This window comes from Diospyros lotus, chromosome 1, assembly GCF_014633365.1.
Source record: "Diospyros lotus cultivar Yz01 chromosome 1, ASM1463336v1, whole genome shotgun sequence".
Classification (NCBI taxonomy): Eukaryota; Viridiplantae; Streptophyta; class Magnoliopsida; order Ericales; family Ebenaceae; genus Diospyros; species Diospyros lotus.
Genome location: NC_068338.1, coordinates 14,185,951 through 14,258,039, shown reverse-complemented (window position 1 = coordinate 14,258,039; position 72,089 = coordinate 14,185,951). Strand labels below are relative to the sequence as shown.

Genomic DNA, 72,089 nt, shown 5'->3' with positions numbered 1-72,089 from the left:
TCTTTATTAAGACTAATTTGCCACCTTGTTGCTCCATTATTGCATGCATTTGTGTACCTTTAAGATTAGAAAATTATAATTATATGCTGCATGCATGCGATTGACTAAACACAATGTATATATATAAAATTAAGCAACTAGCTATATATGTTGGATGAGAACAGGTGATAATTTCCTCGATCACACAGTCACATGATTGCATGCTTCCTTCATTTCTTTACTTCCTTCATCCATTTACATGATGGGGTTGTTGCTTGCAGACTAGCTAGCTACTCTCCTGCATCCACCCGTCCAACATATATATATATATATACGTGATTGACCATTTAACTGTTAATATATATATATATATATATATAGGCAAGTGTTGATATAAACAAGTGTTTGACATTAATCGCAGGCAAGTACTGTTGATATAAACAAGTGTTTGACATTAATCGCAAAATGCCATAATATATGATACCACCGATCAAGAACTGGTTTTATGGATGCAGGGTGCTGTTTGGCGCCGCCTATTATGAGTCAACCATACTTTGTAGTGTTTGAAAAGGTTTTAGATATAATAATTATTAATTGATTAAATTAAAATTACAAGTTGATTATAGTCATATTTATTTAAATATCAAAAAGACTTACTCAAGCAATACTTAATTTGCTTGACTAATGTTGTATTAATTTCAAGTATTGTATTCACAAATAAAATTTATAATAATTTTATCTAAAATCAATAATAGTTTATAATAATACTATAAAAAATTAACAATAATTCATAATAGTGATTAAAATTATTGTTAATTTTGAGTAAGACTATTATAAATTAAGTAGTATTACATCAATATATATATAATTATATATATAATGGTGACATAAAAACATAGTAAGTAATTATTTAAAGGATATGGAAGTTTGAACACATTGTTGTTGAGTAATATGCAAAAGAATAAAAACTTTTACAATTTATATTAATTAATGTAATAATTGAGACATATTAATTGTTAATCAAATTATTAAGTATCTCAATATAGAATTGGTGTGGTTAAGTTTGCTTAAATTTTCTCCAAATTAGGTTTAACTAAAAAATAAACACACCATATAAATACTTCGCTTAAAAATTAAAATGAAATAAAATCCTAAATGAACTGAAGGTTTAAGAGTTAAAGAGAAAAAAAAAAAAAGGAAGAAGACCAACAAACTCATAGTCGGTTGCCACCCACCATAGCCTCCACGCTCCATTTTGACAGCTATCGTCGTTCATTGTTGTCACAGACTATCTTCTTTTCTACCACCACACACCTTCTCCTTCGTTGCTTAGGGTCGTCGCACACCTCCTCCTTTATTGCTACTTGTTGCTGCCACACCCCTCCTTTTTTATCGCGATTGCCATAATAAAAATTTGTTGCCACCGCACTCCTCCTCCTTCTTTACTGCAACTATCATAATAAAAAATTTATGACACTTGATAAAAATTTTCTACCAGGTGTTAGGGATGGAAGGTTATATTAATTGGGCAAAATCCTTGGATGATACGCGTGAAAACTGAATCAATTAGCTAGCATAATGTATTATATATATAAGGTGCTATTAGTATTAGAGTACGTAGAACCATATATAGCTAGGTTAGGTTGATGAGTAAATAAATTAAGCCAAATATATACTCTTAAAATAATTTGATTATTTTGACCTATCAATTGACGAAGGTGGCGCATCTTCCACAACCCAGCAACCCACCCAATGCATCGTACCCATTGGTTTTGTGCATCTTCCATTATTAATTACTTCATTAATTACTATTTAATTAATTATCTAGGCGTGTAAGACGCCAAGGGCCGCTCCACATGAATTGGGTCGGGTCCAAGTCATGGGTCCTACCGTTCATGACTCCACAAAACACAGCCCCATTTGCCCCGATTTTTTAATAAATTATAATTGTAAATGAATATATTGGAGTATAATAATTTATTTAACACACACATATATTGTTCTATATAATGTATTGTTTGTAATTTTGTATATTATAATCTATATATAAATTGTAAATTTGTATGTACATTTTAACTTTTCATTCGCCAGCATTTTGAGACAATAGTAATTTTAATTATTTTTAAAATTAAACAACTATAAGTGGGCGAAATGGGTCAGCCCATCTGGCAAGATCCACTTTACATGCCCATTAATGGGCTGTTGAGGGCAATTTAAATTTGGTCCATTAGGGCCCTACTGGCTACTACTACATTTTTTTAATTAATTTATTTCATATCCCAAATTCATGTCCTCGCTTCCTAAGTATTCCTACTTTATAATAAGGAACGATTATCATCAATTTTATTTTATAACACCTAGTAAGATTAAAAAATTTATTATCAAACTAGGTTAATTTTCGTTTTCAAATCAATTGGAAAAAGTCAAAATCATTCAAAATATACAATAACTTAATAATACCAACAATGATAACTCATAGTCTTAGTCTCATTAATGTAAAAAATCTTTATCCAACATTTTACTGACTTAAAAATTGGAGTGACAATCTCAATAAGCCCCACGGGAGTCCTCATTGTTTTTGTCTATGCAAGTAATTCAAATCCAGTCCATCTTAGCTTGTGATATAAGTCTCGTCCAAATCATATAAATTCAATTAGTAACCAGATCTTAACACCATCAATTTGGGGTCCTCTATGAGAATGGAGGGATTTCCAGATGACAGAACACCCAACTTTGGAAGACACACCCAACTAATTCTGATATTAATCATGAAGAAGCATGTTGGTATTCTATGAAGAAAGAAGAAAATGGAAGGGAAAAAAAATATCAAAGTAAAAGTCATATATTTTATTCAATTGTAAACTCCAATTTATACAGTTAAAATGTAAACTGAAATGAGCATAAAGTAGAGAATAATATGACATAATATCTAGCCAAAACAACTAACAAACAATATCAGATATTTGCTAATTTATTGGTTATGGATAATCCTAATTTATTTTGACTTCTTCAAACCACATCAGCAGCTACTAAGTCAAAATTTAACACTCCTCCTTGACTTTGGGGCTGCAAATGTAAATTTTAAATTTTGGCATGTCTTGGATATAGCATATGGGCATTTTATGATTTTATAGTTATGAGATATAGGTATGGTTGGTTTTTTTTTAGTAGAGTTAAAATAACTCCTCCTCCTCATGTTGGTCAGCAGTAGTTCTAGCTTCTCCTTCTTATTGTTGTGATCTGCAGCATCCATTTAAATGTAGAAGGATTCCTCATCTCTTCTGGCAGATATGGATAAACCATCTTCTGCATAGTTGGATCTTGCATAATTTTTTTTCAAAGCTTCCACTGACAAACCAGAACTTTTTTTCCAGGCTAACGATGAACCTTGAGAAACACCAACCTCAGGTGCAGAAGCAGTTCTATTCTAAGAAACTTGGTTCACAACCTCAGCATTCTTTGATGATTCTAATGCAGTTGTTTCCTCAAAACCTCCAAAAGAACTCTTCTGTAATGTTTCTTCAAGAGAAACATCTACAAACACATATTTCTTTGGGCCCTCCATTTTTGGTTTACTCAATCTCACAGGTCCCTCAAGAAGAAGGGCTCTGATACCATTTGTTGGTATTTTATGAAGAAAGAAGAAAATAGAAGGGAAAAAAAATACCAAAGCAAAAGTAATATATTTTATTTAATCATAAACTCCAATTTATACAGCTAAAATGTAAACTGAAATGAGCATAAAGTGGAGAATAATATGGCATAATATCCAGCCAAAACAACTAACAAACAATATCAGATATTTGCTAATTTATTGGTTATGGATAATCCTAATTTATTTTGACTTCTTCAAACCATATCAGCAGCTACTAAGTCAAAATTCAACAAAGCACTTAGTAATGAGCAGATAGTAAATCGTTAGTTATGCTCACGCAACTGGATGAGATGAGAAGACATATCCCAATCCTTATGTAAGTTGCCAAAGTGAAATAATACTAGAGGAGGCAACTAAACTAATGCTAACCAAGATAGTGGTGGCAGAAACAACCACCAGAGGATACCAGGGTAGGAGGAGGAGATCAAACCAAGGTAAACAACAATAAGAGAAATACCAATATAGGCAGTGGAAGAAATTCGTCTCCTTGGAATGTAAGATCACCTTATTGAAGGAGAACACACCAAAATCCTTTTAATGATGAACACTAGTGCAAAGAATGAAGGTGAGAAGAACAAGATGGTCATGATAAGAAAAATTGATCTCGTAGTCAAAGTTTGTAAGATAGAAATCCGAGACATCATATGTTATGTGGAGTAGAGACTTAGAAGATGATATGAATGCCAAATAGTTTGCTCAACCTTGGCTCATCTCTCAAACCATGTACTTAATGAACCTATTCCCTATCGCTTTGAATATCCTCATTTAAATAAGTATGAAAGGGAAATGAACGTCAGTTGCAATTCTTTGCTAAGGTTTCGTTCAAACTATACACGAAGGAGCTTGTTGAATTTGTTTTTGATTGTTTTGATGATGATTGTCTAATGCAAAACTTTAATGCTTTTATATTCTCATAATATCCTCATATCTCTTGAGGATGTATTGAGCTTCAATGTTTTGATATGTGAAGCTAATTTGATGATGGAAAGCGCAAGGAACCTTAACATGTTAATATGTTTTATCTATTAATGTTCTTATATGCGTCGAGGTTGTTTTATCTATTAGTATGTTGTTAATAGTTGCTTTAAGGTTTCATGGAATATCTATAAGTATCCTTAATGCATGAGTGTCATGTGGAGTTCATGGTTCTTAGAATAAGCATTAGGATTAAGATAATATCCCAAAGTGCTCAAAAACATGTGTTGTTCGAGTAACACACCAAGTAGCATTTCTCAAGGTCAATGTAATGAATTTCATATACATTCTTGATATTTAAGTAAATGATTATATACTCAAATGGTGATTCTTGAGTTCTAATCCATAGATTATCTATGTGATATTTAGTATCAAATTTTTAAAATTCTCAATGTTTTGAAATTTAATGGATGAACACTTGAAGAACTTAAATGATGAATGTTTCTTACTTGGAAAGTAAATCATTCAAGTTCTTGATAGATTTAGAAGTTGTTGAATTATGTTTTGAGTGGCAAATTCTTAAGTAGATAATTAAGTTTGTCGAAGGTGTTAAAATCTTTAGGTTGCCAATCGAGTGATGTTTAATCACTTGAGTAGAGCTTAAATGAAATTGAGTAGTAATGTTTAGGAATGATACTTATCTCTATCTTTCAAGAACTACTTGAGTATTTAATATTTGTAACTGAAAAGATGGTTTGACTCAGTCAAGTAATGGGTAAGTTATTTGACTTATGTGTGATTTTGATTGGGTAGATATGAATGAAAAGTCATTTTACTCGTATAGTTGCATTCTTGCCATGTTTTGATACCGCACAAAACCTAAAGCATACTTTTGCTTTCTTTTGAAGCATTCCCTGGACAGCCAATACTCCTTAATGGTTGCTGAGCGTGTTACCATTACACTTGTCCTCTCTAACCTGTGCTCGGCCTCTTACACTCTCTTTTGCAAATCTTAGATGTCAGCGCAAGCTTATTTTAGCTCCTCCACCAGTTGCGCGCATCTTTAGACCAAGGACGCCTGTTCCTCAACCAAGGCAACATTGGAAGTTTGGGTTGCATTTAATGTCCTTCCTTGCTCTTCCTATTCTTTGCATAGCTCCTCATGCTTGCACTTCATTTTTTCATATTTCTCCTCAAGGGCATAGTTTTTGGTCTTCAGGTTCTTATTTTCTATCCCTGTGTCTTTAGCCCAATCTTTATATCCTTGAAGGCTTTGGATTTTGCTCTTGAGACAGTGACGCTCTTCTTGCCACCATGTGGTTTCTTCAATTCTCATGTGGTGGTTTGCCTCTGCTCATGCAAACTTCACTCAAAGGTTGGCAACTACCTGCCTTTGAATGCCCTACATAGTCGTAAACAATAACACATTAATGTTCAACAAGTTTAAAATTTAATTCAAATGGATAAGTTCTAAAAGATTACCTCCACCAAGTATTGCTCTGTCATGTTAGTGTTTGTTGGAGCCTACTTCACAAATTTTTGCTCATCAAGAGGCAAAACTATTGAATAAATCAATCGCACACCAATACTAAGGTCTGCTACAATACATGTCTGTTGGCAGAAAAAAATACCTAACTCACAAAGAAAATCAAAGTTGCTGGAAAGACACATAATTTAATTTAACTGAGAAACCCTTTAAGCACATAGAAAACTCAGCAAACAAACTGCAACGTTGCCCATGTTCTCATAACTGTTAGACTAAAAATAAACAACTAATAACAAACTCCTAAAAACTTGTTCAAGTTGGCTGTAGCATGTTGCACACTCTCAGCCATTAAGAAAACAGTTACTAAGGCATGTAACATAACACTCCTCCCGCGTCAGTAGTTGCACAGTCCCAACTTTTCTCTTAGAAATTCAAATCTGCTCCTAGAGAGCGCCTTTGTGAATATATCGGCTAATTAATCAGTTGTATTGCAATATTGCAGACTCACCTCACCATTTTGCTGTACTTCTCTGAGAAAGTATAGCTTGATATTGAGGTGTTTAGTTTTACCATGGAAAACTGGATTATTTGAGATTGCAATTGTTGCTTGATTATCCACAAACACTTTAGTACTCTCCTCCTGCTCCATATGTAAGTCTGCCAGGATTTTCCTTAGCCACAATGCTTGGTTTACAACTGTAATTGCAGCTATGAATTCAGCTTCAGCAGTAGACTGAGCAACTATCTCTTGCTTCTTTGAGCTCCATGAAAACACACCAGATCCAAGAGTAAAACAATACCCTAAAGTACTTCTTATGTCATCTATGGATCCACCCCAATCACTATCAGAAAATCCATGGAAATGATAATCTTGACCATGATTAAACAAAACTCCATAATCTAGAGTCCCTTTGACATATCTTAGCACACGTTTGGCTACCTTATAATGCTCCTCGCTAGCATAATGTAGAAATCTTGACAATACACTCACTACTTGTTGTATGTTTGGTCTGGTTGCAGTGAGATACATCAAGCAGCCTATGAGACTCCTATAAACAACTTCATCAACCTTGTCTATACCATATTCCTTGTGAAGTTTCTCCTTTTGATTCATAGGAGTACTCATTGATTTGCAATCCTCCATTTGAAATTTCTTCAAAATCTCCTTAGCATATTTTCTTTGACAAATGAAAATTCCTTGCTAATCTTGCATGATCTCCATTCCAAGAAAATATGCCATTACTCCTAGGTCTGTCATTTCAAAGACTTTCGTCATTTCCTGCTTGAACTGCTCAATGAGCATGACATTACTTCCTGTCACTAAGAGATCATCCACATACAAAGAAATAATCAGAGTATCAGCATTAGAGTGCTTAACATAAAGAGTTGACTCACTCAAACTTTTTGCAAAACCAAGACTCAACAAATGCTCATCAATTCTGCTATACCAGGCTCTTGGAGCCTGTTTTAATCCATACAAGGCCTTCTTGAGTAAATAAAACTTGTCTTCCTCCCCTTGCATTATAAATCCCTCAGGTTGCTCAACATATATCTCCTCTTGTAAATAACCATTAAGAAATGCGGATTTTACATCAAGCTGAAACACTTTCCATCTTTTTAGAGATGCCAATGCCAAGAGCAATCTGATGGTGTTAAGTCGTGCAACAGAAGCGAATGTTTCTGAGAAGTCAACTCCAAACACTTGAGCAAACCCCTTCACTACAAGTCTGGCCTTGTGCTTGTTGATAGAACCATCTTAATTCAATTTGGTTCTAAATACCCATTTGACTCCAATAACATTTTTGTGTTGAGGCCTCTCAACTAGCTTCCAAGTCTGATTTTTTTCAATCATTTTTAGCTCCTCTTGCATTGCAGCTACCCATTTTGGATCTTCTTTTGCTTCACAAAATCCCTTTGGTTCTAACACTGCAACATTGCATCTTTGGTAAACATCAGCGAGCAGCCTGGTTCCTCTAACAGGTGGTTCATCAACTTGTTCACTTTGCTCCAATGGAAAGTCAATAATTTGCTCAGAAATTTGCTTTTCTTCTTGTCCTTCCCAACACCATTGTTGCTCTTCCACAAAATGAACATCTCTGCTGACTAGAATCTTACCAGTTTGAGGTTGATAAATTCTGTAAGCTTTAGAGATGTTGCTATAACCAATAAAAATGCTAGGTTCTGCTCTCTTATCAAGTTTATCTCTTTTCACCTGAGGGACATGAGTAAAGTAGATACAACCAAAAAAATTCAAATTTTGTAGTGAAGGTTTATAACCATACCATGCTTCAAATGGAGTTTTCCCATTGACAGCTTTTGTAGGAAGCCTATTTAGCAGAAACACTGCTGTATTAGCAGCTTTTGCCCATATGTTTTTTGGAAGTCCTTTCTCATGTAGCAAACATCGAACCACCTCCATTATTGTTTTGTTCTTCCTTTCACTCACCCCATTTTGCTGTGGAGTGTAAGGGGTAGTGAGTTGGGTTGGTGTTTAATTCCAGCTTTTTCACAAAACTGATTAAACTGTGCTGATGTATACTCCTTCCCATTATCTGATCGCAAAATCTGAATTTTGCAGCCACTTTGATTTTCAATCCAAGCTTTGAATCTCCAAAAAACTTTTGCAACCTCTAATTTGAATCTTAAAAAATAAATCCAACACATTTTGGTTAGATCATCAATAAAGACAATGTAATATTTACTTCCTTTTAATGATGGTTCTGACTGAGGTCCACAGAGATCAGTGTGGATCAACTACAACTTCTTTGTTGCTCTCCAAGCTGTCTGTGAGAAAGGCAGCCTGGTTTTCTTTCCATATTGACACACCTTGCAGCTTGACAATAGTTCATTCAGCGATGGTAGGCCTTGCATAAGATCCATTTTCCTCATTAGCAGCAGTGCATTAGAGTTGAAGTGTCCCATCCTCTTGTGCCAAAGCTCTACACTGTTGTTTGAACTAAGAAAGAAAGCTTTCTCCGCCTCCATCAAGTCTAATGAGAAGCTTTTGCCTCTCATTTTCACTTTGAACAAGTCCTGTCCCGCTATATCTTTGATCAGACATAAACTGTCCTCAAACAGAACTTTATATCCCTTTTCAAGCAACTGCCCAACACTCAACAAGTTTTGAGTAATTTCATGTACATAAAGAACATCAGTTATAATTTTAGTACCTGAACTGCTTTCCAGTGCAACTGTCCCTCTTCCTTTGACAACAATAAATTCTCCATTACCAATTTTGACTTTGGAGGCAACAGTTCTATCAAGCTCCTTGAATAATTCCTCATTGTATGTCATATGATTGGTGCAACCGCTGTCAATTAACCAGCTCTCACTTGAGTTGCTGGTAGCAAAATAAGTTGCTGCAAATAATTGCTCTTCCTCTTAACTTGTAATCTGTGCTTCAACTTGTTGCTGCTGGTTTTTATTTTTGCAAAACTTTGCAATATGACCCAGCTGATTGCATTTATGGCATTTGACATCCGGCCTCCTCCAACACTTGTAATGAGGATGATTTCTTCAGCCACAATGTTGACAAGGAGGGTAACTTTGTTTATTATAACCTCTATTGCTACTGTTGTTGTCCGCACCTTTTGTTTGAGCACAGTTGTTGCCTTTTGCTGTCTTTTTCTTCCCTTTGCTAATTTGACCAATTTCAAGCTTAGCCTACAGAGCTCCCTCAATGGAACCTTCTTGTCTCATGAGTCTTCTTTGCTCTTGAGCCTGTAAAGCATTCAATAATTCTGCCAAGGTAATGCTTGACAGGTCTTTAGTATTTTCCAGAGAAGAAATTGTTGATTCAAATCTTTCTGGGACAGTAACTAGAATTTTCTGAACTATTCTAGAATTAGGAAATTTAGTTCCAAGCAATCTTACCCTATTCACAATGCTGAGAAGTTTGTTCGAATACTCCTTTATAGTATCTGACTCCTTCATCCTTTGCATTTCGAACTCCCTGATCAGATTCAGCACTTGCATCCCTTTAACTCTCTCATTGCCTTCATACTCTTTCTTGAGAAAGTCCCAGATCTCCTTTGCTGATTTCAAGGCCATAATTCTAGTAGATTGCTGATGATACAACTGTAAACAGACATGCCTTTGCTTTTGATTTCCTTTGCCTTTTTTCTTTGTGATTCTTGATTTGAGCAAGAGTTGGGTTATTAGGCAAGGGAGGAAACACATAGTCCTCTTCTACAGCTTCCCAAAGATCACAAGCTTCAAGATATGCCTCCATTCTAACTGCCCATACCTGATAATTCACACCTTCAAACACTGGAGGAGCAGCGGCTGTGAAAGGTGAATCAGAATCCATAATGGGTGTAACAGGGTTGGTTTGGTTTTGAATGTGTGGTGTACCCTCAAACTCTCACAATCCCTTAAGAAGAAGTGCTCTAATACCACTTTGTTGGCAGAAAAAAATACCTAACTCACAAAGAAAATCAAAGTTGCTGGAAAGACACATAATTTAATTTAACTGAGAAACCCTTTAAGTACATAGAAAACTCAGCAAACAAACTGCAACGTTGCCCATGTTCTCATAACTGTTAGACTAAAAATAAACAACTAATAACAAACTCCTAAAAACTTGGTCAAGTTGGCTGTAGCATGTTGCACACTCTCAGCCATTAAGAAAACAGTTACTGAGGCATGTAACATAATAATGTCTAGCAGCCCTAGGTGGAAATTGACCTCATGTCCCTTTAGTTGACAGTGGGGCAAATAAATTTCATCTTTATGGATAGGTGGGAGCTCTGGAAACAACGATGGCTGTGTACGAGGCTCTAAGTTGAGTTCTTTCCTCGGTGGACATTCTATTGGTTAAGGAATGAGGTAGTTACACGTGGCTCGATGCTGATCATGGTATTTATCCAATGCTACCGCATCAATCCTAGAGGTTTCCTCTTCCTCTGTTGCTACTGCCATCTTAACGCTCACAACTCGAAGAGTTTCTTGGGTGGCAGGATTGAGTGAAGAACGTAATCTCCTTGACTTATAAACCCTGCTAGATGCTCAGGGGATGGCGACATTTGGGCAATGCAATTGGGGGGAGATCAAGCATATTGGTTATCGATGGTTTTCTTGAAGGGCCAATTTCCTTCTCACTGCCAGTCCTTTCTCTTTTATTTCTTCTTGCTAAGGATTCTCCATCTTTTCCTTAGCCTTCAATGACACTTTACTACGAGGTCGGATCCTGCAGTGCTTGGTTTTTCTACAATTGGGGCTCTCTCCTTATGCTCACACATCTCGAGGGCCCATTGTTCCTTCTTAGCCATCTTTTTCAACATAACCACTTTGAACTGCTCCATCTCTGCAAAGAGCAAAATGAATGACCATGAGTAATTTTGTATGAGGAATAAACAAAACTTAACATTTGAGGAAATAGAGGAAAAAGGAAAATGGAAAGGCGAGCACCCTTGGCGTCTGTTTCTCTCTCACACCCTTTCTCCTCTTCTTCCATCATTTCCTCATCTTTTTCCTCACTTGTTGCCTCCTCATCACTACTTTCTTCTTTTTCTCCCTCATTCTCTTGGAGAGTGGTCCCCTCGGGTGCAGTCACTTGTGAAGGTCTAGCATTGTCTATTCTCATAATCCCCCCAATGTCTTTCAGACGCTCATTCATTAGTAAATTTGAAAGCATGATCGGATCACCTCTCAACAACTTGCTAATTTCTAACTGGTATGCTCTTGAAACCAGTCTGATGTCCGAAAACTTTAGTAGGCTCTCGCTCATTTTAGTGATACACCAGAACTGTGATGCCTTCCATGATGGCAGAGGCCTCACTACCAACCAATGTGTCTCAAATTTGTGCATCTTCTCCAGGGACTCAATGAACGAAGACTCAAAGGTTGTCACCCTTTGGAGTGTGATAATCTTCTTTTGCCCTTTTGTGGTCCTTGGATGATAGAAACAACCAGATAACTCATTGGTAGGATTCACACCTCATTGCTTGCACATAATGAAAAATCCTACTAACACTGCCCACCCATTGGGATGAAATCGAGTTGGTGTTAGCATATTCTCTTAAAGAAATTCCATCTCAAAAGGGTAGAGGGGGAGTCCCAGACCCATCCTTAGGCTATCCAAGTGTATTGCTACACCTACCCTGTTGACAGTTGGTGTTCTCTCATCTTCCTTTGGCCTTCTTGGTGCCCACCAGGCTGGCATGTTAAAAGCCCTACTTGATCTTTCCACGTCATTGTCACTCATAATAGAGTGTTGACATTTGGAGGACACCACCACTTTAGTCCTCAAACGCTTCCTTACTCCTTTCTTTTACTCATGGATGAACTTGACACACGCCATGCTTAATTACCTTAGTTAAAAGGGAAGTCAATTCAAGTCCCTTGAAGTTGAATCTTCATGATAACCCTTTGGAAGACACCTTCGAATGGCCTCGGGTCTTTGATGCGAGTCTTTGATGTTTAACCCTTTTCAATAAATGATGCAATTTTTCTGAGTTGGTAATAGGAAATGAAGCAGTCGATCTCAAGTCTTTTGGAGATGATGAAATCTTCCGAAGAGATGTAGATCCTTCATAAGCAATCTTCGGCTAATCTCTAGGGTGCAAGACCTTAAAGTAGCAGAAGAGATTAGTAGGACCCACATGGGAGACCTTTCACTATTTAGAGACGGGCCCTTGGGCATGTGAATGACCACTGCCTTTTTTGCATGTGCACTAGAATTTGGGTCGTAATCATGTGAGTCTTTCGCAAGTCCAAAAATTGATAAGTCATTTGCTGCTCTTGAAGCTCTTCTGCAACAACAACGTTTCAACTCTTTGGAAGACTTAAGGCATCTTGACTCTTTGTAAGATAGAATAGTTAGCCTCAATATCCTTCTAGATGGATTTTTCCACAAAATCAAAGCAAAAACCTGGAGCAGGCCTTGATTTCTTTGGAACAACTCTCTCGTATTTTTGTATACTCTCCCCTCTTAAATTCTAGTTAAACACAAAAATGGGGATCCATTGTTATAGCATATCCTCCAGGGGAGGTTCTTATGGAGAGATTGTCTAAAGCTTTCTCGAACAAGGTTTTCTCCCAAAAGAGTCTTCAGGGGTTCATTTGTCGAAGACTTGGCTTATCAACCCTTCAGGGGTTAGTCCCCCAAAGGTTGGGCCCATATGTAGGCACCACCCGAAAAAGTAATTCTCATGGGGAGGTTCTTCGGGAGACACGTCTCCCTCATTGCTGACCCACGTTGTCTTGTACAATGTGACCTGCCCTTCTTTTAGCTTTCTTCATTTAGAAGAACCCTCTGGGGAAAGGGGTTTCTCAGCAAGCTCCTTTTGAAACCTAACTTGGGGCAGTTTTATCCAACCAAGAGAGTTGCACACCTTTGCCATGTGCATGTATGGGGATCCCTCATTCGACTTTTCAACCCTTCAACTCACCTGAACGACTCTCCCACACACTTCTTTGGGAGAATTTCTTATTCTTCATGACCATCTACTACACACTTCTTCCGCATTAGCTATGTAATACCTGAGAATGATTTAAGGCTATAAATAATATTTGATGAAGGGTAAAAGTGGAATTCTCAGAAAAATGAGACTATAGGGTACACTAACGCAACTTTAGGCAACCAAATTAGTCGAAGGGAGTACCCCGGAGCCTAGATAGCCAAGAAAAATGGTATAGTATCGACAAGTGATTTGAATTATGATTTTTAGTGATGAAAGAAGTAGGATCGGGAATAGTTTTCGGGACAACTAAAATGCAACTGCAAATTAGGCTCAAAAACCAAATTGTTATAGGGGACTTTCGGGAAGTCAACGGAAGCCTAAGGGGGCTTCGATTTTTCATAAGGAACAACTCTTCAATGGTTTCGGGATGAAACAATAGCCCGGTGAGGACACTGGGGCGAAATTTCCATTATCGAGTAGTTTTGAAGTTATTAATTTTATATTTTTGGTATTATAATGCAAATTAATTTGAGATCTAAGGATGCAATCGCAATTAGAGAATTACTCAAGTGAAATTAAGATGGAAATTTGGGGGTTAATGTGTAATTTATTTATATTAATAGAGTAATATATAGTTATATATATATACGCATATGTGTGTGTGTGCTGTGGCAACTTCTGTGAAGCTTCATGGTCAAAATTCCTTGTCGTAGTGGCCAAGTTTTGATGCAAGTGGGAGCAAGGAGTGGTGGCTAAGGCAATTGAGTCGGTGCTTAGCCTATAAATAGGGGTCATTTGAGAGCAAAATGGAAAATGAAAGAAGAAGTAAGCATGGCAGCACCGTGAAGGCAAAGGCAGCGAACAGGGGTGGCTATGGCAGCAAGCAATTAACTAGGTGATCGAGAAGGAGCTGGGCATCGAAGCTTGTGGCTGGAGGCAGCCGCGAGAGAAGCCAAAATGGTAACCGAAGCTGTTCACAGCATCCATGGCCACAAGTCGCGGCCATGGCAGCACACTTGGGAGGTGGGCAGCGAGCAGGGTGGCCAGCAACGGGCCGTAGTGAAGGTCCAGCAAGCTAGCGGTGGTCTGACAAGGCCATGGCAGCCGATGGAGGGTCGAGAAGAGGCCGGTGAAGGGCCAAGCGACGCTGGCCATGAGGTGCGCGCAGGTCGGGCGCTGGAAGGAAGAAGGAGCAGGGGAGAAGAAGGAAAAAAAGAAAAGGAGAAAAGAAAAAGGGAAAAAGAGAAGGAAAAGGAAAATGGGAAAAGAAAAAGAAAAAAAAAAAGAAGAAATGGAAAAGGAAAACAAAGAAAAAAGAAGAAAAATAGGAAAAAAAAATGGGAAAAATTTCTGGAAAATTCTATGAATTTATTTAAGGCTAGAGGAGCATGCCAAAGCCAGGAAATTATTCAGACGCGCATTTTTAAGGCTTAGCAAGCATTACGAGGCACAAATTGACTTGTCGAATAAGGTGAGTGGTCTGACTCTAGTTTTACCCTTGTTTTGGAAATGTCTTGGTGTGAGTGTAGTGAGTTCAGGTGAGCGGTCTTACCAGAACTCAAGATGTTATGCTTATGCGTTTTATTCATGTATAAATGGCATCATTTGCATATTGATCATGTGGTATATTGTATCAACTATTTTACTTGCAAAAGAGTCGGTGCATGGTGTGTGATTTTCATATCATTGGGGTATTGGTTTTCGTGTCGTTGTTGGGTCTGTGTGGGTGAGAATGGGACAAGGTTAATCTAGGTAAACGAGTGACACAGTAGGGCACTCAAGAGATTAAGTATGTCGCGGCAAGGTCAACCCCAACGGTGTGTGGAATGTGTTTTCCATGGGAGGTTGAGTATGTCAGGGAGATTTCTCAAGTTAGACGTGTTTGTATGATGTCATTTGGTCTGTGTATGCCATGCTCGTATGTTTGTTCATGCATTATGTAAAGTGTTCATGCCATCACTTAGATGTTTTATCATCTAACCTGGGTTATGCCCCTGGAACATTTGATGTTCTAGCCAGGGACTACTGCGAGGGTAAGGACGTGGTCAGTTAAGGGCCAATGGTGTTTAGTTTGATAGTTATTGTATCTTTCTGGAGGCTTTAGTATGTAATTCAGTTTATGTATGAACAGTTGTAAGTTAATGATGTTATCATTTGGTAGTTTGTAGTATGTAGTTCGGTGTAGAAACGCCTTGTATGGAACTCGTGGTAGGCCACGGTATTAATGTTAATGTATCCGCTGCGTTATGATATGTCTCGTTTAGTTGTTAAGATTAGTGATCTTATTTGTTAAACAGGCAAGGGTGGGGTTCTCGGGATTCGATATCTGCAGGTGAAGATTGTTCTTGAAATCACTGCGCATGATGAACTTGGAAAAAGAAAAAAGATTGTCGAAAATACCCTTATAGTGACACGCCTAGCGAGGTGGGATGTTACAATTGGTATCAGAGCCCTAGGTTAAAACCCTAAGATGGTTAAGCTAGGTTGTGTTAGCATTATGCCTCACAAGCCAATTATATTTACATGTAATTGATCGTACTTTACATTTTGATTCTTTAGGAACAATAAATTATTATTGCAAGGCATTTATGTTTTTATTTGTCATTGATGGTTGTCATTATTTATTGTTATCCATTCTTAACAAAGTCCATAGATCAAATAGGCTCATGGAATTTGGTTGTGCATTGAGATGACGATCATGAAACATATTCCTTACAAGCTTTGATCTTAAATGTTCCTAGTCATAGAGTTATTAGGATTGGACACTAATAACTCGGATAGACTAGCACATATGATGCATGCTCAATTAGGAGAATGTCTCGTTTCATGGACATTGGTGTGGGGACACTAGTGCATATATGTGGGTGCTTATTATAAGAATAAGTACACTGAACTGACTCGTTACAGAATTTCTAATGGTTATTTTAATGTTGAATTGGAATTTCTGTGTTGCAATAGTGCAGATTGATCCTTAGACTTGAGACATCATGGTAGTCTTATATTTGACTGGTTATGCTTTGGTTCTTTTTGGATTCCAATAGAGTCATTAACAAATTATCACTGGGCGCAACCTTATCACATATGAAGGCTTTTGAATATCGAAATAGGATTTATCACTTATCGATAAGATGAGAAGATGTCCTATGTATTCCGATGATTTCATGACTGAGGAAATCCTTGGCCAAGGTGAGGTGGAAATCAAAACATGTTTTGATTTCACCTATTAAGTCATAAATCTGGAATGGATACATAGTTATTGAATGATTAGGGTTTCGTCATAAAACCATACCCTAAATTCAATCGGGACATAGATTGATGAAAGGATTTTACTGCACGGTATTTGCAATTGAAAAGGTCCGTGTTTTTTCATCGTTGGCTAGGTATTCATGGTATGTTGTTAAACGTTAACCATGATATGTAGGGTTTTAGAATTAATTTGATTAATTCTAAAACTATTTATTAAAGAGTTTAATTAAGAAGCCCATGAGATGAGTTAATTATGAAGCCCATAAATTTAATTATTCTATTCAGTTGGGCCTTCATATAGCCCAATAGAATTGGCCCTGCATCTAGCCCAATGGTGGACCTAAGGGGTCACACATTTAGGTCGAGCTCGTTCCACAATTTAAAAGAGAGATTCGGCCCAATATGATTAAGGGCCGAGCCTAAATTGTTTAGGGGTTTTCAAGGCACAACTAGGGTTTTTTAACTCTATAAATATGCCACTTATGAAGTTGAAGAAGACAGGAAAAATTCGGATCTCTCATTGGAGGCGCCTAGGGTTTGCTAGCACTACTCGAGGCGTCGTGGAAAGGGTCGATCGTGTGGACCGACTTGGAGGAGTTTGCGCTTGCAACTCTACGGATCAAAGAAGGCAGAATCGAAGCTACACGGTTGGTCGGTTCCTAACAGGTTGTTGAACTTAACACAGTTAGAACTGTTGAACGAGAACTTAGAACAGGGTTATGGATTCTAAGGGTCATTCAGACATAGATGAAATGAGTATGGGAACTCTAGGAAGGAGATTTGAGGTGTTTAATTTGAATATACTTTTAGTGACAAGAGGTGACAGACAAATTCTATTCACATTTTAGACACATCAGTGGGAGTGAGAGAGCCGGTAATAAGAGTCGTCGAAAGGACATAGATATACGATCAACAAAATGTTAGAAGAATGAATACGTTGGTGATTCTGGTACAACTTGAAGCATAGTATAAAATCTCTTTTGGAAGAATTATAGTAAATCGTTTTAGTATCTCCCGATTGGGACATGTTAGTAATGGTGATGTCATGCCCTGACAAGCTAAGTGAAAAGACTGAGGTTACACTACAAAAAAATTGATTTTTAGCGACGATTTTTTTGCGGCGGTTTTTAAAACTGCCGCAATATACTATTTTAGCGGCTGTTTTTTTAACATTTTGCGGCGATTTTTAAAAAATCGCAGCTAAATTTAGAAAATAATTGAATAATTAAAAAATAAAATTAAATTTAGCAGTGGTTTTTGAGAAACCGCCGCTAAATTAAAAATAATTAAATAATTTAAAATTTAAAATTAAATTAATATTTGCGACGGTTTTCGAAACCACCGCAATATTCATTAAAAAAATTTAATTTAGCAGCGGTTTTTGAAAAATCGTCGCTAAATTCAAAATTAATTAAATAATTTATAATTAAAATTAAATTAATATTTGCGGTGGTTTTCGAGACTGCCGCAAAATTCATTAAAAAATTAAATTTAGTATCGATTTTTGAAAAATCGCCACTAAATTCAAAAATAATTAAATAATTTATAATTAAAATTAAATTATAAATTTATTAAATAATTTAATTTAACGGCGGATTTTAAAAACCGCTGCAAAATTCATTAAAAATTTTAATTTAGCAGCGGTTTTTTACCTGCGCTAAATTTAAAAATAATTAAATAATTCAAAATTAAAATTAAATTGAATTAAATTAATAAAAATAAATATAAAATCTTAAAAAGAAATTAAAAATTTAATTTAAATTAATTACAAAATCTTTATATATATAAAAGTAGGATAGTCCTGAAAAAAGAAATTTCCTCCTAAAACTTGCATTAATTAATTATTTGCAATTAATACTTATTGTATTAATAATTTACATTTTGTAATTTGCATTAATAATTTAAAATTTTCAATTGCTTTGAAGTAATAAGTAGTAATAAAATTTTCTCCCAAAACTTGCATTAATGATTTACATTTAGTACTTATTGCATCAATAATTTATATTTTGTAATTTGCATCTTTATATATATAAAAGTAGGATAGTCTTGAAAAAAGAAATTTCCTCCTAAAACTTGCGTTAATTAATGATTTACAATTAATACTTATTGTATTAATAATTACATTTTGTAATTTGCATTAATAATTTAAAATTTTCAATTGCTTTGAAGTAATAAGTAGTAATAGAATTTTCTCCCAAAACTTGCATTAATGATTTGCATTTAGTACTTATTGCATTAATAATTTATATTTTGTAATTTGCATCTTTATATATATAAAAGTAGGATAGTCTTGAAAAAAGAAATTTCTTCCTAAAATTTGAATTAATTAATGATTTGCAATTAATACTTATTGTATTAATAATTTAAAATTTTCAATTGCTTTGAAGTAATAAGTAGTAATAAATTTTTTTCCCAAAACTTGCATTAATGATTTGCATTTAGTATTTATTGCATTAATAATTTATATTTTGTAATTTGCATCTTTATATATATAAAAGTAGGATAGTCTTGAAAAAAGAAATTTCCTCCTAAAACTTGCATTAATTATTGATTTGCAATTAATACTGATTGTATTAATAATTTACATTTTGTAATTTGCATTAATAATTTAAAATTTTCAATTGCTTTGAAGTAATAAATAGTAATAAAATTTTCTCCCAAAACTTGCATTAATGATTTACATTTAGTACTTGTTGCATTAATAATTTACATTTTGTAATTTGCATCTTTATATATATAAAAGTAGGATAGTCTTGAAAAAAGAAATTTCCTCCCAAAACTTGCATTAATCAATGATTTGCAATTAATACTTATTGTATTAATAATTTATATTTTGTAATTTGCATTAATAATTTAAAATTTTCAATTGTTTTGAAATAATAAGTAGTAATAAAATTTCTCCCAAAACTTGTATTAATGATTTGCATTTAGTACTTATTACATTAATAATTTACATAATTTACATTAATATGTACTAATTATTGTAAAATTAATAATAAATTTTAAATATACGAGTTTTTCAATGCTAATTGTTTTGTATTAAATTTGCATGAGTTTTATGAGAAATATTAATAGACAACTTAAACTATTAATTAAGTCATAGAAAATTATTCATTTATTTAAAATATTATTTTTATATCTTTATTCTATGTATATTTATATAATATTAAAATATGATAGTCAAATAAAGTATTTTGCCAAGTGTCAATCAATGATGAATTTTTTCCCTCAAAAACTTGCATTAAATCAAAGATAGTGATTAATTAATTATTAATTACTTTAATAATTATATGATAGTTTTGAAAATGTGATGTCTTAACAAATTCATAAAAAATTATTTAAGGTTGTCAAATGCTACGGTTTTTCAATGCTACGATTTTTCAATGCTAATTAATATTTAAAGTATCACATTTTTAAGACTATGGAAAAAATCAAAATTAATTTTTTTAAAATTTTGTTATTATTGAAAAAACTTATTCTTACTCATATTTAAGAGTTTTAATTTATATTTATAATTATCATATAATAAATAGAAAATAACAAACGTTTTTAAGTGAAAATATTTATTTATAAATAAATATAATATAATAAAAAAAATTTATAAGTATTTTCTCAAGTGACCTATTTAATATGTTAATTATTCTTTAATACATTAATTGAATGACAGTATATTAAATTAAAAGTGTTTTCCATTAGTATATTGAATAGTGAATAATTAAGTAAACTTAAATTTTTTCAACATGATTAAAGATTAAAAAAAAATTATAATTATCAATTTTGTTAAAATTATTTAAAATAATAAATTTATTTTTTTATTTTTAAATTAAACTCTCCCATATATCACATGGGTTCACCACTAGTTAATTAAAAATTTAATTTAAAAAATTAAAATAAAAATAAATTTAACAAAATTTTAATAATTTTAAAAATATATAATTTTTTTATTTTTAATCAATTAATTTAGTTAATTTAATTCAATTAATTTATTTTTAATTTATTCCTTTACTCTTTTAAAAAAATAATAATTTAATTAATGTTTTTTAATTTATATTAAAAAATATAAAATATAATTATGGAAAGTAGTGGTTGTTTTGGTATATAATTTATATATGTGGTTATATAACAAGGGGGCTTAGCAGATCAGACGGTCGCGCGCGCACACGTGCACAGTGGAGGTTGCGGGATCGAAACTCTGGAGAAGGGGAGGCTGGAAATTTAATTTTCAGCCTCGCCACGTGGCTGGACGGCATGGGCAGGCGGGCGAGTGGAAGAAATTAAAATTTTTAATTTTGTTTTAATTTTAGCGGCGGTTTTAGAAACCGTTGCTAAAATTAAAATTTTTAATTTTGTTTTATTTTTGCAGCGGTTTTAGAAACCGCCGCTAAAATTAAAATTTTTAATTTTTTCTAAAATTAAAATTTTTAATTTTTTCTAAAATTAAAATTTTTATTTTTTTTATTTTTGCGGCGGTTGGAAAACCGCCCCTATATATTTTATAAACCGTCGCTAAATCACTAATTTTGCGGCGATTTTAAAACTGCCGCAAAAAAATGTGATTAGCGACGGTTATTCCAGTGGTTGGTCAAAACCGTCGCTAAATGCAAACAAAATCACCGCAAAATGCCTATTTTTTTGTAGTGTTACTAGGAGAGCTCATCAAGGGACGTGGGAGAGTAAGAATGACTTACAGTTAATGTAAATTTTAAGCTTGAGTTGGATACTCGAGGTGGAGACTTAAGAGGAACGGGTTCAATTAGAACCAATTAGTGGAAATCCCGAATGGAGACTTAGGGGAAAAGAAATTGATGGATCGTAAAAACAAAATCTCTACTTAGAGATTTGGGGGTTTATTCGTTGAAGTCTTTAAGATTTTTAATTGAAGAATACTAGACCTTGCTAAGTGATAGAACATTGGATTGGGAGTTAGCATCCAACGATATGATTCAAATGAAAGGTTGGTTCAATAAACCATAATTGAGGATTCGTAAGATCTGGAAACTGTAGATTGGAGATCATTAGTCAAATCCTTTTCGCTGAATGTTGGGATAACAAGTGGTTATTAAGAAGAAGCAAGTTGTGGACGATTAGTCTGATATGACATAACCTAATTGTAAGTCAGGTATTTATCGGATGGTATAAAAACTCGAGAGAAAGAATGACTCAGTATAGATCAAGGATTCTAAGAAACGACTCAAAGTAAGAAAGAAACCCAAGATAGTTCAATAAGCGCTCTTTGAGGGTTTTAGGAATTCGAAAATAATGATGAGGATATTGCGATAAAAGGACCAGAAATAATGACAAAGGAAATAAGGAATGATTACCATAAGGAAACAGTATGTGATGGTTTCATAGGTTATTCAAGGGTAACGAGGGTTAGGGTGTAGCCTTGAGTCTTATGGAAGTTTTAACAGAAGAAATAGTTGTATCAACAACATTAACCTAGGATCAGATGAGGAGATCAAATTAGAATTAATTGAGGATCAAATTCTTGTTTGAGGTATTTCGGAAGTCTGTCTTGGTGGTAATTGGTATGTTCTGAGTGATAATAGAAGTTTTCTCTTTAAGTGGAACCTTTAAGTGTACTTCCAATTTATTCTTCTTATGGAACCTTTAATAACTACAATAGGAAGATATCTAAAATAAGGATTAGAACAAATGTGTTAGGTCATAGATTTAAAATAAACAATTATTTGATTCACAATAGATTTGGAATTCCTAAGGGTGGGGCGACATAGACATCTTGGACATTTAATGTGTTAAAAGCCACCAAAATTGTATTTGAGGATCAAACATTAACAAATTTATGGTTTACACCACAAAAATTGTCCATCCATCATCGACTTCTTCATCGGTGACTTCTTTATCTCATTTGTACACAAGTATTAGTGCCAAGAAAAGGAAATTTTTCTCAAGTAACCGAAGAGGACCTTTGACTTATGTACATGATCATCACTCGACATCAGGTTGATTTGTCTCCATATTATCCATCAAATGATCAATGCATTCAATGGGAAAATTAGGGCATTACCTTATGGCATGGTGGTTAGTGCTATATTGGATGTCGTAGTAGGTGATTTGGGCAAAGTAAAAAAGGTTTCCACAAATCTAACCCAAACCTAAATCGGGTAACCTTGGTATGCATGGGATTCAAGGAGGATGAAAATGGGTATTAGACTATGTCTAGTAAGAGGAAAGCTCATTCATTGCCTTTATCATCAAACTTTGAGACTAGGGAGAAAGATCTGGCCACTACTCTGCCTGACACGACAAGACCTTCCACTCATAATCATCTCTCCTTCATTATCGCCGCTATTAACATCTATATTCTATTTCATGACTTAGAAGATGTTAAGAGTGAGGTAGCATCACTTAAGAGTGAGATGACCTCTAGGATGGCTCGTCTTCATTGTGACATGCTTGAGTTGAAGACTCTCCTCCTTACACTCTAGCTTGTTTAGCCTAGCCAGTCTCCTCAACCCCCACCTCTTACTGAGTAATGAGCCTCTTTGTTTTCCCTATATATGCATACATCTTTATTTTGGCATATGATGACTTATTTTTGTATTATGTTTTGGATTTGGATTTTGATTATGTTTGATAGTTATCTTTGATGTGGTAAACTCTTAATATTGATATTAAAACAACTTGTTTAACATTTATCTTTCATTTTGTAAACTCTTAATCTTGGTAGTAAAATAACTTGTTTAATGTCATACGATGAAATATTCCTCATGTTGTCCTCTTGTTCTCTCGTTTAATTTTAATTTGCAATTTTTCTTGCGAATGATCTCATTGAGAGGGGGGGGCGTATTGCATTAAGGGGGAGTAATGTTTTCAAACTATATTTTTGATTTATGAAAAAAATAGGGGAGAAATGGTAAATCTTATTAAAGTTTTTTCATCATAAAAGAATGGTAGATTATTGGTTTAATTTTGATGACGAGTATCTTAACACAAAATTTTAATAAATGGTACTATTGTTGCTGGAATACAACAATTAAATTTATATATCCTAGGAAATAGCTTAACTAAGCCCGACAAAGAGTTGAGGAATTGTTAGTTCTATATAATGACAAGTATATCCCAAGAGGGGGTGAATTGGGATTTGGGTATATTTTTCGATAACTTAAAAAACTTTGGCTTGTAGGATACTATGTTTTGAAACTTGAGGAAGTATGTTTCGAAACTAACCTTTCTGTTAAGTATGTTTCAAAATATAGATGAGTATGTTTCGAAATCAAACTTACTGGCATGTATGTTTCGAAACCTACTAAGGTATGTTTTGAAATATTACTCACTGATTTGCAAATAATGAAACTCCTTTAGATTTTCAAAAAAGATTCTTTTAAAAAAACATAAACAAGGATAACAACAAGTAGGAATGAGAAATCAAGTATACACAAGATTTATAGTGGTTCGGCACTTGCCTACTCCACTACCTTCAACCTTACCTACTTGAAGGATTTGCAAACCACAATCACTTTTACTAGCGATCAATGACACCAAGGGTTTTATCACGGTTCACCCTAAAACCTTACACACTGAGTTTTTAAGGGTTCAACTCAAACCTTACAACAAGATAAATAACACTTATCTTTTACAACCCAACAATTTGAATGTAATTAAAACACCTTACCAAATAGTTATAACAAACCTATTGGTATGGAATGAGGAGAGCTTGAAGGAATGAGAGCTTTGGTTTTGGCTTGCTTCTCTTATTTGTACCACAATGCACACCAAGGAATAATTGACAGGAACTTATTTGAGAGTTCGTTAGAAGAGCTTTGTTCACTTGTGCTTGTGGCAGAAATCTCTTGTAGATATGTAAAATTGTGTATGCTTGAGAGAGAGCTTTCTTGTCTTCAAAGAGCTGGTATATATAACAAACAGATAGACTTTTGACTAATTATAACCGTTAGAGACAAGATAAGAAAGTAGGTTTCGAAATATACTTATTAGGTTTCGAAACAACACATTTTTACATAGAGGTTTCGAAAATGAGTGGAAGACATCTCTTTAAAAACAAAATAATTTGGTTTTATTCTCCACTTAAAACATATCTGAATTTTGAACATCAGGGTATGGGTATAATTTCAAAAATAAACTTTTAAAATAGCTTTGCAAATAAAGTGCAAAGTCATGACAGATTTTTTTAAATTCTTCTGATAGAGTCAGATGTTTCGAAATATCAAAAGTAGGTTTCGAAACATACTTCAGAAACATGTTTCAAAACATGTTGAACAAAGATACACTACTGATAGAGGTTTCGAAATATACTAAATAGGTTTCGAAACATAATCTTAGATTTCAATTAGATTTCGAAATACAACATATAGATTAAGCAAAACTTGAAACCTTTTCAATATACATCTCGAAACAAGTTTAGAAACATGTCAAACTGATGTTTCGGAACATGGAAACTATGTTTCAAAATATGATGCCTAAAATAGAATTTATTCAAAAATATAAAAGAGCATTTTGAATATGCACAGAAACATTACAAATCTATGTTTCGAAACATGATATGATAAAAATTGGATTTTTAAAACATTTGACCTTTAGCGCCAAAACACTAATCATGCATGTTTTGAAATATTAAAAACTTATTTCGAAATATGAGATTTTCATATGATTTTTCATCAAAGACATTTTCTCATATACCAAAAAAATATGATACAATAGGAATAAGGTCTATGTCAGCAAGGGGTGCTAACGAGAGCCTGGATGGAGGATAACTCAATTTGCTGTTCGGGAGAGCATGATCCTCAAGGCAAGACTCAATTTTTTATCTGGGAGAGTAAAGAGAATGCCTTGAGTCTTTAGATGGATTGGCTATGGAAGATGTCTCCGAATGAGTAGGCTCTAGGACAGTTGGGGGAATCTTTGGACGAGTTTACAACACAAACCAAGTTAGAAGGCACACAGGGAGCTTCCACATGCGGGCCCTCCGATACCTAAGTTAAATGATGTCATACTGTAGAGTAAAGTATGGATGTATGCTATGTGAGGCTTTGTATAAGTGTCTTCGGATGGAAGTTTTCGAATTCGTCTTCGGATTGGTTTGTGTTGGACTTGGGTCTGAGTCTTTGGGTCCTAGATTTGGTTCCTCTCTCTTTTGGCACGTACATGAGGGTATTTATAGGGGTTGATGGTGGGGGCCACGTGGCACGTGGCATGCACGTGCGACCTAACTCTTTGGGGGAAAAGGTTGTGGATGAGGCCAGAGGGTTTAAAGGTTCCTTTGGGGATGAGATGCCCTAAACGAGAATCCTTTGGATGGATCTCCCCAAAAACTCTAAGTCATTGGGAGACTTGGGCCTGGAAGACTCTTCAGAGCGAGTATTGGGCTTAAGGGTCAAGGATCATCTCGAGGATACATAGCATGCAACGGAAGCGTTTTTTTAAAAAAACTTTCCTCGTAGTGATTAGAATCTAGGAAACTTACTTTTCCTTCGGATTACCGGACGGAATGAAGCGACAGGCGGAGGATGGGCGGGAGCTTCTTCTCGTGGTGGAGACGATGGCTGTCCTGCAATCCTTCGGCTCCTTCGCATCAGAACTTGAAGGCTTTCTTTCAATCTTCCGAAGTATGACTCAAACTCGTGGCCTCTCTTTCGGTGAAGAAGAGAAAAAAAAACCTTAGATGAAAAACAACCAAGGAGAGAATATATAGGGAGAACCCTAGGGTTAAAACCCTAGTGGGCCAAACCCTAGTGGGCCAAGTCCATTTAATTAATTTTCTAATTGGGTTAGCCCAATTAATTAATTAAAAAGTAATGAACTATTATTTTATTCTAGCCCAATTAATTATGGACCATTCTGAATAAAATAATTCTCTCTCAATGTAATTCACTCAACAAGCCAAATGTATTAAATAATACATGAGTTATATCGAGCTACCCCGGGGACCAAAAGACAAATTATTCACGGCTACTAAAATGACCAAAATATCCCTGCTACCTAGTAGCTATATTTTGTCATTCTAAGTGTTCCAACTATCACCATATGGTAACACTGACCCCATGAATAATTTTACATATGCAATGTCTTTGACCTACTAGTGTAATGACGAAAATACCCCTCTGCGTAACACCCATCATTTAGAAAGGAATAATGTACTAACACCTCTCTAAATGATTTCTACCATCCTTAGATCACTAGTCCAATAATCCGTGACTACTCGAATGTACTTGCTTATCACTGGGAGCTACCCAGAAGCACACACTCTTAAGTCACGTTCCCAGGGCCCTGGATTATTTGATTATTCTTGGACAATCACAAGGGGGTGAATCACAGAAACTATCTTGTATTAGTCTGTCTTAGCTAATTAGAAACCATACTCCCAACTCAAAAGGTTATTGATCTTTGATAGACCTCACCTACAGTAAATCTAAGAATATAGCTCTAGGTTCACTAAACCACCAACTAATACCCAAGTGTTAGAGTACTCGTCCACGTAGTAGCAGTGATAGACTAGCTCCATGATAATTAGTACTTTGTCATTAGCTTCTATCACAGGTCCACTCTACGCATTCCAAATGCGCTTGTACAATTAGAGTAAACGGACTGTTTACTGGCTAAGGCAAGCCATCCTCCATTAGGATCTATTGCACAATGATCTTATCATGATAGAATGCCCAGTTCTATCAAAAGATCAAGAGTAATATTTTCTTGCTTATTAAGTACCCATGATTTATGCCTAACTGTGAAGAACGACCCATCACATGAATCACTTATTTAATAGCATGGACACTTTTCCAACAATTAAATGCAAATAATATGTGCCATAAACTGAATAAAAGAAACATCATTACCATAAATTAAACAAAACGTGTCTTTAGGGCATACATTTCCAACAAGATCTTAAGGGTACGGTCTTGAAGACTTTTTGGAGTCTTCGAGAGACACTTATCCGGAAGACTCTTTGGGGTCATCCAGGTCTTTGGCCTTCTTGCATTTGGAATTTTTACATTTTTGGATTTGATTTTTCTAGGGCACCTCACAACAATGACTCCCCACTCTTTCCTTTAGCTACAAGGCAAAGGGAAGAGTATAATGTCTCTCCGTGCATTGCAAAGATTGAGATGGAAGTTGGCTTGGATTAAGGCAAGGATGATTTGCTTTAGGTCATTGGAAGGAAGTCTTTGGATCACTTGGCGACGATTCGACTTTTGAAGACTCGATTATAAATAGGTGGTGGCTCCATGCAAGCCTTCCACTTGATTTTTACTCGAAAGCTTTGAGTCATTTGGAGTACTCAAAAAGTCTTCTGACCCTTCCAAAAGACTATTTTCAAGCCTTTTGACTCTTTCGAAGACTCCAAGACTTTATAAGACTTTTCTCTTGAAGACTTTTCTTCTAAACCACTTGTAATTTCTAAGGTAAACCTCATTGCTTCTTCGCAACCGATCCCTAAGCCACAAACAGACATGTCGAGTGGAAATAGGGTTACCATCTCTCCCATATTACAACGTTTGATACTAAGGAGCAGGGATGTGAAAAGCGTGGCATGGGCGTTCAGCATCCCGAGGTAATGGCGGCCAAGGAGGCCTCATAAAAAGGAGTTCACAACCACAATTATGGGTGGCGAGGTAGTAATTCGCATGGATAGTTTGAGGGCAGGACTCAAATATTAGTATAGGTGCTCTAGACCTAATTAGATTGAGGGCATGTTGTACACTGACAATTGCACTGACAATTGTAATCATATTTATTATCGAATAAAGAGTTATTCAATTTCACAAGAAAGCATTCTATTAGTTTCTTGTTATTATTGTAATGATCGAATGAAACTAGATAGAAGTCCATATGATGTATATTATGATTAATCTATAAAGATGTTAGATGATGCATTACAGTTTGTAGACATCATTAAATGTCCCAAGTTGTAGTAATATCAAAAATAGATATTGATAATTGTAGTAAGACTTGTATGTACTATGTTTTTGTTATCTAATAGCATTGGGGGTCTCACACCCATAGACATAGGGATGCCTAAACAAGTACATAAGTGACCAATGTTGGGGAGCATGTCACTGGACATGACTCGCCATGAGAATCCATTTTGGTTATATGTTAATGGAATTCTCATACGAGATGGGTGTAATTAATCCTTGGACCTGAGGTTGTCACAGTTATCTCATAAGAAGATGGGTATGCTTTGACATAGTTATGATGGGCCCAAATAAAGGCTGCACATAGGCGATCGTTGGGCATATCGTGAGGCTTATGAAAATGGGTGCATAACCAAGATGGGACTCATCTATCCCTTAAAAGAGGATGATGTATCTAAGGCTCATTCGGTAGATATTCACTTTAAATCCATGGCCATGGTGAAAGAGATTAATAAGGAGTTATTGATTCACTTTTTATTGAGTAAAGATATCCAGAGAACTAAAGAAAACTCATATGATCGTAATCAAGCAACACATTGCCAGACTTGAGATCACAGAAGATACATTGATGAGAGAATCAAATTACATGGTAACCACGCTCGTGAAAGGTTGTTTACGGATTATAATTTTTTTTGAATAATTGGGTAGGCATGATACCTTGCTAGAGGTCAATCTTGTCTTATGTGTTAGTACCAATACATTGCCAACATATTCGAAAGTCTAATGAGTCATATGCAAAAGATGCGGTCCCTAGCTTAAACCAAGAGAGTGGACATATGGTTAAATGGAACACTTTGTCAAGAAGTTGTACCGTCTTAGATTCTCAAGAAAAAAGAATAAATAGATGTGATGACATCGATTTGACGAGGGGTCATCACAAAAAAAAAAAAAGTTTCCTAAAATGGTAATTGATTAAATTAGGACTGAGTTTCTTATGTAATAATTTCTTATATTTGTTGAAGTGGCAAATAGAAAATAATATATATATATATATATATATTTGGACTTAAATAGAGTATTTGGGCCAAATATTAAATTAAATATTATATTTGGGCGTTAATTAGATTTAGACCAAATATTTTATTTAAACTTATTATTGAATTTGGGCTATTTAATTAAGTTCCTAGTTGGACTAGGATAAAATCATTTAATTAATTACTAATTGGACTAGTAAAGGGACAACCCATATCCATTAGGGTTTAGGAAACCCTAGGAGGCCTTACTCCTCTATAAATACCCCTTTAGGGGTTGCCCAAAAGGTGTGTGATTTTTGTGTGTTGTTGTTTCTTAAGAGTTGAGAAATAGGTTGCCATTCACTCTTTCCTTTTTTTTTCTTTCCACATTGATTTGAAATGGGAAGGTTCTTTCCGTCCATACACAAGCCACGAAAAGGAGAAGGAGCTAGCACTGCCATTCTGCTCTCCTCGCCAAAGAATGCATGTCGCGTATCACGAGTTAGAGGCCAAACACTTGGACGGCTCGAATCCATAACGACTCAAAAATTTAAAGGTTAGATTTATTTTATTATGTAAGTGAATGCTTTGATTTCAACATTGATCCAATCATTGGGATTAGGGTAAAGTTCAAAATTTTTGAACTACGCTGCTTGTCCCGTAGCGATCTTGATTTACTTTCAATAGACTTCCATTGCACCCATTTGGGATGCGATTTTTGGAGGAGTAGATATTAGCGTCGGCCCAACTGCAGCCAAATGGTTGGGCTGTGTTGGTAGGATTTTTCATCCCGTGCAAGGAGTGTAAGGTAGAGCCTACAATTGCTATATTTCATTACTTCTATCATGTCCTAACCAAGAGGAGAGTAAAGGAATGTGTGGCCCTTTAAAATATGGTGAATAGGGTTAAGTTATTTAGGGGCATGCCATAAAAGGTGGATGGCTTTGAGACTAGGTGGTTGGTTGTTCGACCGCCCGTAAGTTAGAAGGCATCGTGATTCTGGCGCACAGAAGCAATAGGTTGATGGTGTAAAATCCCCAAGAGGAGATTGATAAACTAGACCAAGGGGGTCCAGTGGCCTACCTGACTTAATTGTCAATGAGTGCCTGATGGCGATAGGGTGGATGGTAGTGGAGGAGGAGGGTGTTAGCCCATCGAAACCCGTAGCTCAAGGCACTGGGCCTTAAAATCGAGCTAAACCTAGAGGGGTTGCTCCCCAAGCATCCCATTTGTTGAAAGAGAAGGATGATGATCATGATCATGAGGAAGAAGAAGAAGAAGAAGAAGACGAGGAGGAGGTTGACGTCATAGGAGATGAGGAAGAAGAAGGGTATGAGAGGGAGACGAAACTTTATGGTGCTCACCCTACCCTATCTTTTCTTTTTTGTTCAATCGTCTTTGATTTTTTCTTTTGGAATAGTCTAACAGTTTGTTGTTTTCTTTGATTTGTAGAGATGGAGCAATTCTAGAGGATTAGGCTGGCTAAGACGATAAGGCTGCCTCGGGAGACCTAGGAGTAGGAGGAAAGGTAGTGACGAGTAGAGTATCAACAATAACAATAATAGTTTGCTTGCGCCCCTGATTCCAAACAAATAGAGAAGGGGAAATTCCCCTGGCTCAAAGAAGAAAAAGAACCAGGATGAAATGAGAAGGCACCGGAGACGTAGGGGTAGCCATAGAGCTGATGGTAGATGACTTTTTTTACTTGCCCCTTGTCATTCTTTTTCCAGGGCCACAATCCTCATAAGCTTCCAATGGGGAATTCGAGTAAAGAGAGCTTCTGAAGCCATTTTCTCCCTTAAGCCCAAGGACACAGGTGACGTTGAAGACTATTAAGGCTAGGGCAGCGGAAGAGGCGAAGGCCAAGGAAGAGGCGAGGGCTCAATGGGAGCAAGCCTTGCTAGAGAGGTATCACAACCAATATCGGGCAGTGTGCTAACTCCCACTCCCCTGAGGAACGAAGCTCCCACCCCACTAGGAGCTATAGAAAGAGTCTAGGGCACATCCGCTCATGTTCCCTAACTTGGGGCTAATTCATGAAGGGGAGATCCCCTATTCCATATCGATAATTAAAGGGGTACGGATTTCAAGTGTGTCTGCGGCTTCTTAACATAGATTCAATGGGAGAGCTCGGTGTGGGGTAAGACTGATATATGCCATAGTGGTGCCATGCAACGAATGAGAGTTTGTGTGGTGCACATCGAAGGCTCTGGATCTTACAGAATGACACTTAGTCAAGGTAAGTAGTTTTTGGCTTTGATGTTTTGGTTGAAATATTGATCAAGTTCTAATGTGTTGATTTTACATGCAGAGTGTCCAAATGCAAGTTATTGCCACCTTGATAAAGTTAATGCAGACAGGCAGAAGTGGATAGATGAAGGCCTTCGCCTTTGTGTAGAAAGGATCTTCCTTGAGTACAGAGTCAGGGGCCTTAAGGGTTGTAGGGATTGAGCCCAGGACCTTGAGCGAGATGCCGAAAGAATAAGGAGGGAGAGAAACTCCTTCAAGAATAAACGTGATCAAATAAGGTATGAACTGGAGGAACAATGAAAGATCACTTTGGCCCTTTAGACTGCCAACATTGTGTTGTTAGAGGAGAATAAGTGCATGATGGACGGGACAAAGAACTTGTGTGTCCAACTCTAGGAGGCAGAGTGGAAAGCTAAAGAAGCTACCCATCAGCTGAGGGAAGTGGACGTCGACACCATCCGAGCGACGATGGTGGAGTATAGGTTCTCTAGGGAATGTTACACGAGGAAGGAGGAGTATGCCTCGGGCTTCATGAAGTATGGCATTTACTTAGCTCAAGGCTACATGGAAAAGACAAGTCTTGAGTAGATCTTTCCAAAGCTAGTTTTAATACTGGGGGTGTCAGGCTACAACATTCTTGATTGGTGAGAGTTCGGCGACCTAGAGTTGACTACACTAGAGGATTACTTAAAGGCTAGTTAGAAGGATGATTTGTCCAATCTTACTAGTTCGTGGAGTCCGCTTGTGCCTGAGTCTCCTTCGAGACCCTTGATGCCATCAGACTTAATTATGGGAGGTACGCCAAAGACTATCGATGCTTTGGAAGATATTGTAAATGAATGCTTATTAAAGATGATAACCGATTATCGATAATCATGCGAAGGACTTGATCACATCAAATGAGAGTTGTATGTTTTGTGAGTACTTGCACACACATATACAAAGAAAACCCTGCTCCTTAGTATAACTATCTTGGGGATGCCAATTTTCCCCAACTTTTTTTTTTTTTTTTGGGGGGGGGGGGGGGCAAAGCAATTGTATATGTAAAATTATGAAAGTAGGGAATGATTGCATAAATCCAATAGGTATATCTTCTAACCCCTTATGGAATGGTTTAGTTTTGTATTGCATATGGACATTGAAAATGAGTCTTGCAAGGTGATTTTGATGTTTGTTTCTGCTACCTTATTTTCATTTTCTAAAAATGTTTTTAAAAACCAATTAAACCCAAAAATGATCGATAGGCAACCTTGAAGTTGTTGACCATTTTGATGTTTCAATAGGAGCCTTCGACATGTTCTTCGAACTGTTGACCGACCCTGAAGAAACCCAGAAAATGGTCAATCGTTTTAGGTACTGTTAGAAATTTTTTGGGATTTTTTATTATTGTTTTGATGCAATGTGATTACTATAATACAAAACCGATTAATGCTCATGATATAAGATTTATCGTGAACCTCCACTTAGGAATTCGTCGCTCGATTAGGTGTACCCAATATACCACTAAAGCATTGAGGGTGCATTTCATGAGAGTTAATTGAGTTTTCTATTTGAGCATGTGATGTTGCTAGTTACCCCACATGGATATGGCCAACATATCACCAAAGTGTTGAGGTCATAGACGTTTCAAGTGGATCACTAGTTGAGATAGTGGGTCTTGTTTATGTAGAACACTCTCTAACATACCACAAAAAAGTTGAGAAATAGGTGGCATATGGGTCAGTAGATCAAACCTTACATGAGATGTGATAGGCAAGAGTTGCCTACTCGAATATGTGGGTATCCCAACATAACACCAAAGTGTTGAGGGGTATTCATCTAGGAGAGAACTCAACACCCACCATGAGTCCGCTCAGGGATTCGCATTTTCCACTTAGGAAGTGTGGGGTTCGAAAACTTGAGTGGGAGGTATCATTTGGTTTGAGATCGAAACTAAATGTATATGTAAGATTGACAATCGTTTATTTATTTATTACATCATTTTAAAAAATGACACTTTCAAACCCTATCGCGTGTCTTTTAGATAAAAATACTTTAACTGGACCTTAACTTCAAAGACTGGCTTCGTAACCTAAAACTAGTTTTGGGAATGGAGAAACTTCTTGATGTCTTGGATTGACATGTCCCTGAATCTCTTCCTGAAGGCTCAAGTGAGGAGGAGCAAGTTACGTGGGAAGAGATGAAAAAGCACGACTTGGGGGCAAGAACATACATATTGGCATCTATGTCTAATGAGCTCCAACGTCAGCAAGAGCATGGTTGACGCTCGTAGCATGATTTTAAATCTACAAGAGCTCTATGGGAAACATAGTCAAATAGTGAGATATGAGATATCCAAGCAATTGTTCAAGGCTAAGATGGAAGAAGGCACTGATGTGGGAGACCACGTACTCAAGATGATCAATTTGATTGGTCAACTTGAAGTACTAGAATTCTACACGGATCCTAAGCTGCAAATCGAACTCATCCTCTAAATGTTCCCAGCATCTTTTGTCCCATTCATTATGAATTCTAACATGAACAAACTTGAACTGCTCCCAGAGTTGTTAAATATGTTAACAAAATGTCCAATCCCAAATCAAAGGAAAGAGGCAAGAAGGAGTTCTTGCAATATCCTATTTTCAAGGTCTTTTAAGAGGAAGAAGAGTTCTTCCACTAAAAAGAATAAGCTTAGGCCAAAGAGGGAAGTCTCCAAGAGCAAGTAGAAAGAGAAAGGATCGAAAGGAAGGTGTTTCCACTACCAGAAAGATGGGCATTAGAAGAGGAAATGCCCAAAGTATCTCGCCAGCTTAAAGGTTAAGCAGTCCAAGAATCAGGGATTAGGTATATATTTCTTATATGTTATTGAGATGATCAATGCGATTGGTCATTCTCCCATCTCGTGGATTCTTGATTCAGGTGCAATTTCTCATATTTGTGTTTGCTTGCAGGATCTCGAGGAGAGTAGGTCATTTGTGAAGCGGGAAGTTATCCTTAAAGTTGGGAATAGAGCTCTAATTGAGCCATTAACTATAGGGACAACTTCTATTACTCTCAATTTTAGGCATGCACTTAATCTTAAAGACTTTATTTTTACCTAATATTTTTCGAAATGTAATGTCCATTCCAAGACTTGTAAGAGATGGTTATGAACTTTCTTTCACTTCTAATGCATGTCACATTCATTATGGTAATGATTTAGTTGGCATGGGCATTATGGCGAATTGTCTTTATATATTAGAGTTGCATGAGAGTGTTAGATAGAGGAATATAAATGTTACATCCACTAGCAGTGAGAAACGTTCTCGCAGTGATGGTGTTGTCCTTAAACACCTATGACATCTTAGACTATGCCATATTAACGAGAGAATGATTAGTGAATTAGCCAAAAGAGGATTAATTGATCCTGTAGATTTTGAACTAGGGCCAACTTGAAAATCTTATCTCCTTAGAAAAATGGCTAAGTCACCATTTGTTGGATAAAGTGGGATAAATAGTGAAGTATTAGGGTTAATCCACACATATGTATGTGGACCATTCTCTATAATGGAAAAAGGTGGTTTTCACTACTTCATAACCTTTACTGATGACTTGTCATGGTATGGATATGTGTACTTGATGAAGTACAAGTCTGAATCCTTTGAAAAGTTCAAAGAGTTTAAGGCTAAAGTAGAAAACTAGACTGGAAAGATTATTAAGATACTTCGATCGAATTGAGATGGAGAATACTTGAATACGGAGTTTAATGAGTACCTTAAGGCCAATGGCATTATTTCCCAGTTAACTCCTTCTGCAACCCCATAGTTGAATGGTGTTTTTAAGAGAATAAACCATACCCTGTTGGACATAGCATGATCAATGATCACCTTTGCCGATCTACTATTATCTTTATGGGGCTATGCTTTAAAAACAACAATTTATCTCCATAACAAGGCTCCTAGTAAATCTGTCGAGAGTACACCATATGAGATATGGACCAGAAGGAAACCCAATCTTAAGCATGTTAGGATATGGTGTTGTCCTGCATATGTAAAGAAACTCAAGACAAATAAGTTAGAATCTCGTTCTAGTAAAGGAAGATTTGTGGGGTACCTTGAGCATTGCTAAGGGTACTACTTCTATTTTCCTAGCGATCAAAGAGTGTTGGTTAGTAGGGATGCCACATTCTTGGAGAAAGAGTTTCTTCAAATGAGTGACACCAGGAAGAAAGTAGAACTAGAAGAGGTGTCTTCTGAGCCATAAGCCGAGCCCAATGAAGAAGTCAATCCAGAAGAACTAGGTCCTAATATTATCATTCCACATGAGGCACATAGATCTAGTAGAGTATCTCGTCCTCCAGAATGATATGGTTTCATGATGGAGGAGATACAAGAAGCGTTCATGTATGGAGATAGTGGTCAAAACGTTAACCTTACTAACTACAAAGAGGTGATGTTAGACATCAACTCTAAGAAATGGCTGGAGGCTATGCAATCAAAAATGGAATTTATGTATTCCAACCAAGTCTAAACTCTAGTAAATCCACCTGAAGGAATAGTTCCTATAAGATGCAAATGGATTTATAAGAGAAACATTGGTCCAGATGGAAAGGTGTAGACCTTCAAAGCACAGGTGGTGGTTGAGGATATCGTTAAAAACATGGTATTGACTATGAGGAGATGTTTTCGCCAATCATGATGCTTAAGTCCATTAGAATAATGCTAGCCATAGCAGCACACTATGATTATGAGATTTGAAAAATGGTTGTCAAAATGGCATTCCTGAATGGTTATCTTGAGGAAGATATATTCTTGGAACAACCATGTGGTTTTGAGTTTTCTAATGCCAATCAGGTGTGTAAGCTTAAGAGATCCATCTATGGTCTTAAGCAAGCCTTAAGGTCTTGGAACATTCGCTTTGATAATGAGATCAAAGAGTTTAGTTTCATTAGAAATATGGATGAATCTTGTATATGTAAGAAAGTTAGTGGGAGCGTGCGAGCCTTCTTGATCTTGTATGTGGATGACATCCTCTTGATGGGGAATGACATTGACATGTTGTTGTCAATTAAATTGTGGTTGTCCAATAAATTCTCCATGAAGGATCTAGGAAATATGACATATATCTTGGGAATCCACGTCTATAGATATAGAGTGAGGAGATTAATAGGTCTTTTCCAAAGTCTGTACATAGAAAAAATGCTAAAGATGTTTAGCATAGAAAATTTTGAGAAATGTTTTATACCTTTCAAGTATAGAATTCATCTCTCTAAGAGGATGTCTCCTAAGACACCTAAAGAAAGAGAAAGCATGGAAAAGATCCCTTATGCCTCAGCTGTAAGGAGTCTCATGTATGTCATGTTATGTACTAGACTAGATATCACCTATGTTGTGAGTGTTGTGAGCAAATATCAGTCCAATCTAGGTTTGAAACACTAGACAACAGTAAAATGTATCTTTAAGTACTTGAGAAGGACTGAGATTTATTACTAGTGTATGGAGAGGGTGATCTCCGTATTGACGAGTTCACTGATTTAAATTTTCAATCTGACATAGATGATAGAAAGTCTACATCTGGGTTTGTATTTGTCTGTAATGGAGGGGCAATTAGTTGGAGGAGTTCCAAATAGAAAATAACTACGGACTCCACTATATCTTGATTGCTATCTTGAGAAGATGGGTATCAAATACCAGCCGACGATACAATGAGGACCTGTAGCTTGTAAATCAGCATTAGTGCAAGTGGAAGATTACTAGTGTTTATACCCTAATGCTAGATTTAGATGTCATCTAGCAATTAAAATAATGGGACTAATGATGTCATTCTTACAAATATAATAAACTATGTTTTCATATTTTAAGGTCATATCTTCATTCATACATCTTCAATCAATATATATGAATGAGTCCCTAGATTTCCTAATAAAGGTCTTATTCTTAAGTGTTAAGAATATGTGACCAATGACCTTTGTATTAAGGATATCTTAAAGTTAATTCCCAGTTCTTAGACTTCTCAGAAGGGGTCTATGATTAGTTGAGTACGAACTGGCACATGACATATTACCTTTGACTAGTATGAGATGCTAATGACAAAAGATAGTGAGTCGCATGCCATAATCTATGAGATGGATATAGTATACATGTGAATAGATGCTAGTGGAACATTTACTAAATATGATGCACGTGATAGATCACATGGATGAGAGGATCTATGATCTATCACAGGCTTCGATTGTGTTATTGGTCCTTAGACTGGAGGCAACACAGTTGTCTTGTATGTCGATGTTAGGGATTTGTTGTTGCTAAGAACCATCTGGTTACCGGGTAAGAGATGCATTGTGTGGTCCATGTGCAATAGCATATAGAGGCTGTAACATCCTAAAATTTGGAGATAAATATTAGTTATTAAGTTTGGTATTTGAAGTCATTATGAAATAATTTGAGGATGTAAAAGAAAAATAAATGTTTATGTTGTTTTGAGAAAATGGGTAAAAATTATTAGAAGCGGTATATGTTTAAGAACTTTATACGGCTAAATTAGTTATATTTCACGGTTAGATTTAATTAATGCGAGCCATGGTTTTATTAATCGCTATTAAACATTTTACTTCGCAGCGGGAGTACAAGAAGGATAAGGAACGGCCGTGTAAAGGCAAGTTTCTAACCCTCTCCTCTTGTTCTTTAATTCATGTGAGAGTCTCCGTGATTTCTCGTATTTTATCCCTTCCCTTACTCTAATTCGGCGCCTAGTATTATTTATTGAGTTATTATTCATTTGTTTTAATTTAAATTAAATCCGAGACTTCTAGAATTTTAATTGTTGAAAGCCTACTAGGGTTTATACTGTTTGAAATGTATGCCCTAAAGACACGTTTTGTTTAATTTATGGTAATGATGTTTCTTTTATTCAGTTTATGGCACATATATTATTTGCATTTAATTGTTGGAAAAGTGTCCATGCTATTAAGTAAGTGATTCATGTGATGGGTCGTTCTTCACAGTTAGGCATGAATCATGGGTACTTAATAAGCAAGAAAATATTACTCTTGATCTTTTGATAGAACTGAGCATTCTATCATGATAAGATCATTGTGCAATAGATCCTAATGGAGGATGGCTTGCCTTAGCCAGTAAACAGTCCGTTTACTCTAATTGTACAAGCGCATTCGGAATGCGTAGAGTGGACCTGTGATAGAAGCTAATGACAAAGTACTAATTATCATGGAGCTAGTCTATCACTGCTACTACGTGGACGAGTACTCTAATACTTGAGTATTAGTTGGTGGTCTAGTGAACCTAGAGCTATATTCTTAGATTCACTGTAGGTGAGGTCTATCAAAGATCAATAACCTTTTGAGTTGGGAGTATGGTTTCTAATTAGCTAAGACAGACTAATACAAGATAGTTTCTGTGATTCATCCTCTTGTGATTGTCCAAGAATAATCAAATAATCCAGGGCCCTGGGAACGTGACTTAAGAGTGTGTGCTTCTGGGTAGCTCCCAGTGATAAGCAAGTACATTCGAGTAGTCACGGATTATTGGACTAGTGATATAAGGATGATAGAAATCATTTAGAGAGGTGTTAGTACATTATTCCTTTCTAAATGATGGGTGTTACGCAGAGGGGTATTTTCGTCATTACACTAGTAGGTCAAAGACATGGCATATGCAAAATTATTCGTGGGGTCAGTGTTATCATATGGTGATAGTTGGAACACTTAGAATGACAAAATATAGCTACTAGGTAGTAGGGATATTTTGGTCATTTTAGTAGCCGTGAATAATTTGTCTTTTGGTCCCCGGGGTAGCTCGATATAACTCATGTATTATTTAATACATTTGGCTTGTTGGATGAATTACATTGAGAGAGAATTATTTTATTCAGAATGGTCCATAATTAATTGGGCTAGAATAAAATAATAGTTCATTAGCTTTTAATTAATTAATTGGGCTAACCCAATTAGAAAATTAATTAAATGGACTTGGCCCATTAGGGTTTGGCCCACTAGGGTTTTAACCCTAGGGTTCTCCCTATATATACTCTCTCATTTAGTTGTTTTTCATCCAAGGTCGTTTTTACTCTTCTTCACCGGAAAGAGAGGCCACGAGTTCGAGTCATACTTCGGAAGACCGAAAGAGAGCCTTCAAGTTCTGATGCGAAGGAGCAGAAGGATTGTAGGACAGCCGTCGTCTCCACCACGCGAAGAAGCTCCCGCGCATCCTGCTCCCATCGCTCCATTCCGTCCGGTAATCTGCTGAAAAAGTAAGTCTCCTAGATTCTAATCAATATGAGGAACGGTTTTTTGATTAAAACACTTCCGTTGCATGCTATGAATCCTCGTTTATGATCCTTCATATACCGCCCCTAGTCCTTTCGGAATGATGTCAAACCTAACTTGGGGACTAGGTTCCTAGATGTGCGGGTTTATTTATGGATTTCTTGGGTTTGTTTATGGTTCGGCTGGGGCTATCGAGCAGTGGGGTAGTGGTCGGATGTTTGGTGGCATTGGAGTAGACTATCGTATGGTCCTGATGTAGACCATCGAGAGGACACTCCTAGTCACTGACCGTTGATCGGTGCCGGACACTGCTGGTTAGCTCTGCCAGTATGTGATTTATTGCATGATTTGAGCTGTTGTATTACCGTTCATGGTTTGATATGCACATGGGTACGGGTTGCATGTGGGGATATTCATTTACTGAGTATGCTTGGACACATGCATTCTAGTGTGGTTAGGTTGCATCTGGCATGGGCATATATGCATTGTGTGTGGTTTACTATGTGGGCGGAGTATGGCCTGATGCCTGGATGTATGGGCGCCAGTGTATCACGTTAATGCTCACTACGCCATTGCATTTTATGTGCATTGCATGGTTACCGACAGATCACAGGTCTCGGACGGGAAGACCGTTCCGAGGGAGCCTACGGCTCGGTTATTCTTCAGCTCAGGTGTCGGGAGTACCGACGCGAGCACACAGGTGACGGGAGCACCGACCTGGGACAACGTGCACAGGTTTGTTGGAGATATATGTTGTCTTTTAGGGCAACGACAAGTTGGTATGGAACTTGGGTGTCGTGTGTCTTGTGTGGGCCCCAATGACCGATACGTGCTTTATTTATGCTTTTATACTGTGTTGTGCGTCTCATGGCTTGTGTGTACCTGGGGGTTAATGTTCTGGGGAGAGTTTATTGGATATGTATAGCCTTCAGCCTTTCTTTATTTATGCTTGCTGAGTCTCTCGACTCACTTTGTTTTCCATTATTCCAGGTAGTGTCAGCGTGGGCCATGGGAAAAGGAGTCAACTTTAGCGACAGAGTCAGTATAGTGTACAGGTAGTCCCGTCAGTCCATGTCAACTCTGATGGTTGAGTAGGATTTACCTTATTATGTTTACTGTGCCAGGTCATTCCTCGAGTCTTGTGTATGTCGGCACAAGAGTCTATATTCATTTATTTATCTTGTGATCGCTGTGCTAGCGGTGTTCCCGTAGTGCATGCATGTATATAGCTTCACTTCCGTTGTTTTAATTCTTATTTATGCATGCCATGGTAGTTTTTGTCTTATATTTCATTCTTTCTCCTCCTGTAAGTGCTTCCGTTTGGGTAGTCCGAGTGGTTGGAATATCTGGGCGGGGGTGCTTACAGAGGCAGGTGACTGCTAATGGGATCCGTCGACCTCTGTCGTGAGGTGAACATCATATGCAATTAGTGGTGGTTCTAATTGAAGAAACCCCTGGTCAGGGTGCACTTGATTAGAAAATGTTCCAATGTCAAAAAGAGTGATATGTCATCTCAATCACACCACACTGATTTTGGCATAGCCTTTAAGTTAGTGAATTTGATCAGTCCATGACTCTCACTTGATCGAAATGTTAATTGATAAAAGGATTATAGTACATGGGAATTGAAAGCCCAAATAGATTCTATTATGAAGTAAGACTTCATTATTGGTAGAATCACCTTGACATAATGCTAGTTGTCACTTAGAGTCTTCCAGGGTACATCGAGGAAATGGAGAGATCATCATTGTAGACCAAAATATTTGGTCAGCGTTAAAGTGGTTGACGAGTCCCGATTGCTACTTAATAGTGAACCTAGAAAGCCACATGCATGTCCGGTTGTAGTGGTTAACTAAGTGATTAAAGCTGAAATCATCATTGAGAGTTAATGATGTCACCGTTAAGAGTTAACAAATTGGGTTCAATGATTGAATTAATAAGGAGCAAGTGTCAAGAGTTGACAGGCATATCATTAAGTTTTAATGAGAGCCTTGGTTTCATCATGGGATGGTGAAAAGGTCATTAAGAGCTAATGGCGGGTGTTTCCGCAACGGTTTAAGAGGGCACGTGGCAAAGGCAAACAATAGGAGGACAAGGAAATGATAGTGTGCATCCTTTGCACATCTCTTTCTCTCTCTCCCTTACCCCCTCTTGGTCCCCTTGTTGTTTTACCCTTTCTTGGGTCATTTAGGGTTTTGGAGGTTCCATATATAAGCCTAAAGGAAGAAGAACGAGGTATAGCTTAGCTTTTTTTAATTGTTGCATCAAGCCTCTCGACCTTGCTCGTTTTCTTCTTTATCTCTAGAGCCCTAGCCCTTCATTACTCCTTTGTTCTTATTACTATTGTAGCAATTCCACCATAATAGTGAGACTATTATTGGGTTGGAATTTCCATCCATTTAAACCTATTTTTAGTCCAATTTCCCTCATTCTCGCTGGCTAGCACAGAATGAGTTGAGGGATTCATCCATTCACTAGAGCATGGAACTAACTAGGCCCCCCATGCTTTCAGGGATCAGTTTGTCTAACTGAAATGCTATTCGAGAGGAGCTTAGATGAGCAATAGTTGCTACCCAGAAGGATACTGACTTCTACATCAGCCTTCAAACCATCCAAGAGGTATATCTTCTAACCCCCTATGGAATGGTTTAGTTTTGTATAGCATATGAACATTGGAAACGAGTCTTGCAAGGTGATTTTGATGTTTGTTTCAACTGCCTTATTTGTCATTTTCTAAAAATATTTTTAAAAACCAGTTAAACCTTTGTCTTGATAGACCAATACTTGGTGTTCCCCTTTCACCAAGGACCCCTGAAGCCTTAGCACTCCCCAACCTCTGTTCATTCTTTGCGTGGTAGCCCGAACATTACTGTTTCCTCGAGAGACTCTGCTTTGGTTGTTCCTAAGACGAAAAAATTCAAATGTTGCATTCTGGAAATAACAAATTTCCTAAATGAATGATTTTCAAATAAGTCTTTTGAAGTTAAAGGTTTTGGATTTCAAGGTTTTGAACTCAAACTATTTTGAATGCTTCTTGAAAATGGTTTTAAACCTATCTTTTGAATCAATGAAATCTTATGGATCTTAAAATATGATCAAAGTTTTAAAAGACAGAAATTAGCATTAAAATAGAAGAAAAATCAATTAATTATTGAATCCAAGGCAAAACTATTGATTCTCTTTCTAAGTTTGTCAACTATTTTTTGAAAGTTAGAATAAACTGTCAACTTTCTTTTCAAAACTATTGACTGATCAAGAGAAACTAGTGACTACTTAAAATAAGTCGACTGAGTTTAGTGCACATAGCTTCTGGATCAATGTTTTAGGATTAAACAATCAACTAATTTTTGAACTCGGAAAAACTATCGATTGGTTTTTCAAAATTTTGAAATAAATAGTTAGACTATTTTTTGAAATTGTTGACCATTTTTGTTAGGAAATTATTAACTACTACTTTTTTATAGTATGAAACTTATAATTGCTATATTAAAAGAAGAGAGATCAAAAGTTATAAATACCTAACTATTTGAAGTTCGAAAGTAGAGAGAACAAGAGATTTGAAAAGGAAAAATTACTAAGGTTACTTTCTCTTTACTGTTTTCAAGTCATTTTTAGTTTTTGATTTTCTAAAATAATGAAAACGCATTCTTTTTGCTGTTTTTAAAAATGTATTTTTAAAAACAAAAAAAAAATTGTAAAGAAAACTCTTTTTGTTGTTTGTTAGTGTTTTTATTCAAAACAAACTTTAAATTCAAAATACATTTATTTATTTATTTATTCATATTTTATTATTGTAATGGAAAATAATATTACAAAATTCATTAACTTTAAAATGCATATATTTTTTTAATAAATATTAACATTAAATATTTTTAATTTACTAAATAATCAAATTTATTGAATAAAATATTATTAAAAAATTATTTTCAAAATTTCAAAGTGAACGGATTTTTTAATTTTCTATTTTGAGAAATAGTTTTTCAAAATAATAAAGAAAACGCGTTTTCAATTTTCTAAATACAGATTACCAAAACAGAAAATTGAAAATAAATTCAAAACTCAAAACTGAAAATTAAAAAATAAAGTGAACACAGCCTACATTTTTAGATTTCAACAAACTTATGGTTTTATTAAGGGTACATTGGATTATATTGCTATTCTCTCTTACAAAGCTTTGGTTATTCTTTATAAAATCTTATTTTTAGCCTTGTTATTGTTAAATTTTAGACAGATTTCTGTTGTTGAAAGTTGGTTCTTGAATGTTTCCTAGTTCCAATCATCGTGTAATATTATAATTATTTACTAATTAAAAAGTAAAATATGTAAATAAAGAATTTAAGGGCCATTTAAAAACGTTGTAAAAAAATTTCATTCCACTCTATTTTCTTATTTTCATTCTAGTCCAATAATTTTCATTTCTATTTAGAAAAATAAAAATTGAAAATGTTTAATTTTACTATAAACAATTGAAAAAAAAGAAATAAAAACATCGTGTCAAAAGCATCACGAGTGTCGGTGTCAGATGATGGCCACAGGGTGAAAGGCCTTCTCAAAATAGGTAGGAAAAAGAAAGGATGTGATATAATTTTTGAACATGAATAAAAAAAAATAAAAACATAATAGGTTTTAAAACTATTCATTTTTTTCATTCCATTTCAAAAATATGTTGCACGAAAATGACTTAGAGGAGCTGTGCACAAAAACGACTTAGAGGAGTTGTTTCTCCGTTTTCGAAACATTTTCGAAATGTTTCTCATTCTCGTTTCAAACTTTATTTATGTTTATTTTTTTATAAGAATATTCGTTTTCACGTTTTCGTTTCATATTAAAAACGTTTCACGTTTTCATTTACATATAACCTAGTCCAAAAATTTATCATCAAATTTTGAAAATAAAACATAAATATTGAAAACGACAACATTTTCAAATGGAACTTGCCAAGTTTACTCAGTATTGTTATATTTAATTTATCAGGTAAGAAGTTTATTCATTGATTAGTTAATTAAAAATTTTAAAAAGTAAAATCATTTACTAGCTGAATTGATCTGGCAGACAGTTCTCAGATTAAGGCAAGTCCAAGGCACTGAGAGTTGAACTGCCTTTGAGTAGCTGCTTGATTTTGCTTCCAATCCAGGACGTAACTAATCGATATAGCAAGCAAACCAAGAAGGTGCCCTGCTATTTTAAATCAACAAAGAAACTTTTGGTTTGAAATGTCATTTTTAGTAACGTACAGGAGAAAAGGATGAGATGAGATCAGATGGGTGCAGACTAAACCAATAAATAAAATGCCAAAGAGGTATAACGCCAATTTTGACAATGTTCTTTTAATTATTTGTAAAATCAATGACATAGTTAGAGGAGGGTGTGTTTCTTTAGTAAATTACTGGGAAATTGTACATAAAAAACTACAAGCAAACTGTGGGCTGGACTTATATCATATAAGCTTCTTCTTTTCGAAAAAGGTCTTCAAATGCCACAGCTGCAAACCCGCCACAGATAAGCAAACAAGAAGTGAAAGAAAACTCAACCAGGCCATTCTGGAGTTTGTTGTTTTGTTAAGCTCCTGCATCTCTTCTTCCCTGCAACATTCGTGAAGATTTTGTAATAGAGAACTAACTGCTTCAGATAACAAAATAACAGCAATCCACAAAAACAGATAATTCAATAAACAGGAAAAAACAAAAAAAAAAAACATATTCCCACTTACCTCTCACGGAGATAAAACATCTCATCATGAATAGATGTAACAGTTTCATATAACTTCTTCAATTCTAACTCCATGGCCTGGTTGGTTGAAAAAAAAAAAAAAAAAAATTAGAAGTTGGAAAAGAGTATATAGCTAAAGGTTTAGCATTAATGTTAGATAAAAGTGCACAATTTGGCTATTACTTCCACAATTCAAAATGAACCACTTTTCAAGGAAGGGGCAGGTTTGGAATATCATTAATAATACCAATAATTTATCTGAATGTAAATCAGGAGTTCTATTTTCTATTTTTCTTTTGTTTTCTTTTTTTAACAAGCCAACTGTCAGGTGTTTCACAAATTAAGCCCACACAGAGCGATGCAATTTAAGTTTGGTCATTAGGTAACTTATTTATGCATTTCAAATTTCACACCATGGATATAGCACCACACTCAAAGCAAGCATTTCAGAACAATTACACAACAATTATAAGCCATACCAGAAGCTATTCATATAATGATTATATAAAAGCACAGTTAGATGATGGACAATTTAAGAGCATCCAACTTCTTAGTTTCACCTAAGTTAAATAAATTGCTTCAGAAATACACTATACCTATACCTTCCTCATCAAACACAAAATTTGATATTAAATGAGAAACTATGAACCTAGAATCAGTAAAAGTCTAAAAGCTCTTAGAACATAAAACAACCATATACAGTTACGATTGACGAGACAAAAAGTTGATAGAATCAGTAAAAGCCCAAAAAGTTGATAGCATCATTAGTGTTCTTTTACAATATTAAATTGGTTAAACATTCATTTTTACTTTTACATACAACGGAAACTGAACTACTTCAATCCTCAAATAGTCAGAGCTACTGAATCTAATAATGAGATATAAGCTGCAGATAATCATAAAAGTACTATAAAAACTACTGCTATTTTCGCATGTAAGATATTGTCATTTGTCTATATTGTTATGAAGATTTTTATATCATACTACATATACAACAACATATCTCAAGCCTTACTCTAGCCAAGTTGGGTCAGCTACATGAATTTTATAGCTCACCAATCTTATATGATACTAATAAAAAAAAAAAAACATTTTTACATCAATACAAATAATCACAGTTATTGAACAGTTCTGACAGAAAGCTCAAAAGAGCCTTCCTAGCAAGCACATTATCACAAACAGTGTAGATGAGTCCTCAAAATGAACTCAAAATTTGAAAGACAATCCAATCAAAACAGAATAATGTAAGATTTTCCCTCAAAACAGTTTAGGGGTTGTTTAGTTGTGGAAAATGATTTCCAGTTTTCTATGTCCAATTTTCTATAAAATCTCTAGTTTTTATTTTTCATAGAAAATTTGAAAAGCGCATTCACATGTTAGAATTACAGAAAACTAATTTCTAATCAAAAAAATTTGGAACATATGTTCAAAGAAGATGAAAGAGATTTAGGAAAATTTGTGTTACAGAAGGAGATGGAGATGATTTGAGAAAAATTTATGGAGAGATTTAGGAAACTTGTGTAACAATTTTGGAGATTTAGGAAACTTGTGTAACAATTTTGGAGAACCGCATTTTCTAAATCTGCATTTTTCTATTTGGAAACTTTTTGTATTTGAACAAGTTCTCTAATTTTCCATTTCTTATGGAGTGATTTTCTGGAAAACTGGGGCTGCTTTCCACAACTTACAGCCCCTTAAGCACTAGCCAGATCACAGATTCCTTTTAGAGTTCAATTACCACACACAAACAACAGTTATTTTCCAATATATAGGCAGGAAGCCAAAAAGCAGGTATGATAATAAAGAGACAATAAACAGAATAATCTTCACGGGCCAAGAAATAAAAGAAGTTCAAATCAATGTACAATAAATGAAAGGTGGCTACTAGTACCAAGGCTTTCATAACTGACTTGCTTTCAAGACATCTCAGGTTTAGATTACATATTCCTCCTTCCAAAATAAATATCAATATTCTGAGATTTGTTTTGAGTTTTCTCTTTGATTCCCCAGTTATGCCATTAGTTCATGTTACCATTACCTTATGAAAATTGTGCATGTAAATGTATAAAGATGCCCATGATCAGTAGACTTTCATGAAAATTTTGTTGCTACAATATATATGAATATAAGTGACCAACTTTATTTTGATTTTAATCTTTACTTACTCTCTTTTCCCCTCATAAGGTACTCAAACTTGTGTCTTTTTGTTCCTTTGTCCCTAGTAGTGATCCGTAGAAAGATACACAGACAGAGAGAGAGAGAGAGAGCAGTACATGACTTAATTGAATTTACTTTTCATTTTCTCTCTTTTTGTCTGTTCCACTCTTAAGCATTTTTTTTCTTTTTCTTTGGAAGATCATGGCTTTTTTTTATGTTCATTTCAAATGAAATTCATATATATGTGATCAAAATTTCGAGGAAAATAACTATCTTCTTACTTCCTTCAACAGTTAATTAATACATTAATTTTTCATATTATACATATATAATTTCTCATTCGCATACTTTATGCAAAGTAAACTTGAGTGACCCCTGTTGTAACATACCCTCTGCGGGGTTTCCTCCAAAGTGTCATGACCCTAGGGTTTAGCTAGGGTCTAGGAAGGAATTTGGATAAGAATTAGAGGAAGGAAGAGCAGAAAGAGAGGGAAAGGAAGAACATAACAGAATTGAGGGAGAGAGAAAAGCCGTGAGAGAGTATTGAGAGAGGGAATTGAGATTCAAATCATTCATTAAGCTCCTTTCTCTAACTACTCAAGCCTACTTATAGGCTTACAATTGAAAATGCTAACAACAACAATATAAAATGCAACTAATAAGGAAAATACATGACATGTATTACTAATATATCCTTGGAGTTCCTTGGGGTCGTGACACAAAGGGCCTCCAAGTGAGTTCCCTTGAAGAAGTCAGTTCGTGCCTGGGAGAATGTCTTCTCTCATAAGGGTCTTCGGGGGCCCTGTTCCCTAAAGACCTGAGCAGCCTTTCGAAGACCATTCGGGGACTAATTTCCCCGAAAGCCTGGGTAGCCTTCCAAAGACCCTTCAGGAACTAGCTTCCTCGAAGGCCTAGGCAGTCTTCCAAAGACCCTTCGGTGACTAGCTTCTCTGAAAGCTTGGTCCTCCTAAAGCCTAACCCAGTGATAGCCAAACACCCTCATCATACGAAGGGTCGTGCCATGTGTGCCACATGTCTTGGCCTACCACGCGTCCCAGTCCTTCAAGGGGTATAAATATCCCCCGACCCCTCGTCTTTCAGATCCTTCCGAGGAATCTGAAGGCCTCTCTGACTTTTCTGCACATACCTTTCTAAAGACCTCCCACTCTTCGAAAGATACCATCTAACACAAATTTGCATTGCACCTGCATCCTTCAGCAACATGATCGCGTCTAACTTAGGCATCGAAGAGTCTACGCGGGAAAGATCCTTGCATGCCCTCTGACTGTCTTTTGCTTAGCAGATTGTAAGACCCAAATCTCTCCTGAAGACCCCTTCGGAAGACTCTTCCGCAGCTTCTCAGAAGGCCATTCTGCGACTCCACACATTCCAAGACCCTTCTCCTTCCGAAGCCACCCTTCCACAGGACCCCCTTCGGGTGACCTCTTCCGAGCAGACCTTATTCTTTTGCCTAGCCCTACCGACCTTAGGCTGAGCTTCCGCAAAACAAACAAGTTTCAATTGTTCTATTACCACAACAACAACCCAATTGTAAGTTACTAAGTCAAACTTACCAACATATGTCTTATTCTCCAAGTTCTTAAGAGTGACTCACTACAATCTCCTTGATTCTAGAAATTAATAACTATATGTGACACGACATAAATTAAATTATATTAAAAAAAATCAGTAATATAGCTAAGAGGCATTATAATTTCTTTTGTTGCAAAACCACCTCAATTAACAATAAACATAGAAAAATATAAATAAGTTCACAAATTGTAGGTGCCTAAACATATGTGTAAAGTACTCATTTGTGCTTTGGTCAAAACATGTAGTTCTCCCTTTATTTATTTATTTATTTTTTCTCTATTTTGTCTCTTCGTTTTCTATATTAAGATGGTAACAGTTAACAAATGAATGAGTTTCAAAGTTCAACAAAATAAAATGCACACAAACTCCATGTGAATATTGATACCCACTATACTGTTTTTATTCCTTAAAGTCTTACTCAAATACACTTCTTGTTTATATATTTACAGATCCCTTTATATATGCATTTTCATAAAACTACATAAAATTTGTGGCACTGTATTTTTACTGTATTTGCTAATTTTTAAATGATTACGTCCTCAATTTTTTTCAATTATTAATTTGAATGCATAAGCTATTATTAATAAATTAAATAGAGTAACTAATCCCCCACCTTATTGAAATCAATGATGCATGAACCTTCTTCATTACTTTCTTTCTGCTAACAGTCAATATTTTCTTTTCAGTAACTTCACTAAGATCATCCTTAAACTTCATAATTATTTAGAAGAAACTAGACAGATATATAAAAGAAATGAGCATGACAATATTCAATTTCAGTTGAATGCATATGGATAGAAAATTACAATTTATTTAATCATAAATACATGAGGAAAAAGGAAAAGAAATGTCAATTATATGAGTAAAATGAAAATGAAATAAAATAATAGTAGGCCTAGAAATAGAAAACAGATCCATGCATAGAATGGATAAATAATTAGTGGGTATAAAATCTGGCAAGAACACACTAGAGTCATAAGAACAAGTCAGCAATGAGGGGCAATCAGTAGTTATGCTAAATATTGGATTTGAGTATGGGTTTTAGAAATAAAAAGGCAAAAAATCATATGCAATTAGAAGGCAACTTGAACTTATTCCAGAAAAAATTCCAAAGTAGATTTTAGACATATAGAATTTGGAGATAAAATCAAAAGAAACAAAAGGCTGTCAAGTTCGTAGGTTAAAGTAGGCTGTAGAACTGTATTTTGTATATCAATTGTAGCAGATTATTTTTGCAAAGGATCAATTACAAGTTGTAACTAATTTGTAACTATTGATTGGTTAACTATATATATAGCTAAGCAACCTGTTTAGAGAATAAATCAAGAATTGAATTCAGTTTCTCATTTCTCTCTCAATTTTCAATCTGTTTTCTCCTCACTTTCTCCCTGTTCTCTCTCCGTTTCATCTTCCACTCTTCTCTCCCATTTCTATCCTGAAAACCCTAGGCTCAAGACTAGGTATTGACAATTGTGGTATCAGAGCAGTTGATTCTTGGACTGCTACTTCGATAGCTTGGATCAATTGGAGATGGCATATGGAACTAGAATGAAACAATTGGAGGTGCAAGTTAACCAAGTTAATTCTTTGGTGAATAATCTGCAAACCTGAACAGAAGCCTTGGAAGTAGGATCAAGTAAGCATCACGAAGGCATTCAATCATTGGACAACGAGTTGGATGCTTCAATGGCTGGATTGGCTAAAAGACTCGATGGCTTCCTACAGATGTTTTCCAGAATTTTGCAAATCAGCTTGCTGGTGGATTTCCCACCAAAGGAGAATGCTGATCCAATTCTGGAAGGTAATGGTCCTAACTCTAGACCATCTTGAATGCTTGTGTTAGAGATTGAAAACGTTTGTGAGAGAGATAATTTGACAGATTAGGTGCTTGATAGGAGATTGGAAAATAATTTCTCTAGTACTCCATATATATGTTCACAACAATGTCCCTATGCCAAGATTAGAAATTCCTCTCTTTGATGTAAAAAACTCTAGGTGGTGGATAAGGAGATGCCAAAAGTTTGTTCAGTTTTATAATATACCAAAATTCCAAAAGGTCAATCTGGCTTCAGCTTATCTGAATGATACTGCTGATGCCTGGTATCAAGGCTGGGAAGACTTCGGTTGAATGCATATGGAAAGATTTTACAGAAGAATTCTATGAAATGTCTGGGGATAAAAATATGACCTAGAGGAATTTAATAAACTGAAACAAGTTGGATCAGTGCTTGATATTCGACAAAATTTGAGTTAAAAGACTTTAATGGTCATTACTAACCCTACCTTATTTTGAAGTGTATTTTGTCTCTAGCTTCATTAGTGGTTTAAGTGATGAGTTGAGGCTAACAATGAAGATGCTGCAACCTGCAAGAGTTAAGCAAGCAGCGGAGAAAGAAAAATTACAAGAATTGACAGTAGAGACCATATACAAGAAGCATACAATTTCGTATAAAGGAATTGGTTTAGGTGAAACACAAATTTCATCGATAACTAGGAACTTCAATTATGGAATCAGTAAGGGAAATTTCTTGCAAAAACCTCCCCAAGATCCAAGATCCATTTATCTTAACCTAATATGACATAAGGTTAATGACCCTAGGGGTATGATTGTAATTGGGGAAAATTCATGATGTGTAAGCTGTTAAGGGGCTAACTGAAAGGGGCTAAGAGGTTAGGCAGGAAAAGGGAATAACTAACTTGTACAATAGCTCCAGCTGTTGAAATATGGTGTTGAAATTCATGATGTGTAAGCTGTTGAAAAATGGTGATATTATGATCAAGATAATGTCTCAATTTATGATTGAGATAAAGCTCTAGCTGCTCTAAATTCTAGGAGGAGATAAGATCTTATCTCTCTCTAAAATTTAGGGGATTTGTTATATCTTAGATATGTTGTTGTATTTGTATTTTAAATGGGTTTGTTTGTATTTTAAATTTCCTAGATTTTAGGAACTCTAGTCTATTTAAACTCCTTATGGAGTATTCAATAGTAGAAGACGAAAGTACAGTTGCTTCTGAGTTTTCCCAATCCAGGCCATATTCTCGTTGTTCTTTACAGTTTTCAACACCACGAATAGAGGTGTTTGGATTGGGGATTAAGAATTTATGTAGCCAATCCTACTTAATGGGACTAAGGCCTATAATTGTTGTTGTTGGGTCCAAATTAGATCAAAGCAGTGTTCTAAAAGGCGGTCACCTAGGCCGCCCACGATTAAGGCCAAATCGGCCCCCTAGGCATCGGGCCCAATTAATGGGGCCCAATCGTCGCTTGGGTCATTCACTCTCTCCCATCGGACACGACCTGGACTTGTCGCTGCCAGGGTCGTTCACTCTCTCTCGTCGGACAGGCCTGGACTTGCTACCACCTGGGTCGTGTGCGGCCTAGACTTGTCGCTGCCTGGGTCGTTCACTATGACGCCCTAGCCCCAACCCCGGGGGTCACCATAACCCAAAATTACACCAAAATGTCCTACTCCGGAGGTCAGCTATGCCCTCATAACAAAAGAATAAAATAATATAGGTGTCCTGGGTGGGGTCCAGACTTCGTCTCCTCCAGCCAATGAGAACTCAAGATTTAAAATTTACAAGTAGCGAAGACGCACTCACTTCGTCTCCTGCCGCCCTAGATGTGGCCTCGTCCACCAGACACATGAGGTCCTCGTTACCCCCAACATTTGAGTGAGGTGTCAAAGGCTCGCCTTCCATGTAGTCTTGGCCCCATATCATAGTCTCAGATGGTAACGCTACAGGATATGCCCCAATTCTCGTTGAATCAATGAGTGGCACACACGACTTCCATTCCCTTGCCTGCCACTCAATCGCACGAATGAAATTACCGTAGTTAAATCGAAGAGTCATATCCCACATCAGACCTTTGGTATGCTATTATCATGACCCTATGAGTAATAAAAGGGTATTATTGTAATAGGGTATAATAGTTTGTTAGGGATATTTTAGCAATTAGTTAGGTGCACATGGCTGCATGTGCAAGGCTGTTAGGAGACAAATATGTCTATATAAGGCTGATGTAAATGGAGGGGATGGTATGCTTGAATTAAATGAATGAAATCTGATTCTCTCTTAACAATTTCTCTACAATCTCCCTCTCATTTTCTCTCTACATTCTTCCCCATTTCTATCCATTTCTTCCTCTCAAATATTCTATTCTTAATTCTATTCATCAGCTTCTTTCGATTGTCATTCCAATCCTACACTAAACCCTAGGATAATGAAAAATTGGTATCAGAGCAGTCGTTCTTTGGCTGTGGTTTGTGCAATTTTGGTAGTTGATTCTCGGCGAAATTGATTGAGCAGAGCAGCTGGTCGTTTCTGGAAGCTAATCGTAGGTCGGCGAATTTCGAAAGTGTAGCAAGCCAGCGATTAGCGAAAGTTGGATTTGGAGTTGCAAGCTGGTTTCAAAAGTCGCGCATCTGGTCCAGTGAATTCAATAGCAGTGTCGGGGGTGAGTTAGGTTGCTGGTCCATAGCGATCGGTTCCAGTGAGTAGCTAGAACCAGAGGAGGAAGACGCGGTTCTCTCAATTCTGATTAGAGTGAGGCAGGAAGTTAGGCTAGGAAGTTGGTTGAACAACAATTTAAGGCATCGAAAAGAAGCAGATTAGAGCGATCGAAGTCTACCGCGATCGTAACTCGATTCCCAGGACTTGTCGATCAAGGCGAACTCAAGGAGGCGGTGGTCCTCCAGCCGTGGTCGGTGATTGGGTGAGAAGGAGGAGTCGGCGGGGAGGCGATCGTGAATCCATAGTGATCGCAAGCAGAGCCGATCTCGACCATCCAAGCAAACTTAAGGAGTGACGTCGGAACCGGTGATTCTCAGCTAGTCGGTTAGGATTGTAGTGAGTAAGGAGTCTGTCGAAGGTGGTGCCGTGGACAGCCATAGGGTTGCGACTGTCCAAGGTGAGCGTGAGTTGTCGAGGGTGAAGCGGATGGCCCAGACCGGAAGACTAGTCCGACCATACCGATAAGCTTTCTGTAGGCACGGCTGTGGTGTTGTGGTTTTGATCGAGAATTCCGACCAGAGTTCTGTGGAGCATTGCTGCCTTGTTCGGCACTGTGTGTGCTACAGTTGTGGTTGCCTTCCAACCTATGCTGGTGATTTTGGGATCTGAAGGTGATCCAGTGGCAGATCGGAGCAGGTGAGCATCTCTCAGATTAAATCCTGAAGGAGAGTTAGTGGCCCCAGCCATTGGACAATGATTGGGGTGTGGGTCGTAGCCGTTGTAAGTCTTGATTGATGGTAGCAATTGCAATAATTCTCAAGCTGTCAGCAAAGGAAACAAGAGGTAGATTTTGGCTGTAAATTTTTGGCTGACTTGGGTCAAAGTGGAAAGGCAAAGAGGAGTGGGTGCCTGACTCTTGAGTTGCAATTGAGGCGAGTCTAGGAACTGCTACAACATGCAAAACAAAAGCATGTATATAACTCCCATTCCTTAGCCGTCGAAGTATGTTGTTGGTGAAAATTCAGCCATGGGTAGCAGTGCATATCTGAGACCATTGGAGTCTCAGTTGCAGCAGAAGAATTCTTCCTTTTCAATTGGAATGGAGCATCAATGGCAGCCAAAGAAGGCTGCATTTTCAGTGGGGTGTCCTACTCATGAAGTTAGGAGAAGCTGTGAGCAAAGGGAAACAAAGGCAGCCAAGGGGAGCAGTGCATACATGGAGCAAATGAGCCCTAAATTGCAGCAAAAGAATGCTTCATTTTCAGCTGGAATGGAGCTTCAATGGCAGCCAAAGAAGGCTGCACTTTCAGTTGGCAGCAACAAGGAACATAAGAAGGGGATTAGCCAATTGGACAAAGGAACCAGTAGTGGGTTTGATGAAGAGTGCAAGGAAGTTGGTCCAATGTTTCGCGAGAAGTTACAAGAATTTGCAATGATACTATCTAAGGAGTATCATTACAGTTTTCCCGCCGAATACTTTGATGACTATCATGGAAGTTTTAATAAGGAGGAGTTTCTTAAAATGGAGCAGCCGAGGGAGAAATTTAGGAGGCAAGAAGCAGATTCACTGCCTACCTCCAATACGGAGTGGAAGAAGTATATCGGCCTAGGTGGAATGGACAAGAAAGGTGACGATAATGACAATGCTGGCAGCAATAGCAGACTTTGCGGGGGTTCGGTACAAGGTGTCTGGGCAAAAGGAGAATTAAAGGAACACACCGATTCCTTTGGAAAAGAAGTTCTCGATGGTGATGTTTTTGGGATTCTGCAACAAGAGCAGTCCAACTTTAAGGAAGAAGGGGAAGATGAGAAGAAAGAAAAAAGTGAGGAAAAGCGATTGGAGGATGACACTCAATCAATTGACAGCCTCTCAAGCACTCTTACTAGTGCTGAAACACTTGGCCAGGTGTCAATTATTGAGCAATCGTTGGCTGGAAGTGATGTTGCAGCATCTCCTAATGTTAATGCTCACAAATAGCCTTGGTATGAGTATTCAAGGAAAGAATACAAACCTCCATTGCTGCATTTTGAGGCTGCTGTTGATATTTCTGCAGCAAAACATGGTTGTGGGTTGAATGGGGATAGAGTAACAGCAACAATGGCTGAAGATCTGCCCTTCTTATTTGTTTTGGATGGTAATGAAGTTTTCCCTATTGAAATTATGGGCCAATTCATACTTGGAATTGATCTTGAAAACCTAAGAATGACGAAGAAGAGACCTAGAAGTAGAAAGAAAGAAAGGAGGATTATCCGCATAGAGAAGGTTGGAATTGGATGAAGAGCAATGGCTACTTGCGGCAAATTCTTGGGGACAAGAACTCTCTTAAGGAGGGGGGAATTGTCATGATCCTATGAGTAATAAAAGGGTATTATTGTAATAGGGTAGAATAGTTTGTTAGGAATATTTTAGCAATTAGTTAAGTGCACATGGCTGCATGTGTAAGGCTGTTAGGGGACAAATATGCCTATATATGGCTGATGTAAATGGAAGGGATGGTATGCTTGAATTAAATGAATGAAATCTGATTCTCTCTCAACAATTTCTCTACAATCTCCCTCTCATTTTCTCTCTATTTCTCTCTACATTTTTCCCCATTTCTGTCCAATTCTTCCTCTCAAATATTCTGTTCTTAATTCTATTCATCAGCTTCTTTCGATTGTCATTCCAATCCTAAACTAAACCCTAGGATCATGACAGCTATTTCCGAATGTCATTCAAGTATTTTCTCGCAAACATAACTTGCTTCTCAAACAACCCCCATAGGTCTGTGCATATGGTATTTCAAAATACTATTTTCACTCGACATAAGAAACGCATAATTCCCTCATCTTCATGTTGATCGCCCTCCATTAGGGTAAGCAACTCATGCTCCCATTGCATGAAAAGAAGGTCCACAAGCGGGGTAAAGGGTTTTGGATTTGACATTCCAATACTCGATCCTTCAGGTTCCATGAGGTTATCCTATTATCTGCACGCAAATCAAGGGTCAAATCAATAATCAACATAAATCACTTTCCTCACAAATTCGGGATTATCCTATTATCTGCACGCAAATCAAGGGTCAAATCAATAATCAACATAAATCACTTTCCTCACAAATTCGGGAATTCACACATCCCTCTGCTCGCTATCCGGGGAAATACATTTTCTAAACAAGCTCATAACACAAATCATGCCCAACTGGGAAAGCATTTCAGTCTCGGTTACGACTTACCTCATCTCATGCGTGCAGGCACAATTCCATCACCCTCATCTCAAAATTCTTAAACCTCCCCGTCCCAGTGACACCCTCTATCGACTGAAAACCCCGCTTTGATACCACCTTATTCATAGCAAAATAATCAATACACATCCTCAAACCTCTATTCTTTTGCGCACAAATAGCACAGACGCATCCCAAGTGACACACTAAGGCGAATGAAACCTTTGTCTAGCAAGTCTTGTAACTGTGTTTTGAGCTCCTGTAGCTCAACTGGGCCCATTCTGTAAGGCGGAATAGATATAGGGTTTGATTGGGCTTCGGGAATCAAATCAATAGTAAACTCGATTTCCCTATCTGGAGCCAAACCTGGTAAATCCTCTGAAAACACATTCGAGTATTCTCTTGAGATTTCCACGGCCTCCACCTTCTGTGGCTTTTCACTGGCCACCACTTGCACCGCATATCCTAGAGCTCCCTTATCCAAACATTTCTTAGCTCCCAAAGCGGATATAATCTTTAGAGATCGCCCCTTAATTTCCTTCCAATCCATGGTTTAAATCCACCGATTTAATTCCAAGGCTCAATGCAAACGATGGTTTCCATTACCCCTTACACGTCTAGAGTTTACTTGAAATTGATAAGAATTTGCATAGCTGAAAGTGGGTGCAAAATGGAGGAGAAATTAGATGCTGGTAGCAAGGCTTTCTCAAGCCCGTAGCAGCCAACACGTGGATATCATGTGATAGCCTTTAGCTTCCCAATTGGAGCCTAGAATGGTGTCGTTTTGGCACCCCACTGTTGCTAAAAAATACCAGCAAATCCAGTAAAATCAGTTTCCATCTTTGCTTTGCTGCTTCTCCTTTCTTATTTCATGCACATGTGTATATAGGTGATCCAACGAGGATAGGGGCATATCCCGCAAGTGCTCATTCATTGAGGGCATATGCTTCGAAGAACTAGAGTCGATATAAGAACTGAATTAATAAGTGATCGAATTAACTGTAGAGAATGCCTTGGAACTTAGATATCTAAGAAAAAGAATATGTGATTGACGAGCGTCTCTAGACGAGATTTATGATAATGAAAGCAATCAAAGCAAGGATAGTTTTCAATACGGCTAAGATATAGCCTGAAAAATCGAATGATCATAAGAGACTTCTGGAAAGTCAACGGAATCTTGAGAGGGTTCAGGTTTTGTGTAAGGAACAATCCTGAAGTGGTTTCAGGATAAAACAAAGATCTTATGAGGGTGCAAAGACAAAACTGTACTTATTAATTTTGGATTTTAAGTATCTCAATGAATATTAATTCAATGTTTAAGGGTGTAGTACCAATTAAAGAAATGCCAAATGGAAGTACAGAAATTATTGGGGGGAATTTTCCTATTTATATTATACATAGTTATAATATGTATAATATAATATACCATATATATATATATATACACATGTGCGTGGAATAAGAAATGAGAAGCAGTGAAACAAAGATGGAAGCTGATTTTGCTAGAATTTTCCAACAGCGGGGCGCCAAAACGGCACTGTTCTAAGCTCTAGTTGGGAAGATAAAGGCTGTCGCATGGCAACCACATATTGGCTGTTGAGGGCTTGAGAAAGCCTCGCTACTAGCATCTAATTTCTCCTCCATTTTGCACCCCTTTCAGCCATGCAAATCCTTATCAATTTCAAGTAAACTCCATCCGTGTAAGGGGTAATGGAAACCATCATTAGCATTGAGACTTAGAATTAAATAGGTGGATTTAAACCATGGATTGGGAGGAAATCAGGGGGCGACCTTTAAAGATTATATCTGCTTTGGGAGCTGAGAAATGTTTGGATAAGGGAGCTCTAGGATATGCGGTGCAAGTGGTGGCTAGTGAAAAGCCATAAAAGAAGATGGAAGTCGTGGAAATTGTAAGAGAATACCCGAATGTGTTTCTAGAGGATTTACAGGGTTTGGTTCCAAATAGGGAAATCGAGTTTACTATTGATTTGATTCCCGAAGCCCAATCAAACCCTATATATATTCCGCCCTACAAAATGGCCCCAGTTGAGCTACAGGAGCTCAAAACACAGTTACAAGACTTGCTGGACAAAGGTTTCATTCGCCCTAGTGTGTCACCTTGGGATGCGCCTGTGCTATTTGTGCACAAAAGGATGGAGGTTTGAGGATGTGTATTGATTATCGTGCTATGAACAAGGTGGTATCAAAGCGGGGTTTTCAGTCGATAGAGAGTGTCATTGGGACGGGGAGGTTCAAGAATTTTGAGATAAGGGTGATGGAATTGTGCTTGCACACATGGGACGAGGTAAGTCGTAACCGAGACTAAAATGCTATGAACAAGGTGATCCAACGAGGATTGGGGCATATCCCGCAATGTTACCATCTGAGGTCGTGATATGGGGCCAAGACTACATGGAAGGCGAGCCTCTGACACCTCACTCGAGTATTATGGACAACGAGGACCTCACGTGTCTTCCTGACGAGGCCATGTCTAGGGCGGCAGGAGACGAAGCGAGTGCCTCTCCGCTGCTTGTAAATTTTAAATCTCGAGTTCTAGTTGGCCGAAGGCGGTGAAGCCTAAACCCCCCCCCCCCCCCCCAAAGCACCCATATTATTTTATTCCCTTGTTGTGAGGGCATAGCCGGCCTCCGGAGTAAGACCTTTTGGTGTAACCTTGGGTTACGATGACTCCCAAGGGTTGGGGTCAAGGCGTCACATTCACTCTCTCTTGTCGAACGCGGCCTATACTTGTCGCCGCCTGGGTCGCACACGGCCTGGACTTATCGCCTTGCTCCTTGCTGCTTGTTGCGCCATCTTCATCCTTGCTGCTTGCAGCAAGTAGCAAGTTACAACAAACAGCAAGCATCATCTTGCTATTGTTGTTGCTTGTTCATCTTAAATAACATCAAAAAATTAAAATTAAAAAATATATATATTTTTTTCATAGGCGCTAGGCCCCCGTCTGGCACTTGAATAACGCCCTGCGCGTTTTAGAACACTAAACCAGAGAAAAGATTTTGTTCATTTTATGCCATTATTAAGCAATAGGGCTTTCCTTCAGTTTCTCTGGCCCAAACTCCCATTATAACAATATCACCCAATACCAAAGGTAATAGTGTAATTTCCATTTAGCTATTAGAAGAATTAGTGATCTAAGACAAATCCACCAAATTTTAGCTCATAGTTGTTTGTTTCGTATTTGATATTCCATGTTATTTCAAGTATTACATTATGAAATCACCGTAAAATGATTATAACATCTCAGTTTGATTTGCATAAACAGACATGTCCACCATTTTTGTCATATGCTTACAGTCCTTGAAGTGACAAGATCCTCTTGTACACCTGAAACAATTCTTAAGGGCATGACTATGGATTTAACTCATAAAGGTCAAAAAAGTAAAAGGTTTTACTGTGTAAGAAGGAAGAGTACATATATGGACAGAGATATAGGATATGGTTACAGGGAGAAAATGAGGATCCAAACATATTGAGGATATGTCAAAACCAATATTTTTGTATATTCTTAACAGCTGTGCCTATTAAAGAACTAAGAGTACCTTTGGTTCTGCAAAGAAATTTGAGAACATACTCATCTAAATAGCATGTAAAAAGTTATATATTCAAGTGTGTAAAGTAATAAACATATAGGTATGTACTAATTGCTTTAGAACCTAATGATTGAAGATAATAAACATATTGCATGTAAAATAATAAACATATATGTATGTAGTAATAAGCATACTCATTTTTCAAATATGGACTAATTGTTTTAGAACATAACGATTGAAGATTCTTCCACTCCATTCAGATGTGTAAAATAAAACTTGTGATCGCCTAAATATAACATTCACTACAAAACAAACATCCGCAGAACTTAAGAAATGGAACACAACCATAATAAACATATAGAGAAAGTGAAATACGAGACTCACCTCAACTGAGTCTTTCTTAGCGACATTAGTCCAGTCTTTAGCAGCTACACCAGTCCTCCACTCGAAGTCAACCGTTACCGTGATCTGTGGCTTGTGATCAGCTGCCCAAAAGCAAGCCATGTAATCCCCAGCTTCCACTGCCTGAAAAGCAAACTGTCCCGATTCCACATGGTCCGAATAGTGGTAGCTAGTCCCATAGGTTGATGTAACCTAGCAAAAGCCATAAATTCAAAAGGCAATCACATAATCCTGCTGATTACTGCTTAGAAAAAAAGGTGTGTGTGTGTGTAGAAGAAGGTTCTCATTTTTCCTTTCTGTAAGCCAAAAATTGAAATACATAGTCTAAAAAGAACTTAATTTAGCAGCTATAGATATTTTAAAGATAGTCCGTCTGGCAGTTAAAAAAGAAATTTAAGAAAACCAAACAAAATCCTTATCGCAACAATAGAAACCTATAAACCCGCCTTCTGGCTGCTGAGAAAATATAAGAAAATGAGAACACTGATATCCTACTTTAGGGGCACAAAAAACTAAATCCCAATATGAGCAACCAAGGGAACTAGTTAGGAATCGACAACCTTCACAACCCTCCTCCTCCTTTCTGAGAAATTAAGAAAAAAAAAACATCTCGTTTTTCTTACCCGCAATCCAAAATATGGAATTATTCCATTTGGCAACCAAAAAAACATGAAACAAAATCCACGATTTGTAATAATAATATAAAAAAAATCGTCAGAAACCTCCTTTGGCCTACGCATAAAAACAGAAATAAGCAAGATCTAAGAATCCTCCATCCAAGGAATTCAGGGAAGGGAAGGGAAGGGAATGCATACCCGGACGGTGAGCTTATGAGAATCGGGTAGGGGATGGCCTTCGGTGGGGTTGACTATAGAGTACTTTCCAACAGTCATAGAATTGCTCTTGATGTCTTCTGTTATGCACTTGGTGTGCCCCGATTGCAGATCGAATCGTAGCGATTGGGCGGCGTTGGACAGAAACCCTAGGATCAGAACAAAAGAAGCGACTGTGAATCTGTGAATCGCCATGAATAGACCAAAGCCTTTTTCTTCGGCCAATATTGAATCGTTCTTATTATATAGTGGTGGAGTGAAATGTATTCCGATCAGCAGGAAGGATTCAGACACAGACAGAGACTTTGGTACGATTTGAAATAATGAAACCGGGTAGAATGTTACGTGATGGAAGGTATATCAGTAGATGGTATTCTTTTTCATCAAATTTACTCTAAATAAGTATTTTTTATTTTTTTAAATTGCAGAAGCCTCGATAGAAAAAGGTTTATTTATTTATTATTTTTATTATATTTTTTTCCGAACAAAGAGAAAGAATTTGTTATTACATTTTATTTATTTCCAATCTACCATTTATTATTTATTCCATTTTATTTCATTATTAAATATCTCCCAACTTAGAGAATCAAGTTTTATCAAGGCCACCTACTCTTCTAGACATAGATTTTGGCTCTAAGTTGAAATGAATCAAGTTGGATTAGTCGATTTGAGATGAATGAGATTGGTTGTTTGATAATTTTATTTTAGGTGAACATATTAGACACTCATGAGATTTAACAAAATAATACGACACCCCAAACACATAAAAAATAATAAAAGCTTTACGTGTTACATAAATGAATTATTTTATCTTTATTTAAACACTTTTCTCACTCTTTCTCTTCTTTCTTTTTTTTTTTTTTCTCTTCTTCTTCTTTAACAACAACCATCTTTTCATCTTCTCAGCTCATAATTATATTGAGTGACATCCGAATGGCTAGGAAGTCATCCAAATGGGTGCAAGATCTTCTTGTGAGTGACATCCGAATGGCCTTACCCGAATAAACTGTGTGTATCATTCGGATGTACTCCTGTAGCATTCGAATATGGCCCGTTGTATCAATGACATCTGAATATCTTAGTGAGTCATCCGAATGATTGGAGATCACATATGCCTTGAGATCACATTTTCAAATGCCTTGAGATGACATCCAAATGTTTTGCCTTCACATCCGAATACCTCTTGTATCATATCCGAGCAGCTTGTGTTTTATAAGCCTTGTGCATCTGAATGCCTTGTGCTATATCCAAATGCCCATATGCCATATCCGAATGTCTTGCATAATGTATCCGAATGCCATGTCTTAAGCATGTATGAACATCCGAATATGTCCTTAAAGTATCCAAATGCCTATCTATGATGTCCGAATAGCTTAGAACAACTATCCCCCAAATTTGATTAAGCCTAACCATGTATTCGAATGCAAGACCTTATTTGAATGCAAGGTTTAATATTCATAAATATTGATATCTCATATCAGATTGTGATAAACTTAGCATGTTTAAACCATAAATCTTAAATCATAAAATTGTTGCATTCCAATATGATTGATGATGATTATACGTTATGCCTAGTATTGTTATGATATTATGTGTATACATCCTAGTATGAGCATGGAGCATAATATTATGTGGAGCACTTCATATTGTGTGAGAGCATGCATATGTGCATTGCACTGCATTATGCGCATGAGATGGCTTAGTCCACAGGGATCCCGTAAGTTTCAATTTCAGTTTAAGGGTATAAGGCCCACAGTTCAGTTTCAGATTCAGTTCAAGGGCACAAGGCCCACAGTTACATTTCAGATTCAGATTTCGTTCGCCTAGTGATAACAAGGGGACTAGGGGCACAAGGCCCATAGTTTGTGCTTACAGTTTCTATGGTTGCAAGTATTCATATCAGGCAAGTATGTTTTTCAGATTATATGGGCCTAAGGGGCAAAGTTGTTTACCTACATCATACAGTATATGTGTATTAATACTTATCACATGTGTGCAACCATATAGTTGATTAATAATCCCTCTGTGCAAGAACAACCAATACTTTATGAGTATTGATCTTCCTTGATTTAGCTGCTATATTATTTCATGTTATTACTTGTTGAGCCTTATAGCTCATCTTGTATTCTTCACCGTTCCAAGTCCTAGTGGGGGAGTTCCAGACGTTGGACCCAGTAGTGTCGGGCAGTAGAGTGTGCATGGGAAGCCACTCAAAAATAAAAGATTTTCTGGGAGTTGTTGGTGTGTCTTAAGAATTTTTAGAGTACTTTTTATTTTCAGATGAGGGTTTTCCTTAGCCAGTAGTATCAATTAGATGTATGTCCCTTGAGAACCAATGACTATTATTTTAGTTTATATCAAACCCTCTCACAGTTCAGAATTTTGTTACAGTACAGTTTGAGGTGTTTATCAGTTATGATGTGATCAAATTAGAAATTTTTTTATGACTCCAAGATTTTTAGATTTATTGTGAGTATTTATTTTATCTTTTCCCAGTAGCACCTCTTCCCCGGATGTTCTAGGAGAAGGGGTGCTACAATATCATTCATACAGAAGACGAGAGTTAAAAAACAAGAAGTAGATCAATCCATGCGTTAACGATTCGTAAGCAAAACATAAATACATAATAAAATGTGTGATACATGAAAAGATCTAAAACTCATGAGAAGAAGACGATGATGAACTAGGAGCAGGTGGATGAGATGACGATGAAGCTGGTGGCAATCGAGAGAGGATCACCTCAAGCAGTTCGTCGTGCCGATGATGAAACTCTCATATCTCTTGTCTTACTTCCTTCTTAAAGCTTGAGAAATCAAACTTGAGTTCAACAAGTCCATGGAGTAAATCCTCAGAGATAGAAGTTAACGAATGAGGGAAGAAAGATGATGGAATATCGACATACACGACTGAAGATGGCTCACCGAGAGAAGGCTCAACTGGGGTAAAAGTAGTATTGATTTTTCCCTTCTTGTTTTTCTTGCTTTTAACCCATGTGCCATCCTTTTGAGTTGTGAATCCTATTCTAATGGTTGTATTTCCATTTATGTGTTGTGCAAGGTTAAGATTAACTTTTCTTACACCATCCAAACCCCCAACTTCTCTGTCTAATAATTCACTCAAGGTCTTGCCATAGGGTAAGGATCTTTTATTTCCTCTTAACGATTCAATCATATGATTGACTATAAGAAGGCATAGATTGGGTCTTCTTTTTGCCATGATGCATTGCATCAACCATAAATCTAGCCTAATGACTTTTGAAAATTTTCCACTATGAGGAATCAACATTTGAAAGCAAATCAAATGTAATAACCTAGTATTTAGGCTCATTCTTGTAGTGTCAGTGATATGCGTGGTAATAGATTCATCTTCATATATTTCCTCACATACTTGAACATAATTTTGTATCCACGATGTATAGTCTTCCCCTTTTTATGGTATTCCAAACCTATTATGGATCATACTTATATTTACTTCCAAATAGGTTTTTCCTATGTTAGTCCTAAACTTGAGATCAGACCTTCTTCCATTCAACAAATTATTAGCATTGGAATAGAAAGCCTTAACTACATATTCAAGAATATTTCTATGTATTTTCATAAATTCCCACCATTCAAAATCCTTAAAAGTGGCAATGTAAGGAAAACCAATGGAATCAAGGGAATTAGAATCGAGATATCGTCTACGGAGTACCTCTCTTGAATCAAAATGATGAAGATACCTTTCATTTTGGCGGGTCTTCTCAAAGAGTTGAGGTTGCAATTGAGAATGAGAAAGATGACTTGCGCTTGCTTTTTCCTTGCCTTTTTCCAGGTTCTTTGTTCGTGCCATAGAGGAGATTGGATGCTAGATTTAGGCTGGAATATATTGATTTGGGAAGAAAAATGATTGGAAGAGAGAAATTGAGAGAGAGAAAATCGGTTTTGAGAAAGAGAGAGAAAACTAAGGTGTAAAAAGAATTCAGATGGCCGCCTGTTCTATTTAAAGATCAACATAAATGGTTGACAGATTAATTTGAATGGTCGACAGAACAAGAAAATAGGGCATAAACTATCAACAATTTGGGGGTAACCAGTCAACAGTTTGCCCATGTATCACGTTCTGATTTTAAGACTTTCTAGAAATCAGCCTATAATTTCAAACTTTTTGCATAATCGATCGACAATTTGAATTTCATTTGTCAACAGATTAATGCTTTTGGCTAATTTTTTTAAAATTTGAAAACATGAAAACAAGCACATAAAACATTAACAATTTCTCACACATATATTGTACAAATTCTGCTAAACTATCATTCCTAATTCACTTCTAAAGTATTCAAAATTTTCTTATATAGTGGTTTTGTGAATATATCAGTGGCTACAAATTCTAGGTTGATGTCCCCTTTTTGAACGTGATCTCTAATAAAATGATATTTAGCTTCAATGTGTTTAGTTCTTGCATGAAATACAGAATTTTTGGTTAAGGCTATAGCACTTGTATTGTCACATTTTATTGGGATATTTTGGAGTTTTATACCATAATCCTCAAGTTGATGCTTTATCCATAGGACTTGAGCAGAACAACTTCCAACTACTACATATTCAACTTTAGTAGAAGATAGTGCAATGGTATTTTGCTTCCTACTTGACCACAACACTAAATAGTTTTCTAGAAATTGGCATGAGCCACTAGTGCTTTTTCTATAAATTTTGTAACCATCATAGTCTACATCGGTATAGACTACAAGATCAAATTTATTTAATTTTGGATAGAACAATTCTAGATTAGATGATTCTTTTAAATATCTAAAAATTCTTTTGATGGCCTTAAGATGAGATTCTTCAGGATTGGATTGAAATCTAGCACATAACCAAACACTAAACATAATATCCAGTCTACTTATTGTTAAATATAGAAAAGATCTAATCATACTTCTATATAGTTTGTTGTCCACTACTTGTCTTATTTCATCATTGTCTAGATATGATGAACTGCTCATAGGAGTTGCTAATGGTTTGCTTTCTTGAATATTGAATTTCTTGAGAAGATCTCGTATGTATTTTTGTTGAGATATGTAAATTCCTTCATCTTCTTACCTAATTTGTAATCCCAGAAAGTGTTTTAATTCTTCCATCATACTTATTTCGAACTCCCCTTGCATGAGATTTGCAAATTTATTATATAAGAATTTATTTGTAGATCCAAAAATAATATCATCCACATAAATTTGGACTAATAGAATACTTTTTTTCATGATACTTAATAAACAATGTTGTGTCTATTTGAACTCTTTTAATTCCTTTTTCTAGAAGAAATTTGCTAAGTTTTTCATATCATGTCCTAGGGGCTTGTTTTAGACCATATAGTGCCTTGGAAGTTGTTCCATATACACTTCCTCATTTATATAACCATTCAAGAAGACACTTTTGACATCCATTTGATATAGCTTGAAATTTTTGTGGCATGAGTAAGCCAACAAGATTCTTATGGTTTTTAGTCTTGCTATGGGGGCATAAGTTTCATCATAATCTATTCCTTCTTCTTGACTATGTCATTGAGATACTAATTTAGCCTTGTTTCTAATAACAATTCCACTTTCATCCATTTTGTTCCTAAACACCCATCGGGTTCCTTTGGTTGGATGATCTTTAGACCTTGGAACCAATTTCCATATTTCATTTCTTTCAAGCTGATTCAATTCTTCTTGCATGGCAATGATCCAATTATCATCACTTAAGGCTTCCTTAATGTATTTAGGTTCTATTTGAGATATAAATGCAGCATATTGGCATTAATTTCTAATTGACGATCTAGTTCTTATTCCTTTAGAAGGATCTCCTATAATTTCATTTTCTTCTACATATTCTACATATTTTCTTTTTCTTGGGAATGATAATTCTCTTTCCTCACGAGATACATTTTCTTCATTTGGGATGTTATTATGTAATAAATGTTTTTCCTTTTGGTCTAAAGATAATTGTTCAAAGTTCTTGCTTAAAACATTTTCACCTTCTACTTGTGCTTCAAGAATCCCAATATTTGTATCATCAACTACTATTTGAATAGATTCTTCTATGGCTAGAATTCTTTTATTAAACACTGTATATGCTTTACTTTATGTTGAATACCCTAAGAAAATTCTTTCATCACTTTTAGAATCAAATTTTCCCAAATCGTCTTTACCACTGTTTAAAATGAAACATTTACTACCAAAGATATAAAAATGTGCAATATTTGATTTTCTTCCTTTATATAGCTCATAGGGGTTTTTCTTTAAGATGGGTCTTATGGAAACCCTATTCAAGATATAACATACAATATTTACGGCTTCCACCAAAAGATTTTTATCACATAACATGGTCCTAGCCATTTCTTGTAGTGACCTATTCTTTCTTTCTACTACCTCCATTTTGTTAAGGAGTTCTAGCACAGGAGAAATTATGATCAATACCATTATCTTCACAAAAATGTTTGAATTGTTCGTTTTCAAATTTCCTCCACGATCACTTCTAATTCTTAAAATACATATGCCTTTATCTTTTTGAATTCTTTTACAAAATATTTCAAATGATTTGAATGTTTCACTTTTGGATGCAAGAAATATTACCCACGTAAATCTAGAATAGTCATCCATAATTACGAGAACATAGTGTTTTCTTCCTAGGCTTTGAGTTTGCATAGGTTCAAAAAGATCTAAATGAAGGTCAAAGGCCTGGAGGTTGAGATTTCATTTATCGGTTTAGACGATATGTTTATTTGTTTGCCTTTCATACATGGCTCACATATGTGATCTCTTTCATATTTTAGCTTAAGAAATCCCTTGACAAGATCATGTTTGGATAACTTATTAACAACATTCATGCTTGCATGACCTAGTCTCTTATGCCACAACCAAGAGTTTTGAGAGATAGTTGATACTAGACATTTTTCTATACTATATAAGGATAAGTCTAAATATATGATATAAACATTTTCTATCCTTTTTTCTATGATTTTTATTTTATTTGTTTTGAGACGAGATATTTCACATGAATTAGCATTAAAGCATATTCTATGTCCCTTGTCACACAATTGACTTATGCTAATTAAGTTATTCTTAAGACCATCTACCAATACAACATTTTCAAGCACAAAGTTTGGAAAATAAATAGAGCCAATGCCAAGAATTTTACCTTTAGAGTTGTCACCATAAACAACATTATCTCCTTCCTTGTTAGTGATGTCGTTGAAAAGGCATTTATCTCATGTCATATGCTTGGAGCATCCACTATATAGAAACCATTTGCTCCTAATAATGTTGGCGGTAAGAGCAACCTATCACAAGAACAATCATGTTGCTCTCTTTGGTACCCAAACCTCTCCGAGTCCATTCTTGTTAGCATAGATTTCTTCCTTATGAACCCAAACTTGCTTAAATCTATATGGGTTGTTTCTTATAAAAAATTTGTTATTTAAATGTCCATACCTACTACAGTAATGACATGTACTCTTATTTCTTGAAAATTTTGGCTTATGAAATGATTTCTTTAAATTATATTTTTGATAAGATGCTTTCACAAATGTAGTTTTGTTTTGCTTAACTTGAAATGGATCAAAACCTATTCCGTTCTTATTTCCAAAATTATTTTAAGCACCCAAAATCATTTCTAATTTCTTTTTACCTTTAACTAGTTTTTCTAGAGATTCCTTTAAATCCTAATTTTGTTTAGATAGATGGGTAGGAAAAAAATAAAAACTTTATTAGAAATTGGATATAAAATATGGTACATAAGAAATAATCAAGTGAAAAATGAGTGGGGATTATTATGGATAAAAGCTTAGATGATGAGGTAGTGGATGTAAAAAGAATAGGGAATAGGATTATTATGGTGAAGGTTGGTCTAGGAAGAATGACTATGAATATCTTTAGTACAAATGCACCACAAGCAGGGTTAGGTGAGGAGATAAAAGCAAAATTCTGGGAGAACCTAGAGGGACTCATACAAATGATACCAAGAGGAGAGAAAGTGATTATAGGAGGTGACTTAAATGGTCACATGGGTAGAGACGAAAACGGCTATAGAGAGGTATATGGAGGGTATGGATTTGGGAAAATTAATAATGAGGGTAAGTCTATTCTAGATTTTGTTATGGCATATAGGCTCATTATGACCAATACTAGGTTTAAAAAATAAGACGAACACTTAATCACATATAAAAATGTCACATCAAACACCCAAATAGATTACTTCCTCATGAGACAAGAGGATCGGTTATGTTATAGGGATTGTAAGGTGATACCGGGGGAGTATTTAACTACTCAACATAGACTTTTGATACTTGACGTCCAAGTAAGAAATTGGAAGAGAAAAAATCACATAAAACAAAATCCAAGAATTAGGTGGTGGGATTTAAAAGGGGAGAAACAATTAATTTTTAAATAAAAATTAAGGGGTAGAAGGGAATGGAAGGGAGAAGGACAGGTAAACCAAATGTGGAGGGAAATGGCTACTACCCTAAGAAGCACGACAAAGGTAGTCCTTGGAGAGACAAATGGTAGAGCCCCAAACTTTAAGCAGTCTTGGTGGGGGACTAAAGAGGTACAATTGAAAATTAGAAATAAGAAAACTTACTATAAAGCTGTATATCAGTATAGCAATGAAGAAAACCTAAAAATTATAAGGAAGCGAAAAAGACAGCAAAAAGAGCTATTAGTGAAGCAAGGTCAAAAGCATATGAGAATCTATATAAATGACTTGATATAAAAGATAGAGAAAGGGATATATATATATAAATTAGTTAAAGAAAGAGAAAGAAAAACAAGGGATCTAAACCAAGTGAAATGCATAAAAGATGAAAACCAAAATATATTAGTGAATGAGGGAGCGATTAAGGAGAGATGGAAGGAGTATTTCACAAAATTATTAAATGATGGTGGCGACACAAGAGTTAAGTTGGGACATCTTAGTAACTTCGAAGGGAACACGAGCTATACATTTTATCGGCGCATAAGTTCAAAGGAAATAAGGCAAGCATTAAAAAAGATGAAAAATCATAAGGTGATAGAACTGGGTAATATACCAATAGAAACATGAAAATGCATAGGAGAAGAGAGCATCTCCTGGCTATTGAAATTATTTAACACAATCCTTAAATAAAAAAATATGTCAGATGAGTGGAGGAAGAGTACTTTGGTTCCTATATACAAGAACAAATGAGATGTTCAAAATTGTGAAAATTACAGAGGAATTAAATTAATGAGCCATACTATGAAACTCTGGGAGAGAGTAATAAAGCAGAGGCTCAGAAAACATATTTCATTAGACCTAATGATTCCTTAGACCTTCAACAGGAAATCTATAACCTTAAATATGAAAACATATTTTATTACATATTGCAATAATTACATCATTAGTCCATAAATAAAAATGCCAGATGCCATCTAAATCTAGCATTAGGGCACCAACACTAACAATCTCCCACTTGGAGTCCATAGTGAAGTCCGCAGTTATTTCTTGCTTGGAACTCTTCTAGCTAACTGCCTCTCCATTACAGACAAATACAAACACGGACGTAGACTTTCTATCATCCATATCAGATTGAAAATCTGAATTTGTGAACCCGTCAACACGAAGATCACCCTTTCCATACATCAGTAACAAATCCTCAATCTTTCTCAAGTACTTAAGGATACACTTTATTGTTGTCTAGTGTTCCATACATGGATTGGACTGATATCTACTCGTGACAACATATGCGATATCAGGTCTTATACATAGCATAGCATATATAGGACTCCCCACAGCTGAGGCATAAGGGATCTTTTGCATGCTTTCTATCTCTTCGGGTGTCTTGGGAGACATCCTTTTAGATAAATGTATTCCATGCCTGAAAGGTATGAAACCTGTCTTGAAATTTTACATGCTTAACCTCTTTAGCATCTTTTCTATATATAGACTAAGGGAGAGACCTAGTAATCTCCTCGCTCTATCTCTATAGACGCGAATTCCCAAAATATAGGTCAGATCTTCTAGATCCTTCATGGAGAATTTATTGTACAACCATAACTTAATTGACATCAACATGCCAATGTCATTCCCCATCAAGAGGATGTCATCCACATATAAGATCAGAAAGGCTTGTGCGCTCCCGCTGACTTTCTTGTATAAACAAGGTTAATCCAGATTTCTATCAGACGTTCCAAGTTT

At 36.2% G+C, this 72,089-nt stretch overlaps 1 protein-coding gene and 1 long non-coding RNA gene across 2 annotated transcripts; both read right to left on the bottom strand.

Moving 5' to 3' along the window:
• Positions 1–5,363: 5,363 nt before the first annotated feature.
• On the bottom strand, positions 5,364–12,041 carry LOC127811063 (uncharacterized). Its single transcript, XR_008025625.1, has 3 exons — positions 11,445–12,041; positions 6,032–11,340; positions 5,364–5,951 (listed from the first exon to the last, which is right to left on the bottom strand). It is a non-coding gene; the product is annotated as an uncharacterized LOC127811063 (long non-coding RNA).
• A 33,278-nt stretch (positions 12,042–45,319) lies between these two features.
• LOC127814004 (transmembrane emp24 domain-containing protein p24delta9-like) lies at positions 45,320–62,269 on the bottom strand. Its single transcript, XM_052355213.1, has 4 exons — positions 61,906–62,269; positions 61,073–61,282; positions 45,728–45,804; positions 45,320–45,599 (listed from the first exon to the last, which is right to left on the bottom strand). The coding sequence occupies exons 1-4, from the start codon at positions 62,116–62,118 to the stop codon at positions 45,455–45,457; spliced, it is 645 nt and encodes a 214-aa protein (XP_052211173.1). The 5' UTR covers positions 62,119–62,269; the 3' UTR covers positions 45,320–45,454.
• Positions 62,270–72,089: the final 9,820 nt, after the last annotated feature.

Excerpts from the sequence above, each read along its gene's own strand:
- LOC127814004 (XM_052355213.1), bottom strand. The coding sequence starts at position 62,118 with ATGGCGATTCACAGATTCACAGTCGCTTCTTTTGTTCTGATCCTAGGG. Across the intron at positions 61,283-61,905 it reads CTCATAAGCTCACCGTCCGG|GTTACATCAACCTATGGGAC; the intron begins GTATGCATTCCC and ends GGCTTTTGCTAG. Across the intron at positions 45,805-61,072 it reads CTAAGAAAGACTCAGTTGAG|GCCATGGAGTTAGAATTGAA; the intron begins GTGAGTCTCGTA and ends TCAACCAACCAG.